Source organism: Lytechinus pictus, chromosome 7, assembly GCF_037042905.1.
Source record: "Lytechinus pictus isolate F3 Inbred chromosome 7, Lp3.0, whole genome shotgun sequence".
Taxonomy (NCBI): Eukaryota; Metazoa; Echinodermata; class Echinoidea; order Temnopleuroida; family Toxopneustidae; genus Lytechinus; species Lytechinus pictus.
Window position 1 is genome coordinate 16263097 of NC_087251.1, and position 72089 is coordinate 16335185.

Consider the following 72089-nt stretch of genomic DNA (forward strand, 5'->3'; position numbering starts at 1 on the left):
TCACAAAGGGATACAGATCATTTTATGCCCTTGTGGGAACCTCACCACTAGGAGCAAGGGTAGTTCCCCATGTCGCTGCAAAACTGTGGAAAACTTTTTGTGTTCCCATGATGATCTTCGGCTGCTCTAGCATTCCCTTTTCAAGGGCAATGTTGAATCGCCTAGATAAAGCAGATTCACCTATTCAAGCGGATTCTGGGTCTACCAACAACATCAGCCGACGAAGCAGTATATCTTCTCACTGACATACATGTAATCCCAATTAGCCTGTTGGTCACCCAAGGAAAAGCTCCTACTCCTGGGACAGATCTTGAGCACCGACATGAACAGGATAGAACGAAGGATGCTTCTTCATGGTATCTGTGCCAACACCAAATCCGTACAAGAATGGCGCATTCTCCCACTTGATGAACTTGTAAGGAATCCCCCTACCATCTATGGAAGCGAATGGTTCAGTCGGCAGTGATTCAGGCGTCCGGGGCCAGACAGCATAACGCCCTTACCAACAAGACATCCTTGTCCTTATGGACTAGAACCCCTAAACCAAAGGCGAAGGATCTGTACCCTGGGCACATTGCCAATCCAAGTCTGCGGTCAGCCATCACCATCCGTGCTCAGATGATCAGATCTCTTGCCAAGTCTATCTGACCCAAGCCAGGCTCGCCAAGATTGGCAAAGCACCTGATGATAGCTGTCGTCTGTGCATGTCAGCCTGCGAGGATGTGGAACATCTGGTTGCTACCTGTCCAGCCCGAGCACCTGTCCGACAGGACCTTATCCAGCGGGTTAAGGCTAATCCCAACACCAAGCAGTTTGGACCATGCTTTGAATCTACCCCTGCTCTTTTTGTAGTCGGTCCTTTTTTTACCTCCTGGGCGTATCAAAAGCCCAATTACATACGCTTATTCTTTACTTCTTACGCAACCTCCACACAACTCGTCAAAACTTACTCAGTACTTCCTCATGATTGCAACTTAAAGCCTTCAATGAATTGCGGCCCTTCCAACGGTGCCAACCTTAGCGGAGGAAGAACACAAGAGAGAGAGATGTTATTTTTGTTTTGGCCCAAATATGCTTAAGTGTCCAATATTTTGGCAGTTTATTCTACCTCTGCCTCACAAAAAATCCAATCGTATGGTGAGTGTCTTGGCCCCTGTCTTTTCGCCGGACTAGGGTCTAGGCGCTCATCGATCATCTGGGCCCCGTTTCTCAACACCGTCGTAAGTATAACTTCTTGACTAAATCGGAGATAGTGAGCTACTTGTCCGCGAACCGTTTCACAAAGCCCTCTTTGCCAAGATCGGGTACAACATCACTAAATATTTATGACACCTCCGAACCTGTCATAATTTCTTTCTTAATGAGGTAGTGGCATCTACGTGGGTAGACCAAAAGCTTTGGTCTCTGTTATGTTGGTTGTTCCGCTGAACTTCGTTAGCTCCACTCACCAAATACAGAGACCGATGTTCTAGCTCGATCTGTACAGGGACTCAATTGCCATGTGTTTATGTATGAAGTTCAGATAAAACTGGAAAGTGAAGTTGCACGACAGCCGAAGTAAGTCACTGTTTTTTCGCCTTTTCAGTTTATTTTTCCCCGTTTTGATGGGTTTCAGGCCAAAACGGAATTATAATCTTCATTTTGGTACAGTTTTTTAAATATATTTTCATGAAATAAAGACAAAAATCGATGAGCCCCGTCGGGGGGATTTTGCATTGTTAACCCCCTAATGGTGGCTGCACGATAGCGAGCCGTCTGTGTATGAGGAGAATTACAAAAAAAAGTTTTAAAACTCCTCGAAACAGATGGCTGCCAACTGTCTACTACGTGGGTAGACTATGACATCTTACGTAATCAATCATAGAGGGTGAAATTACATCACAAAAATAGTAGTTAATGCATTCAATGACGATTGTAATACAAAGAAACTATAAAACCATTCATTTTGAAATAGTAAAATAATTTAATCGATAAAGATTCTATGTCAGGCCATCCATAACTTGACTTGTATTTGTCGTTTTCAGACCCCTATTAAAATTTGGATAAATTCTGTCTCTAATTTATGAATAGAATATTCAAATCGTATGTTTCGGTATCGAAGATTCGTAAAAATTATGTTAAACTTCATTTAAATGATATTTGGACTCCTAAAAGACCGTATAATTATCATCATTTTACAAAGAAAACCGTCATCGTTTACTTTCGTAAACTATTCAAATTGGATATCCCGGGGGTACCCATCTACGTCCACATGTGATTTTTTAGTCATGAAATTAATCATTCATAATTTAATTTTCTCAGCAATTGAATGCTCCAGTCTCATGGTCTAAAGTAAGTATGTATGACTATGATGCATTATTTACCTGTGCTATTATTTTGAAAAGTTTTATTTCCCAATTCATCACAATATTTGCAAATTTGTTATAATTTTCTTTTTGAAAATTATGCCATTTTGTGAGGCCCTTTTGAAAAGAGCAGACGAGACATAGCCTTAGTATTTTAGGCCAAGTAAAAAAAGAAAGTAGTTGATCGTCCTCGCGCGCATCTATTTTGGCCGCCGCATGAATTTTTTTACTATTTACTATTTTCAAAAATTTGCTAAAAAAAAAAATATTGTGATGTTTCTCGTATGCGCCCGCTTCCCTTTTTGATTGCAGCATCAATTTTCTTGATATTTACTATCTTTATGGCTGCTGAATAGCGAAAAAATTCAAAAGATTGGCGAGCGATTTGCTCTTATGTGCTCTGGGTTCTCTCTCGCAACTTAAAAAACAATTGCAAAGTCCGATATCGCCGTAACTGCAAGAAAGAAAAAAATTCTGATTTGGTTTTTTATTGGAATTTTGACCATCAAAAATTAGCGAGAAAATAAAGTTTGCAAACTCGGAAAAGATCACAGATTTCTTCATTTTTAGTGCATTTTCGGGGACTCTGCTTCCTGAATCTGAACTAATCCGTCGCGTGCTTTGGAAATATGGCGCAGATAAATCAATTTTAATGATGTAATTTGTATTTCAGCAGGGTTTTTTGGTGAGTGATAGCGTCTGTACTTCGATGTGTGTTACGGTGATTGTGCTTGTGACTGAGTTGTTGGGTGAATGCATGTGTGCTTGGCTGGGCCTGGGATGATGTGATTGACTGTGCTGGCGCGCGCGACATGTAAATTTGTGAAATGAATTTAATTTTCTGGCGAGTTTTCTAACGTCAGCAGGCAATGCATTGAATATTCAAAAAATGATTTCAAGTGGGTTATTCATTATCAAGATTGAAAATCATTAACGGGATTCCAGTAAGTGTCAATTCTGTTCAAATTTGATAAACTTCATTCTTCCTTGAGCTATTCAATTTGATGGACAATTCAAAAATTAGTTAGTAAATAGATCTAACACTAAAAAAACAGTTACAAATATTGAAATTATAAACAGTATGTGAACAATTAATTCAATAATCATTTTACATTTGTCATATCAATTTAAAAAATGAATAAAAATTGAACAGTATTAAATAAATGTAAATAAATAATTGAATATATATACTGTACAAGCACCTGGAAACTGCGATGCGAAACCATGCCCAGAGCTAAAAAAAGAGATTGGCTCTGGAAAACTGAACATGGCTCCATGGTAAAAAAAATGACCCCCCATGCATTTTTTACCCTTACAAAAGTTACATACCAAATATATTAATAATAATATAGAATAATGTTTAAATCATTCACTTGACATGAACATTTTGTTTTACAACAATACAGTACCGGTATACTGTACATCAGTAATACATCAATAGATTTTTATCGCATAGGCCTAATACATTTTCCATAGATTTCCAATCAATTGTATATATATATATATATATATATATATATATATATTTCTACTCATTTATTATTAATATTGAGCATGCATCGATCACATAATTCGAGCTTAACATGGCCTGACATTAATCATTTGAATGAAAAATAGCAAAAAAAATAGTAAATAGTAAGGACCGGACCTCCCTCATCACTGATGTAAAAAAACGGGCAGAGAAAATGCCTCCTTCTTTTTAAAAAAAATAGTAAGATAGCAAATAGTAAGGACCTCCCTCATCACTGCTCTCAAAAAACCCGGACGATCAACTACTATCCTTTTTTACTTGGCCTTAGGCTTAGTATAGGGTGTCTGAAGCCACACTGAAAAGTGTCAGCATAAAACAGGCTGATTTAGGGGAAAATATGGCACATATTTTGGGGGAACTTCAGGCTACTAGAAAAATGTGATCTGAATTGATTATTAACTTGTGTTTGGCATGTATGGAAAGAGAAAATTCAGGGGCTTCTTTTGACAGTAAGGACAAGTTTATATGATCATTTTAAATAAGGATTTAGAGATAAATTGCAAACCCTTATTTTTGTGTGTGTTGAGATTGCCATTTCTCCATGCGTTTTCTATGGGAAAATTAAATTTCTGTTTTGCACAATTTTTTTCACTTTGTCGCAATTTTTCATTGTGATCTGGTTTCCAAATCTTTATAAAAATCATACCATCAGATAGAGCATTAAAAATCTTATTGGACTCTTTATGGACAAGTTTTTGGCATTAATAATAAATATAACAGCTCTCGGAAGCTAAAAATTTGGATTTGTGTGTGTCCATTTCTTAACTACACAGTCTATGGCAGAGAAATGCTGAAAATTGACCTAATTTCTTTCTTCTTTTTTGCAGCCAATAATTGGATTTTTTTCAAAAATGTTACATTTCTGTAAGTCTGAAGGTAATTTATCTTCAAATTCACAAAGAAAATGTGATATTTTCTTGAAATAAGAAAAATAATTTTTTTCTCCAGACACCCTAATTAATAAATAATAGTAAAAATACAAATAGGCTAAGTCTCGTCATGCTCGTCTGCTCTTTTTATCGATACTACTAGTATCGATATCATGCCGGGTATTCTAGTTACTAAGTTAGGAAGCCTTTCGAGAAACAGGTTTAGTAAGATTGGAACTAACTCCGTGGTTGGTGGATAAAGATATGACTAACTTGTCCAGGTGTTGAGAAACGGGCCCCAGGATTTACGTACAGTGCGTGCAGCTTGCACTGCTCTAATGCCGGCTAGCAATGCCACTCGCAACCCGCAAAGCCAAAGCCAAGCCCAAAGCCAAAGGCGCAAGGTTCGTGTAAATACGTAAACCAATTTACCTTTTCTTCCACGCAGTGGACAATGATCGAAGGATATTTTTTACTCAGCCATCTGAAAAATGCTGGAACACCCATCTTTTTTGCAAATGTCTTCCACAAATACGAAAAATTCTTTGTTTTTACTTTCCCACTACTCGTGACGCATGCAACAGCAGAGACACAGACCGGTTGATTGTTGCCAAATTGCACAGATCAAAAGTAAATTTTAGCAATTTTAATAAATATGAGATTGGTACATCTGTTTTTAAATATTCTTTTTTTTATATGTATAATTATTTCATAACTTCATAATCATTTTTTTTAATAATACTTAGAAATTATTGTTTTTATATGTAACTAATATGTATCGAGATTGTGCGACCACAGGTAGATGCGGCTTTTGTATCTTTTTACATTGATGTACAGAGTATTTTGTCCACGCCGGCCGGCCGTACGCCATACGCGTTATATGACAACAGAGTATACATGCGCAGCATAGCAGCGTCAACGAGTCGAGTAGATCTACGGCCACAGTGCACAGCTCAATCAAGACAATAGCGATCCAGTTCTACAATTGACTTTATTTGATACATTGCAATTAATTAGGCTCTGTGTAAAATACATGAACATTCAACATGCATTGTGGAGAACAAGGTTTCCTTGACTTACTTCTCAGTACCAGAAAATTAGACAGAGATAAAGGACTTGAAGAATTGCAAATGAAGCTTCAGCGGAGCAGCGCCAGTGACCAACCCGAGATCGCTGGCGTCGAGAGTGCGCTCTTGTCCGCCCTGAAGGATTCTCATTCCAGCTGGGAGGCTAAACATGGCGCTTTAATGGGAGCCAAGGTTCTTAGTGGGTTTGATGGAACCTCAAAACCTTTTCTGAAAGAAATGCAGAACTGTGCAATGCATTTCCTGAGTGATAGTGAAGCCCGTGTTAGGATTGCAGCAGGTAGATTTAATTTTAACTAACTTGTAATGTTAGATTCATTTCAAATTATTGACGCTCCCATGATTCCCTGCAATGAGAATATAATTTGAAAAATAAAAGAATAAAAAATTGTTTAGGATTCATTGGTTCCGAAACCCCTCTCCTTTCTTACGCTAATACCTCTATGGCTTTTGGGCTCTTAACCATTAACAGTTTGTATGACTCTATGAGTATACTATTTTTAATATTATATTTTTGTTTATTCAAACTGTATTTGTAAATCATGACATGGGACATGGCCATAGGGGTCAGGCCTCCAGCTCTTCATGGGTTATGCTTCTCGCGCTCTTCTTTGCCCCATTTCAATTTTCATTTACCGGTACATTTTTCTATATTTCTTACTGATTATGATTTTGTAAATTACCTAATTGTTATTTCTAATCTCTTGAGCGTAGGAAGAATGCAAGCGAGCAACCCTGCAAGCGAGAGCTTATTAATTTTGAGTATTAACATGAAAAATGGATTAAAAATTGTAAATAACCCTTGAAATCTTGTAATTATCTCTGGGTCTGAAAGCTTATTAAATTAGTAGGAGTGGATCATAACATAAACAACTAATAGAATTGGTGGATCATAACAACAATAATAAAAAGCATGGATGCAAGTTTGTGATTGTTTTAGAAAAGACTTCCAAGTTCCATTGGATCCGATTTCTTGAAATCTTAAAAAAAGCAAACATAAAATTTTTCTGAATTTGAATTTGCCTTCTCTGATAACATTTGCAGTATGAATAGAGAATTTTTATTTATTTATTTTTTACCCTATCTGACAAGCTGTTCTGGGACCTTTCCCTTAGTTATGTCAAAAGTCAAATTCAGTAAAATGTGTCTAGAATCAGTTTTGTGAAATGCCTCATTAAATTTGTCATCCAGAAACATCCACACAACTTCACCTTTACAAACTTCTAATTTAAGTACTATCATCTGATTGAAAACTCCATCACTGACATGATGCTACAGGGCATCGAATTTTTAGGTACCCGTCCTGACTCAGTCCGTACTAGCAGAGAGAAGTTCTGGATGCGACGACTTCGCACCACCCAACCTCATGGCCTGAACAAGAGGGGAACGACTGATTAGTCTTTTCTATCCACTTTCTATATATATATTTTTTTTTTCCCCTCAGCTCTTTTAGATTAGTTATATTATAGTTTCTTCCTCTACATTCCTCCCATATCTCTTACAGGCTCAGCTCCAATTTTTGCTTTCCACATTCAGGCGATGTAATATACATATATATATTTTTTTAACATATTTTTTCTCTACTCACCTCTTTTTGACTTACTATATATTTATTTTGTTTAGTTACATGTATGCTGTAGTTTCTTCATATACATTCCCACTCTCTCATACAACCTCGGCTTCTATATTTACTTTACCCTTTTAGGCAATATGCTTCTCCCTTTTCATATATACATGTCTTGTTTCTACTATATAGCATTATGGGTTTTTTCCCCTCACCCCTAGCGGATTTACAATACTAGTTACACTATATATTTATATCTATGTGTATTTTTTTTTTAAATTTATACTTATACATGTCTTTTGCACATTATCAGTTGTTCCCCTTTCTTTCCCTTTTTCCCCCACTCTTATCCCCTTTCTTTCCCTTTTTCCCCCACTCTATTATGCCTTTCTTTGTAACCTGTTTGACCCACCTCTCACTAATTCTCTTGTTATTCATCATTTCCTCACACCCCCTATCACTGTTTTGTTCCAGATCCTGTTTGATGTTGCCTGCCCAATTGTCTTAATCCCTCACAGCTTAAGGTCTTTTACTGGCCTTACACTGACTTCCCTTTGTGTCTGCCTACTCCTTTGCTTTCATCCCCTTCTCTAACCTGATTGGTCATCACAACTCTCTAATGCCCTTTTTATCTCCTTGTTTCTAGTGTTGCTGTTGCATGTCTATGGTCTATATTATGTTTGTTCCACTTTATATGTTTGTCATTTTGCCTCCGACGAAGATTCTGCTAGGATCGAAAGCTTAGGCCCCTTTTGACTCTCTAATTTACTCCATTGGCTCTCTTTTATTAGATAAGCAGTTTTCAGCAGCTTTTTTTCTGCCATTGAAAACTTTCAAATGTTAGCTTGAACCCTTCTTTTGAATATTTGCCCAAGTTAAATTCAAGCAATTTTATGACCAGATTATTCAAAACATGTATACATCTATATATATTATGATCCAATTCTTTTTTTTTTTTCTCCCTCCAAAAAGGTGAATTACTCGGATCATTGAGCAAATGGCTCGGGTGTGAAGTTTATCTGCAGTGTCAGGGTGCAATACTCGATGGAGTGAAGTCCAACCTTGAAAGAGCCCCTCTCAGTGATTCCTCTCATGAAGAACTAGTCCAAGTTGGTCATCTGGTGGAGAAGCTTGGTGGAGGGGCAAGTCCAGATCATGTAAGAGACAGTGACTTGAATAAAACTACCACTACAATATACCATTAGTAAGAACAGGGCCCTGTGTCTCTCCAACTCAAATTTGACTTTATGTAGGAGATAAATTACACATGAATTTCTCAGATACTCCACAAAAACGTTATGTAATCATGTTCTTTGTGCTTTAAAGTGTATGAAAAATATTTCATAGAATACAAGAGTAGAATATAGAATTTTTACAATGGCCATCATCATTTTCAAATTAAAATTCTTGCCCAAGGGTGACAGCGTGTCTATTCATTCTCCACTCTGGTTTTTTGTCTCACCTGCAAAGCAGAGCGAGACTGTACGTGTAGGTGCCGCTTTTCCTATGGCGGCGGCGGCATCAACATCAAATTTTAACCAGAGGTTAAGTTATTGAAATGTCATCATAACTTAGAAAGAATATGAGCCTAGTTCATGAAACTTGGACATAATGGTTATCAAGTATTACTGAATATCCTGCCTGAATTTCAGGTCACATGACCAAGGTCAAAGGTCATTTAGGGTCAATGAACTTTGGCTATGTCGGGGGTATTTGTTGAATTTCCATCATAACTTTGAAAGTTTATGGATCTGGTTCATGATACTTAGACATACTGTAAGAGTAATAAAGTATCACTGAACATCCTTTGTGAGTTTCAGGTCACATGACCATGGTCAAAGGTTATTTTGGGTTAATGAACTTGGATTATGTTGGGGGAATCAAAACGAAATCTTTACTAAGCCTTGGGTTAAGTTTTGTCTCACCTGCATAGCAGAGTGAGACCATAGGGGCCGCTTTTCCGACGGCGGCGGCGTCAACACCAAATCTGAACCGAAGGTTAAGTTTTTGAAATGACAGCATAACTTAGAAAGTATATGGACCTAGTTTATGAAACTTTAGAGTCAATGAACTTTGGCCAAGTTGGGGGTATTTGTTGAATTACCATCATAACTTTGACAGTTTATTGGTCTAGTTCATAAAACTTAGACATAAGAGTAATCAAGTATCACTGAACATCCTGTGTGAATTTCAGGTCACATGACCAAGGTCAAAGGTCAATGAACTTTGGCCATGTTGGGGGTATCTATTGAATTACCATAATAAATTTGAAAGTGTATGGATCTGATTCATGAAACTTGGACATAAGAGTAATCAAGTATCACTGAACATCCTGTGCGAGTTTCAGGTCACATGACCAAAGTCAAAGGTCATTTAAGGTCATTGAACTTTGGCCATTTTGGAGGTAATTATTAGATTGCTGTCAGAACTTTCAAAGTTTATAGATAGTTTATAAAATGTGGATATAGGGGTAATCAAGTATCACTGTCATTCACTGACGAGTCTTAGGTCGCATGATCAATGTCAAATGTCATTTATTGTCAATGAACATAGTATTGTATCATTATGTGAATGGTGTTTTTTGTGAATAATTATTTTACAGTAGTTTTCAAAGTCAGCACTGCTGCTACATGTATATTGAATCGCGTGATGCAGGTGAGACTGCCAGAGGTGCTCCACTTGTTTTTAAATATATCTCTGAAAGTACATGTATATATTGTGGACATAACTAAAATCACATAAGGGTAATCAAGTATCACTGATCATCTTGCACAAGTCTTCGGTCACACGACCAAGGTCAAATGTCATTAGAGTCAATGAACATTGTATAGCATATGAATGGTGTGTTTTGTGAATGATTATTCTATAGTCGTTTTCAAAGTCAGCACTAATTGAATCGCGTAATACAGGTGAGACTGCCATAGGCGCTCCACTTGTTATGAAGAAGAAAAGGCATTTCATCTTTTAGTCCTGTGCATTAGCTGTCTGAAATAAAGAATATTTCTCTATTTAGACCCAGATTTTGTGAATAAATAATGCCTGTCTCTATTGCAGACAAAATATTGTGGTTGTTGCTTGTCTTGTTTGGATTTGAATTACACAGATGCACGTACATATCTGCAGACAAGGGTCATACCATACTGGAAAAAATGTAATATTGAACTTTCAACATTTGCCATGTCATTTTTTAAGATTATGGGTATTAGATGATATGACCTATATTCAAAGGGTAATCCAACCCAGATGGTTTTAGATTAAAAAAAGATATAAAAATCAGACAAGCAGAAAGGTTAAAGATTGAACAGTTCATCACACTTTACATGTATATGGGTCAAGTCACCATGAGACTGTAGCTCTCAGTTCGATTTAATCTGATTTTGTTTTTAACCCTAGTCTCACAGCAGTAATGCAGATAAGATATTTCATGACACTGCAGGATGGAAGAATCTGGAAACTTGGATGAGGTATGCTAAAAATCTCATGTTAATGTTCATGTTTAATCTCTGTTTCTGTCCTGATTCTCTCTTTATCAATAGTTTTTTCTTTTGATTTTTTTATTATTTTCATTTTAAAAATGAAAGTAGAAATGACTTATTTTTTGTTTAAATTTAGAACAAAAGAAAGTTATGCAACAATTTTCATAACTATTCTTTTTAGAAACAAAATTTATTATAAATGCATGGCAGATCGTTCGCAAGATAATAAGTTCGTGGGTCGGCGAACTTTTTTTTATATGTTAAATTTAATTTGGCATTTATTGCCGAACCCCAAACCGAACCAAAGTTCGGATAAAAATTGCCGAACCGAACCGAACCCGAACATGCCGCCTGACTTGCAGCACTATTTTCAGGTCAACGTTAAAGTTTGCATGCAAGACTCTCTTATGACACCCAACTCTGCAACCGTAAGTCAATTTTCAACCAAACTTGGATGGTAGATGGATTTGGGGTACCTGCATGTTATGCTGCAGTCGGAGGTCACATGGTAAGGTCAAAGGTCATTTTCAGGTAAATGTTAAAGGAGAACGAAACCCTTGAAACTAGCTGAATCCATATCAAAGAGAAAAATAAAAGAAACATATTGTTGAAAGTTTGAGGAAGATTGAATGAATAATAAGAAAGTTATGAGCATTTGAATATTGAGATCACTAGTGCCATGTAGATCCTCCCATCGGCAATGCGACCAAGATCTGTGATATCACACACGTACAACTCCCTCATTACTTTAGTACTTATTTCACTTATATTCTCACTTTTATAGAGTCTATCACAATGTTAGGTGTTTTCTTTATGAGATGACAAGTACAGAGGTTTCACAACATTATATCATTGATGAATCGTTTGTCATATGATTAGAATGAGCAAAAAGAGATGTTTTGGGGTATATTTTCAGTGTCCGAATGGGAGAGTTGTACGTGTGTGACATCACAGATCTTGGTCGCATTGCCAATGGGAGGATCTCCATAGCATTAGTGATCTCGACATTCAAATGCTCATAACTCTTTTATTGCTAGTCCTATTTTACTCAAAGTTTTGTTGATCTTATTCTTTGATTTTTCTGCTTTCACAAAAGCTAACTTGCTCCAAGAGTTTCATTCTCCTTTAAAGTTTACATGCAAGACTCTCTTATGACACCTAACTCCGCAACCGTAAATAACTTTTCAACCAAACTTGGATGGTAGATGGACTTGGGGGACCTGCATGTTATGCTGCAGTCAGAGGTCACATGGTAAGGTCAAAGGTCATTTTCAGGTCAATGTTAAAGTTTACATGCAAGACTCTTATGACACCTAACTCTGCAACCGTAAGTCACTTTTCAACCAAACTTGGATGGTAGATGGATTTGGGGTACCTGCATGTTATGCTGTAGTCGGAGGTCACATGGAAAGGTCAAAGGCAATTTTCAGGTCAACGTTAAAGTTTACATGCAAGACTCTCTTATGACACCTAAATCCGCAACCGTAAGTCACTTTTCAACCAAACTTGGATGGTAGATGGACTTGGGGGACCTGCATGTTATGCTGCAGTCAGAGGTCACATGGTAAGGTCAAAGGTCATTTTCAGGTCAACGTTGAAATTTACATGCAAGACTCTTTCTTTGCAACCATAAGTCACTTTTCAACCACACTTGGATGGTAGATGGGCTTGGGGGACCTGCATGCTAGGGTCATTGTCGCCATGATAATTGTATTTATTTGTCAAATTTCTGTGTGAGCTCTATATATCGCAATGACGGATGACGCGGTGAGTTCGGGGGATATATGTGCTCGGCTGCGCGACCCGCCGAGCATCTCTAGTTATCATTAATGTAGGTCAAATGTGACATTTATTTGGAACATTTCAGAATTTCCTTAAAATTATTCAGAAGTCACAAATAGAAATCTCAGTTGATCTCTCACAGGCATTGTTTTATTCAAGGCAATCAATTTCACTCTCAATTCATTCATTTCAATATAAATATCTGTTATGTCAATAAAACTGGACTTGCCTTTTCCACCTTTTTTTTGGATTTTGTATCTTTAGATGTATGATAGGTTTGTCTATGTAGTATGTGATCTACTTATCCAGAGAGGGGATCCTATTATTTTTTAATTTTCAGATGTTTGCAGTCTGTGATAGAAGGATGTGGTTCAAACTTTCTCCCTTTCATTGATCAGGAACTACTCGACCTCATCTTTCAATCTCTTACCCACACCAATCGTTTTGTAAGAGAAACAGGATACTATGTCTGTGCCACTCTCGTCAGCTGCGGTACTTCTCAAGGTGAGCTATGCCAATGGTTGAGTACAGATTTGCTGACATCATTCTGTATAGGTTGTTGGTTCTTTAGTTTCTTTATTTATAATTATAAGCGAAAAGTGACAAGTGTTATACATTTCTTTTATACCTTTTTTTATGATGCCGTTTATTTTGGGGCTCTAGCATGAGTCAAAACGGTCCCCATTAGCGTTATCTTTATTTTTTATTTATTTTCAATTATTATCTTTTTTTTAGATGGGGGTTGTTTAATATCAACACACACCAAGCTTTATGCTAAGAATGATTTTTTGAGCTGTATGTAACCCCATTTGGGTTTATAGGCACCAGTCCAATATCAGTTGGTCTTCTGCTATGTCAAAGAATCAATATGATTGAAAATTTGATGAAGCACCCTATGACCTGTCCCATTTGTTCATAAGTCATACAAACAGCTTTATGATACACCCCTTTGTAGATGAAGAGATGGAGCTTAGTGAAGGAAATGCCATTAATACCATCCTAGTCCATGGTGACCAGCTGGCTTATCACTTTGCCACAGGATTGGCTGACAATTGGAGTCAGGTGAGTCTCAGGAGGTCTGCACTAAAGATTGATTTTTATTTTCATGGCTTTATGCGTATGACTGCCAATGAATCATTGATAGACTGTTGAAATGTTTCAAAAGGATAAGTTGCAAATATTATTTGCAACTGATAGATCGATGTAACATTGACAAAGAAGAAGATCACCAATCAATTGTGATTTTTTAATTGTTTGCAAGACTGTTTATTTTTTTCTGGAGACTGACAAGTTTGCAATTGCAACTTTCATGCAGTATACCCTGTAATAGTAGCAGTTGAATATCTGCTTGTAGTGATGTTTCAGAAGTTTGTTTTTGTCTATATTCATGTCCAAGATATTGGTTTTTCCATATCATCATTTTAGAATAGAAATTGAAGATATATATACATGTACATGTTTAAATGCCTATTTGTAAATTTTTTATTTGTAATAATTATAAGTCAAAAGAATGTGGTTCCTATAGATCCCGTGTTACATGTAGGTCAGAGTGAGAAAGAAAGAGGTAGAAAGATAAGGGGAGAGGGGAGATTGGGGATGGCAAAGGAAAATGAAAGGGTTAAAAAATGAGCAAGATAAAGCAAGAAAAAGACAAAAACACAATTCATTTCTCTGCAAAAATGTATTATTAATGAAATTCAATATCATCATCTTAGGTTCGTTTGGCAGCTTCTACTGCAACAAGACAGTTCCTGGTCAATCTACCGAATGCTGCGGCCCATCAGAGGTTTTTTCCTGCATTACTTCCTAGAATGTGTCTCAACAGGTATTTAATACTTTCAAATAATCTATTAAAAACAGTTGGTATGAGCACATTAATTGAACTCTTTACACTGCTTGGTTTTCATTGTATGTAGCATTATGTCCTTTTTCAAGAGAAAATGATAAAATTTGATGCACTGACTGTGATGGAGAGGTGAAATATTCTCTGCTCTCTTCTGTTCAAGATGAGAAAATGAAAATTGCATGAGAGTGAAACATTTTTATTTCAATCATAATGTGTCCATGCAAAAAAAAAAATCCCCCAATGTACACAAGATCCACCCATCCGTTTCTATTTCAATCTACATTCCTAAACATGATTAGGACCAGGTGACATATACAGATACAATTAAACATTACAAATCATTGATTGTAATTTCTATAAATGGGTTGCCACCAACACATACAGTATTTATGCTTAATTGTACAATTGATTGCAACTTTTATGTGACATAGCCCAGGCTAAGTAAACCTTGTCCCTACTCTGTTCTCTAGAACATCTCAAATACATATAAGTTTGTGCATATACATTTTTATGAATATTGTTGTTGTATCTATGTTCAGGTACTATGTAGCAGAGGGTGTGAGAATCTATTCCCAGGAGACTTGGCATTTGGTTACTGGCTTGCATGGCAAAGAGCTGGTAGAGCAGCATATTGGTGATGTTGTAAGTTTGCTTTCTTTTTTAATTTTCTATAAAAATAAACCATTATTTACGTGATGAATCTGATTTGTTTTTCATCTTTTGTGGGAGTGAAAACATTTACAGCGTTCTTCATATCAGTAAGAATTATCCTAAATACATTTTCTAGTCATGTCTATGTGAAGAAAACAACAGATATGAACTTTATTTTGGGCTATTGTTAATTCTGAACTTATTCATTTATATATTTTGTTCTATTATGAAAAATGATAATGAAAGAGTATATGGTATATTGTGATGGTTTCGACCTGTGAGGAAGCAAATGTACTTAGGAGGAGGGGGGGGGGAGGGGAGAGTTGACTTTGCTTATTTATTAGAGAAGGAGCAGTAAACTTACATGACATACTTCTTTTGTTTATTCACTTGTGTTGTTAGGTTGAGTATTATATTGAAGCAAGCGATGCAGACAACCATGCTGTAAGAGAAGCCGCATGTGCATGTATTGCAGAGCTTGGTGCAAAGGTAAATATTTGCCTCTTAGAATCCAATCTTCATTTAGTTCGTAAATGTATATATGTTTGTAGTTTAGGACTTGTATTTTAAAAATAAGTGTGTTGGCATAAAAATGAACAGAAGCTTGTGATTGATCTTATGAAATTCTGTAATAAGAGTGGGGTTATTTTATTATCAATTTCATTATTACTTTTGAAGTTTTGACGAGCTACTATGTGTATTTTCTTCAATTCAATTGATTTAGCAAATTCGTAAAAAAAAAAATTACATAGAATTACGTAAACATGCAATAACACTTCAAAATATCTTTAACTATTTTCAGTCTCTATAACTATATTTCCCATATTCCAATATGCAGAGAGCATTGTCTTCTGTAACCCATTGAGCCCTTATGCTAGATATTTTTTGGACAAGGTCTGTATAAAATGTAGATTGTACTGAAATTATATTGTGTCCAATCATGGAGGTTTCACTTTAACTGGAGTCACAGCAGTCCGTAGCTCCTTTGATCCCAGGGGTTCTGATGTGATGACAGCTTTCTGAAGGATTGTATGCGCATGCACCTTTTTAACTTTCGCTGTGTGTGACGTCATCATTACTTTGATGTCGATGATAAGTTTTTAAAAAATCTGACTTTAGACTAGGAATTAATGTTTTTATCTGAACTTTATGAACTCTAGCTGCAACCAGATTAGTGGTGAGTGTAATTTAACATATTTTCTGAAAAAGGACAGATAATTATTTCATATACCTTGGTGAAGGCTACAGTCTCAAATGTTCAAGTTTGTGTATTGTGCTGCTGCAAGCTGGCCATGGTGTTCAGCTTATAACAGCTGGATCCACGTTCTTGAGTTCCGCTGCTGAATGCTTCTTGAATCAAACCAATGCTAGACATATTTTTTTTATATCTATGTAGACTCTAAAGAACATATGGAGTATGTTTGAGTTATAGAAAACAATGTTTGAAACTAGCTTACAGCTTCTTTCAGTTTCCATGGCTTACTGGAAGAAAGCTTCCCAGCTGAGCTTGCATTCTCTTGAAGTTATTTCTGTGCCTATGTAGGGCCTTTTTTTAATTTTCTTTATCCTTTAGAAACCAGTTTATTCAGATCAAAGTTCAAATGATGACATCTCCTAATAGATGATATATTTGTTTCATTTCTCTGAAGAGATAATATATTTGTTTCATTTATATGAAACAAAATATATGAACAAATATATATATATACACAACAAAAAAAGTAAGTCCCCCTTAAACAAACATCAATAATTTCCGAACCAATGCGAGTTTTTAATATATTTTTACATTAGTGTGTAGGTAATTTTATAAGCTACCCTCTGAGTGAATGTTATGGATGTGTTTTACGTCATGCTTCAGTGAGCACCGTCAGAAGGCAAATATATCACTTTTCAAAAGTCACAAGCCAAATATCATGACTTTGATTCCATTTTATTGGAACTAATTCCACATTCTCATCATGAAAAATAGTCAGAAGGCTTGTAAAAGGTACTTTCTAAAAGATTATACAACTTTTTTGGTAAATTTCACGGTTGAATAAACACAAGTCCAAATTTGCTATAATTGGATTTTACACATCTCTATCAATAAAAATGATAGAATATGATAACTTTTATTTTTGGGAAGAGTATCTTCAACAATATTCATCGTTTCACGGTACAATGAACATTTATTGAAAACCAAAAATACGATTTTCAAATATCATAGGCAAGTATTGTTTCATTTTGGTAACTGAAAATGATATTTTCTCAACTTTTCTGTTATGTTCATGACCAATTAACATGCTTCAATGATTCAAAGGCGTTTAATTAAACATTCACGCTTGGATGAACATGTGGAATGTGATTAGCTCTTTTTTACGTTATTGGAAAAAATGCAATTTGTAACTATGGATATCTGTCACAAACCTCCTTGCATAGTTCATTTGATTTGATTTTTATGAAAATCCTGATGTTTAATGAATCAGTGAGCACATAATATTCGAAAATTATGCAAATGAGAAGAAAGTTCAAGCCTTGTCCCCACTCTGTGCCGTTTCGAATGGTTATTTTGGTGTGCGCGTCTTTTGGATAGTGTTACTCTGACGCCATGTGCGAAGTTTCATGAAATAACTGTTGGTAGAAGTAACAAAAACCGTCCATGAAACAAACCCTTCATTTCATATTTGTAAAAATTTAGACTTCCTCTCTCATAGACTTGTGTACATTATGGGTGCATATGTTTAAGAATAAGTAACCTCTTATTCAATATGGTGGAACTTTTTTTCAAGGCTGTCTTTAGCAATGTCCTTTGTAATGTTTATCAACCTATTGGCAGAATTCTGTGCAAAAATGAAATCGATTTGTTTATATATGGACGAGTAAGCACGCATCAAAATGGGAAAATTTGTATTTTCAACGTCACAGACTCATTTTAAAGGGTAATAAAGTGAATATTGGGGGCAAATTCGGTTTCAAATGTGACTTTAATTGCTGTTGTTTTTATCATCCACCATTTCTATCACCACACACTTTCCGAACTTTATACATTTTCATGGTTGAGCGAGCACATTCGAAAACTTAGGAATGAATACTCTTTATACTGCATAAATGTATTCTTTTCCTAAAAATTTTTCATGATCAGTTTAATTTACGGACATATCAGTGGTGGATCCAGAATTTTAAAATGGGGGAGGGGCCTATAATTGGGGGAGCGACAAACATTTTCAAACTTTAACAAGTTGTGGAGGATACTACCATAAACCCCTATGGTGATACGTCACAATACAAGGGCCGCGGAACGGTTTTCAAAGTGGGGGGGGGGGCTGACCATGCAAAAAATCACAATCGTATGGTCATTTTTGTACATGCTTTTGGAAAAAAGTGGGGGGGGGGGCTGAAGCCCCCCCCTCTTCCGCGGCCCCCGCAATACATTGTGCTCTCTCAACCATGAACATACGATATCAAAATTGTGTGTGGAGTGGCTAAATGATGGATAGTAAAACAGCATAACACCATAAAATTCACCTAAAAACAACTTTTGCCCAACTTTGTATTTGCACAATCTGAAAAAACGACTCTTGTGACTTTCAAAAATTGTCATTTTTTATTCAATCTTTAATTACTCATGCATGACTCAACCGTTCAATCTTATTTTCCCCCAGGAGTTGCTTAATGAGTGTAGAAAACCACCTACGAAATATCATATCTCAAAATAATTCCGTTCAAAAGTTACAGCAATTTGATTTAGGGGGACTTACTTTTTTTGTTGTGTATATATGACTTCTGATGCATCAACCATAATGCCGAGTGGGAAGTTTGGTTTTGAGTGTGAAAGGAGAGTATGAGCGGGAGTTGCTTTCAAAGAGTGCATTGAGGGCTGTGTTATCGAGATAGATTGCTTTGATTTTCTGCTTGCATGCTGAAAGATTGGTGAGTGGGTAGGTGAGGGTTACACAATCAGGAATGAAATGGAGACAGAATTTTACATAGTCCAAGAAACTCTCTGAGATTGCAAAGAGAATCAGCAACATGGAAATTTTTGATGACCTTGACCTCCTCCCAGAGAGGGCAAATGCAGTTTTCATCAATGATTTGTACAAGGGAGGATTGCACCGAATTTACTTTTTGCTGAGTTGATGATGATGCCATGTTTTAAGAGACAAGCAAAGAGTTACTAGAGGTGTGCTCCTCAGTGATGCCTCATTCAAGTATGTGTGGTGGGATTCTGCTTGTGGTTGCTAAGAGGATCAAATGGGTAGGCATTTTTGTCATGGGTGATGTGATTGGTTATGGAGTGTTTGATCCCGGCCTCCTTATTAAAAAGGCATGGAATGTTGGGGAAATTAGCGTCAAATCCACGCTGACGATGCCTTTTCTTGAGGGTATAGCAAAGAGTAACTGGAAGTGTACTGTGCTGTTCCTCAACAATGCATACTAGCATGTGGTTGCATTCTTTAAGTTTGAAGAAATTTCAAATTTACAAGGTGGTACACAATTATGAGGATTGGTGCCAAAACACTGATGATAATAGCAATAATCTCCAGCTAGTTGATGTGAAAGAGAATGGATATCACGTCTGTTATGACATTTGATGATTTATGGTGTCAACAAGTATTGAGAGTTGTATTATTTCCACTCTCAAATCTCTGATAATACCAAGAGAATTAATATTCATGAAGCTCTTACCAATGGCGTGGCAGAATGTTCATGACTTATTTAAAAGGGTTTTTAGCTCATCCGGCCCGAAGGGCCAAATGAGCTTATTCCGTGGCGTCTGTCGTCTGTCGTCCGTCCACAATTTCAAAATGCTACTTCTTCGCCATTTCAAGTCCGATTTCAATTCTGTTTGCTTTATATGATAGCACTAGGTGGGGGATTCAAAACTTCTACTCAGAATTTTGAAATTCATTAAATATGCTAATTTATGCGCATTTTTCAAAATTCACAAAAAATGCTTCTTTATTTGTTGACCGATTTTGAATTTTTTGCTTCCATCTGGTAGAGCTTCATGAGGTTCACCAAACTTTTACACAGAATTTTGAAATTTTGACTAGAACAATTTTTATGCTAATTTATGCTAAATTTATTCATATTTTTAAAAATTCACATAAAATGCTTTTTCTTCTTAAATTGTTGACCGATTTTGATTTTTTTTCTTCCATCTGGTAGAACTTCATGAGGTTCACCATACTTCTACACAGAATTTTGGAATTTTCAGTAGAAAATTATGCTAATTTATGCAAAATTTATTCAGAAATCACAGAAAATGCCTCTTCTTTATTTCTTGACAGATTTTGATTTATTTTCTTCCATCTGGTAGAGCTGCATGAGGTTCACCCAACTTGTACACAACATTTTGAAATTTTGTCTGGAAAATTATTTATGCTAATTTATGCAAAATTTATTTAAAAAAAAATGTTTTTTCTTCATTTGTTGATCAATTTCAAATTTGTTTGCTTTATATGATAGCTCGAAGTGGTGATACAAAATTTCAACACAGAATTTTGAAATTCATGAAATATGCTAATTTATTCATATATTTTCAAAACTCACCAAAAATTACTTATTTATTTGTTGATTGATTTTGATTATTTTTGTTCCATCTGAGAGCTACATGAGGTTCACCAAGGTTCTACACAGAGTTAAGAAATTTTGACTAGAAAGTTATTTATGCTTAATTTATATGAAATTTATTCATAGATCACAAAAAATGCTTTTATGTCATTTCTTCATCAATTTCAATTCTATATCCTCAATTTATGTCACCAATATAATTAATTAAAATTGTGTTAAATTTCGTTGCGAGATGCCGGATGAGCTCCACGTCATTGATGTGCTAGTTTTATCTTTGAATGATCCTGATGGGCAGATCTTAAAGGACATTTGTTTTGCATTAAATGCACTCATAGCTACGGTCTTGTAACATATACACTGTAAAAAGTGAAGTGCTAATTTAAACTAGAAAATCAGCACTCGTAGTGCAGTCACTATACAAGCACTGTGAGTGCTAAATTAGCACTTCATTTTTTTACAGTGTATAAGCGTCTTTTGGCAAGATCGAGCAATAAGAGCTGGAGCAGCACTTTAATTTCGGCTCCTTTCTCATTCGTTGCATAACGCTTTTTTAAAATTCTGCTGTGACTCCAGCTAAGTATAACCTCCTTGATTGGGCTATCATTCAAACAGAGTGATTGATACACCTGGGCATAGATATATGTCTCTCTATTCAAGTGGGTGAGGGGGGAATGAGAAAATAGTTCATCCACCCCCCCCCCCCCCCTGAACAATAGACTTGCTGCTTGAATTTTATGCCAGTGCTGATACACATTTTTGCTGATGTAGTTGCTTAATACAGTACATAGAATTTAGAAAATTTATTTCATAGAATTCTTCATGTAAATCAATTTAAGAAGAGCCCCCGCTAATGAGTGCAATGAATGTTTGACATCTTCATCCATTCTGCAGATAGGGCAAGATGTTGTACGTGGCCATGTTCCTAGACTGCTAGACACTCTTCTAGTATGCTTCAAAGATGATAGCTGGCCAGTCAGAGATGCTGCGTGTGTTGCATGTGGGAACTTCATCAAATGCTTTCCAGAAGAATCAAGGTACGGTTGTTTGATGTTGCTTTATATTTTTTGTTGCAATGTGCTTATTGGATTTGGATATTGTAGAGAAGTTTTGTGTCAGTGCATATGTCAATGGACTTCGAATTTACAAATACATTTCAGAAAAGAAAAGAAAATTATCTCATTGTTCAGTAAACCTGGAATAGACTTTTCATTTGTGCTGTTGATGACAGGAAGTTGATGTCAACAAGTACCATTACTGACTCACATTTTCTGCAGTATACCCTGATAATTGTCCAAGAGGTAATTTTGTATTTCTATTATGTTTGGTTGAGGGGAGAGACCACCTTGATATTAACATTCATTCGTTTTATTTCATCAGACAGAGCATGGATGCGCTTTATCCCCTCTTCTACGAGAACCTACAAGACAACATTCCATCTGTAAGACAAGGTGCAGCGGCAGCCCTGGCTAATGTCACAAGAGCCTATGGTAGGTATGAAATGGGGATAATAAAAAAACAAAAAAACTTCAAACAAGAATTTAATGGGGGTGCATTACAACCGGAAACACATCAGGGTGGCATTTCTTAATATTTTTAGAACTCCTATGATTTAAGGTCATGCTGAGGCGCCAATGCTTACTGCATTATTTAACGCATTGATGTAGCTTGTATCCCCTATTCATTTTCTGACCAATTAGATGATGTGCTATTATACTACATGCTATTATCAATTTAAGTGTGATATAGAGTTACAGATACATCTTTTTTTAAGCACTCCACATTAGTATTATGTCATGTCTTTTTTTCTATTCAATTTTCACTTTCTTCAGGTTAGCCTGTGTCTCCATCTTGTTCTTTTGTTGATTTCTTTACAGGTGAAGCTGCTTCAAGCATTCTTCTTGTAAAGGTTGCAGAAGGCATGAAGGGTTTGCAGAATCAACCCAAGACATCTGAAAGGTATAGCGGTCTTGATAAAGGTCCAGCCACATATGGATTGGTTAAACAGCTCAGAGATAATGATATGGATCTACATTCAAATCAACAGGTTGGTTTGTCATGAAGTTCTCTAGAAATGATTCTGATGATTAATATGTCTCTTTGTTGTTGGTTTTTAGTTTAATGAGATTCTCTGGAATTAAAAAAAAAGAAACATTGTTGAATGCATTTTGCATTGATATTGGATCCCTATCCATTTACTGTTGTGTTATAGTCAAGTTTGGAAAACAATCCGAAGAGTCCCCTATTTCAATATTTCTTTATTTTCACTATGAAAAAACATAATTGATCATCGTGATAAAGAAAAACAAAAAATGATTAAAAAGCAAAATTATTAATTCAATCCTTAGATTTACCTTCATAATTTTTGCAATATGAATGATAAATAATCAACAGTGGTACTTAGTATTAGTAATAAAGGATTTAAAAAGGAAATTCAGAAGATAATGAAAGAATTGTACTGTATTGCATAAGGTCACTAAACTAGAGAAAGTCACCTTCAGGAAGTATACTTATAATCAAGAAATTTGTAATTAACATATCTGGGACAGAGAGTAATATACAAGCAATTAATTAATCTGTCAAGAAATTAACAAGAAATCTATCAGAAGAGCATCTTCCCACATTCCACCTGTCAAAGAGTGATATTTACTCTCAAGAAATCTACATATTCCTCCCCATACTTCCTGTGTAATATACACTAAATTACTCTCAGGTAGGAAGGAATCTACATGCATACCCCTTTTACCTTCCTGTGTAATGTACACTAGATCTGTAAACAAGGAGGAATCCAGGTCACAGTTTGCACTGTTGTGTGGCTAGAATCGGTTTTGTATTAATTATGAAAGATCATTCAAAGCGAAAAAAGTTAATTGTATTCATAAATCAAAGAAAGGCTATCCCACTGTGCAATGTAATGTTTTGTTTAAATATGATCTGTTCTGTGTGGTTTCTAAGAATCTCTCCTATATCCACATCTTTATTTTTTTCAAGTAGACTAAAAATAATATGAAATAGAATGAATGAATTAAATCAAATGAAAGAGTTTTAGTCTGAGCTCTACCTCATATCTTTAATAACATAAATTTTAAAACATGAGACAATTCAAGTCGTCCTTCACAAAATTGCTATCAACAAGAAATTGTAATTTTTTTTGCACTTGTCCAATCAAGTATTTATGGCTGTAAATTTTGAACACATTAATATCAATTTGTAACAGGCCTTAACAAAAGTGGCAGGCTAGCCCCAAGCTGTCTGAGGCCTGACTAAATTGCAGTACTCAGCCTGCATTTTCATGTGTTCCCTCTGCCTTGGCCGGGGGGAGCAGGGAGGTTTTACAGCATGTTCTGCTTTTGTTGTATTACACTGACGCATTGGACATCAGCTCAGTGGGTTTGACTGGGTCTTTGGGTCTGCATACAATAACATCAATATAAAGCAGGCCTCAGCCAGGTCCAAGACTACCTCTAGTCTTAATACCACAACTTTGTATCGCTTTCGGGTTTCATATTTCAAGTTTGTTTGTTTATATCAGAATTAAGAGAGACCCATGGCCAGCCATTTGCCCTCTTTAAATACTGTCTGTGTGGCAAGTCACATGAAATAGGGCCCATGATGGTACCTGCTTTTCATGTTCATCATTGTGGGGGCGTCGTAGTCTAGTGGTTAAGTCTTTCAATCTGAAGGATGTGGGTTTGATTCCAAGCAATGGCATGTTTTGCTTCAAGAAATTTACCCACATTGTGCTGCACTCAACTCGGGGTACATGCAGGAAGTAATTCCTCAAAAAGCTGTGCACATCGGAATCGGTAGACCAGCTGAGCCGGGGTAATAAAGGAGCACCTTGAGCACCTAGCAAGGTGGATTCGTGCGCTATACATATCTTTTGTTATTCATTATTCCACAATTTATGTCTTTTTTCTTTGAATGATTGTAGATGTATTCATGTGGATCTTTAGCTCCTAAGATGGGGCGTGGTAGGGAGGGAGGCTGTATGGATCACAAATTCAGAAGACCATCAGAACCATGGGAAAAGTGTGATGGGTAAGTCATCATTATCATCATAACATTTACATTTTGATTCATTGAAGTTTGATCTGGTGACAATTGCTCTTATTCTATAATCTGTACATGAAGCCAAACTTATAACCTGACTGTAACTCTAACCCTAATCTGCATTAAATTTTGAACTGTTTTTTGTCACCTAGAGTTTGAAATCCCAGACATTGGTAATCACATTCAGGAAATACTGAATTCATACCTTTATAAGATTGCTTTTTGACAGACAGAATTTTTTATTTCATTAAGGTTTTTAACCTGTATTCTATTTTGGGCTATTAATTTTCACTGAAGTGCTTAGAATATCTAATTAGTATGGAAAGTGTGCTATATATATACATATATATCTGATAGTTAATTGTTCTTCCATACAGGACCTTAATCAAGAAAATCAGACTGGTGCATTTTTATTACACCTCATATACATCACAACATGTGTTATACATTTAGCTCGTAGCCTTGTGTAATCTACGTTTGTTTTGAAAAATTCCTTTCATCCTAATCGATATTTCTGATAAGTTGCTTTTCTGAAATTCTTATTTTTTCTTAACATTGTTAATCAACAATATGTTACCTGTTACCTATCCTCCAGATGCCTAGTGGCACATAGGGCCTCCACCGAACGTCTCCACCTTTGCCTATCAGAGGCCACAGCTCTGGCTTCTGTCCTTGTCCTCCATCCAGCCAGGGTCCTTTCTTTTTCTACTGTTCGTCAACAATTTGTTTTGGGCCTGACCCTTTTCCTTTTCCCTCCTGGTTCCCAGGTCAATGCTGTGTTGCAGATGCTTGCAGGTTCCCCCCTTAGTGTGTGCCCAATAAATTTCCATCTCCTCATTATTGCCGTGCTCAGTTTCTCCATTTTGGTCTTTTCTTAATTTAGAAACTTATTCAAATAATCCATTTCACTATTCAATGCTTCAACTGTCCATGAACAATTTTTTTTTTGTTTTTTTTGTGTGAAGATATGAAGAATGATATTTGAATATGTGATGGGGAAATTTTGGAGGCATTGATCAATCCCAACTTTATTCAGTAGCTTGATGCTGAAATAACAAGACTTTGACTTTGACAGCTGCCACTCTATATCCAGGTCTAGGTAAATTGGTAATGGAATGTTTGAACATGTGATAACAGTAGCTATGCTGTAACTGAGGTAAATAAATGTCAATTTTAGAAACATTTGTGTTGAGTTCTAAACACAATCCAAATGTTGAATATATTATTATGATAAAATTGTCTCTCATACAAGTTATCTCTCTGATATTCATATAGATATATTCATCTGCTATCAGAGATGTCTTCGATCGAATCCCTGGCGGCTGAAGTAGCATCCTTACTCCCCCTTGTAGCAGAAGCAAGCAGAAAGCAGGATTACCCACAACATGTCTGTCTTCTAGAAACAGTTTGTAAACAGGTGAGTGAAACTATATTGGCTGGAATAGCTACTTGAGTGACTGGTGAGTGACTGGAGTACTCCTCAGAAAGGTGTATACATTGTGTAAATTTGAATAAAAATCTACACTGCAAAAATGCCTGTGTTAAATTAACACCAGCCTGGTATCTATATCGGCTCACACCATAGAGGTGTTTAAACAATGGTTTGGCATAAGGCTAACACCAATTTGCCATTGGTGTTAAACCAATATCGGTTTGATTCTTAACTGGTGTTGTTTCAACACTTCTCTGGTGTGGACCGATAAAGATACCAGGCTTGTGATAAGTCAACACTGGTGTTTTTGCAGTGTAATGACCAGACTAAATGATTCATTTACGACTCCTAGGGCGTATTTATCTAGCTCAGCTCGGAACTCACTTTTACAGACCTTAAATTTGCCTCCCTTTTTTGTCTTTTGTGTGTGGCATTAAAACTGTTCTAAGAAACATGGTATGAGTACAAAGAGTTTTGTGAGTTTCTCTCTGTTTATATGGTTGTTTTTTTTTTTGCAGCTCCCTGTATTAGGAAGAAACCTGGGGAAAAGACACTTTAAGCCTCATCTGGAATCTTTCTTTGATCCCATATTTGAAGCTTTGGTGAGTAAAATGTTCTGTGTGTGTATATCTGTGATATATTTTTCTGATTATATCTTTCTCTAAAAATGTCTGTATGTCCCCAATCAATTGTTTCTTTTCTTCATTTTTTTAAACCGCATATTGCCTGGTTTTGCCTATTCTTGCTATGCAGTTATATCTGTGTTACCACCTCCTATATCTCCAACATTTTCTTTCTCCTCCTCTATCTCTCTCTTACCCACTGTACTCTTGCTCTCGTGACCCACATATTCTTATCCTCTTTCTTTCTTCCATGTTCTCCTTGTTCAGGGTTGTGACAATGCATTGACGAGTACAGCAGCTAACCAGTGCCTTGATGCATTGGGTAACTTTCTTGGTGTTAACATCCTCAGAGGAAGAATAGAACAGTACAATCCACAGTAAGTAGACCTACAGCATGTACACATCTATTCACCAACTACATGTATTTGTGTTCAGGGGAGCAGGTAGTGATGTTATCAAGAAGTAGAACCCTATTATAACCACCATATTCTGCTTATTAGCTTGGCAATGATTAGTTACAAGTATTAATATCGTGATTGTTGGATGTTTCAGTTTAAAAGTCCACCCCAGCAGGGATAGAGAAAAATTAAACAAGCAACACACTGAAAATTTCATTTGAATGTTATCGGATGTACAATACGATATTGTCCTGGTATTTTAAATCTTGCTTGTTTTCACAATACTCCTTCATCCTTCAATTTAAAACATGATTTTACTCTTGCTTGAACTTGTGGAATGGCAAGATTTTTAAACTTACTATGATTTAATCAGGAGCTTCTTTATTATCAAATCTACAAAAATCAAAATATTTCATATTATCATATAATAAGAGAAATTGCGTGTGTCCACCATTTTGTGAATCTATCTGCTTTGTAAAATTACTTTCTGTTCCTTAATGCCATAACTTTCTTATTTTACATCCGATTTTGATAAAATCATAAAGTGCTTTTATGATTTTTTTGTTTCTACTCAATTCCAACTTATTGTTCTGGTTGCCTTGATCTCTCTTTTCCTCTCTCAGTTACTTGTCTAAAATGAGAATGGGATTTCCTGGAAGGCCCTGATATCAAAAGACAGCAACCCAGTCAAAACCTGTTCTGTGCATCTATACGTCATGATGAAAAAGATGATACAAGTGATGCAATCAAAGTTTTGTAGCTTGTACCCAATCTGCTTGATTTACCACTGTAGCAATGGTGCCAAGAAATCACTTGCTTTCACTTAAGAGACATTGTATTTGTATTTTGTTACTCTTGCTGCTCTTGCTCATATTACAGAATGAACAAAATTATATTTGAATTTTTAACCAAATTTTCAGCATGAATGTAGAATGAGTTAATCTGCAAGGAGTCAATAATTGTGTGATATTGAATGTTTCAGAATGGGATACCGGATTATGTTCCATAAGATTGGGCCAATATTGCAGGACGAGTGTGATAATGACCCTGACGAGTGGAATATTTCTGTTATTCCATGAAATAAAGCCATCCAATAGTATCGTTGATCTACACCCCCCCCAAACAAAATTGAATGAGCATAATGTCACTTATCATACTCATATAATCATATTTATTATAGATTATGCAACTTACATGTACCGCTTTATGACATCATTTAGTATCATTACGCATTGCATTCCATTTAGTACATTTGTATATTTATGGAGACTATGCAACACAATACCATATTGAACAGCAAGTTTTGTACATGAGCCTGTGGGATATAATAATAATAAGTATTTCTTATACGCACTTTCTAATGAATCATCACTCAAGGCGCTACATATTAAATAAACAAAAATATTGGAAATATTTATCAAACATAACAGTCATTTGAGGAAAAAACATGGACTTCTCTAATATGATTGTGATAATAGGTAATATTTGACACTTGCCATATTTTAGGGCTTTAATATGCTCTCATACTGAATAGGCATATCAAACAGTCCAAAATATGAGTTTTTAATGCATTGTTAAAACGCCCATTTTGAAAACATATTTTGTCCGTCTGATTGATTAACTCGGCACAAAATACGTCGCAATGCCCATATTGCTCCTCTTAAATAAATTATCAGTTCATAATCAGATCATGGAGAAAACCCAAGGTGCAAGATTGTGTATGCATAAGTGTATGGGTGCAATATGCTTGCTGCAAAGCTGTGCTGTATCAATTTACGTCATAATTGCTTAGCCAGGATATAAATACCCTGAAATCGGCAAACTGGTGTAATGGCAAATGGTAAATGGTGGTGATTTTTTACATGATTGCTAAGAAAGCATAAATGCTTGTAAGCAAGCAACGAGAGGACCAACATCTTAAGGTCCTCTCCGAGGGACCTTGTAATGAGGATTAATGCCTTACCAAAGGGCACTAGCGCACCAAGTTGGAATCAAACCCGGGTCACCGGAATCCACAACCCCCGCTCTACTGACTGAGTGCAATTCAAAATGGGTGTTTTATTGCTGCAAACAATAGCTTCAATTACACATTATCCAGCTGTAGGTAATAATAATTATATTGACTGGGATTAATTTTTAGAAGGTACCACAAAGTGCAGTACAGATTTTCTGTATTTAGTACTGAAAAATCAGAATACTCATGGTTTTATGCAAAATATTGATTTCTATAGTTTCAGTTTATCTGTTTTCTAAGCTATTTCTTTGAAAATACTGATTTCTGAAAAAAAATTCAGCTTTTAAACTACTGAAAGGTACTTGTTCAAGTTGGGAGCTCTGCACTTGACCCATATTGCCCTTATCACGACTCAGATGATATTAGACTACTTTGAGAAATATATGTATGATATTATACAGATATTGACTGATGGGGTGTGTAATATAAACATTCTTTGGACCGCCGGATTTATATTTTCCCGAAGCGCGCGGCGCTGAGTGAAAATATGATCACGAGGGAAAACATAAATCCTTTACGCGGTCCAAAGAATGTTTTTTACACACCCCATCAGTCAATATCTGTTATATTAGATAGCCTTGAATGATGAAGATAGATCTAACATTAAATCTAAACTTAAAATTATGTCTACGTACGGTACTTGCAGTAGATTAGTTGTGTATGATATTCACAGTAACTGATGGAACTGGTGAAAGTAATGTTAGTCTAGCGCCTTGAATGCCCATTTTCTAATCAAAATCAAGTTGGTTTAGGCCTAACTTATTAGATCTAATTTAGAGTCCAGGACCCAAGTCAGATCGAGAATGCATGCTGAGCCATGATCAGGTGCAGATTCTGATCTAATTGGGGATGAGATAAACATTATTGTCTAAGTTAGATCTATGTCAGACTTCTATTGGTGGTGGTCCTGATCTTTCTGTTGTCGAACCAGGTCCAGAACCAAATCTAACTAATGTTGGGCTAACACTTCTTACGTTGTCGTTAGCAAGATTTAACGTTAGATTTCTCTAACTTTTAGACTCTACCCTTGATCTATAACTAACACGGTAAAAAGTTAGACCTAACTTAGATCTTGGCCTCGATTCTAGGCCTAAATCTAGATCTACTTTATCGTCCAAAAGCTGATCTTATTCCTCATTGCTCATCAGACATCACCACAAATCTTTGACGTTAGACCAAATCCAAAACTAAAAGTTAAAAGTAAGCTAAGCTTCAGTCTCTATCTGCAAAACTAACTGTTAATTCATTGGCTCCACTCATATCCAGAAATTGTTAAATAAATCCCCAGAATTTCAGAAATGACAGTTAATCCTGTCTACACAAATAACTGAAGAAGGCCTTAAGTTCGTCGTTGTATCGTAGGACTCACTTAAATTCCGCGGTCCGGTACGTTTTGAAGAGTGTTGATCGATTGCAAACGATCGCTACTTTAGTCCAACGTATGTTATATCCGTGTAATGTGTAACATCTAATCCACAAGAGGGCGCCATACACGTAGAAAAATATATTCATGGACCAGCTGGTCAATATATTCATCGAAGGTGGACCGGCTGGGAAAATACATTGATTTCGATCATATCGAATGACGCGCTATGGAACGATCGCGCTTGGCTATCTAATATATATATATATTTAGAAGTATATCTCCCTCAAAGCCAGATAACTTTACATAATTATTATTTTATTGAGTGTTTCATACAACATTAGTTTAATTGCATGCAGTGCCAATAACGATAAACTCTTAATGTGTAGTTAGAACATTTTCTCTGTATCAGCATACTAGCAGTGTCATATTAAGAAGCTTTAATTGTTGAATCAAGATTTTTAGCTTAAATATATATGTATATATATATATATTCGTGACCAAGTTTACAGATGTCTGCATTATTGTATCTGTCAGTAAGATATTTTGCAAAACATTTGTAATGGTCAGGATATAATGACAAAACGAGGCTAAAATAAATTTGGATTATACAAAATGGTGTAAGCTGCTGAAATAGTGATACTTGATTGGTTGAAAGCACTTTGTCATAGACATTCTAGCATTTGATGTTGATAAAAGGCTTGTGAAACAGGGCCCGTAGTCCCTTTTAGTGCTGAAGAGACTTTAAAAGAGGATATTAATTGAAATTGATGATATGTTATGTACAATATGACATGTACTCTGTGGACAATGCAAACCCAAATCCATGGACATTTTCTAAAATATTGAAAATTATTGAAAATAAACTTTGATTTTGTAGAGTAGAAACTAATAGTAACTCTGTCTGCATCTGGCCCAGGTTAGTGGATATGGCACAGTTTGATATTGTTTTTTTTATTTATTATTAGTTGTTTGTGTTTGTTTATTGATTATATCACTGCTTGTTATGGCAATGTATGTGTGTTTGTGTTTACCAATCATACCATAGCATTAATGTTTTGATTTTCAGTATATGTATGATATGTATATTGAATAAACTTTACATATCTCTTTATCAAATATCATAGTGGGAAGGCAACAGCATACATGTCAAGTAAATGTGCTTATCTTGAAATACAAATTTGTGAATATGAACAGATATACCTAATGTACTCACCCTTTGACAAAATTGAAATATGAAAGTGCATGGGGGATCCATGTGTTGTTGAGGCATTAAACATTGGTTAATTGTTTGTCAGATTTATTGGAAATTTGGAATGTCATAGTTCATTCTCATAAAGACGTGTTTTTTTCCAATTTGAAATCTACAGTTTATTTTGTTAATTCAATTACATATTCGGCCAATTGAAAGATCCTTCACATAAATTTTTTAATTGATCATTTGTGTACTAGTCCCCTTCCAACTTATTTTAATTTTGTAAATGAATCATATGAGCTGAACATTAAACTCAATTGGTTGTATTGGAAAAAAATGGGATTAATCAAGTGAGAATAGACAAGTTTAAATTTATAGATAAAATGTACAATTTGCACACAATAGTCAAGGCACTTGAAAACAAGGGTGCTGGGGGTGAAGCACCCTCCCCCCTCCCCCAAGATTTGTCGGGGGGCACTGTGTTTGTTATATACCAAAGGCACGCACCACTGGCTGTGAGGTTGGTATGCATAAAGTAGAAATTTAACCAAAATTGCCTTTACATTTTGGAATGAAACCCCCTTTTTTTTTGCTTGTCAACATCCTGAAATAGTATTAGTTTTCTGATATGAACCATGATTCTTTTATGGCCACAGGTCACATTCAATGCGTTCTGCTTCGTGACCAAGATTTATAGCAAGAGCAGTATTCAGTGTATTTATGACTTTGATTACATTCTTGTATGTTTAAAATGTGTTTATTGATGAGAATGTAAAATAAAATGAATAATACTCTCACAGTCAGGAAATCATTGTCATTCCCTCTGTTTGGCTTGGTGTATATTTGAGTAGCTAGTATTATGTCATGAATTCTTGATTATTTTTCCATTCTTCTTGGAATATGTTTTTAGCAGTAGGAAACCCGGCCAAACTAAGTTTGAAGATAGGGAAGTAGGAATTACCTATGGTCATTGGATGGTTGAACATCTTAATAGAGATGGAGAGAGAGTATAAGACAGAAGGGAGTGAAAGAATGAGTCACTGAAACAAGAAGTGAAGAATGTGTATTTGTTTGAAAAATATGACAGTGGAGAGATAGGTGGGAACAGAATTTGAGAATGAATAGGTCATGGCATGAAAGACGAAGAATTAATGTAAAAAAATGATATCTGTTTGTTGGAAACTTGTCATCAATACATCTATTCATATGTAGTTGTTTGGTCTTTTTTAAAAAGTTTAAATCCCTATACAAGTGCACTTTCGGTGAATTCATATTCGGTGAGGGAACCGGTAGTTGTCTTAGCTATCGCCAGGATGAGTCCAACACCCCTACCCCCCCCCCCCCCACCACAAACAAAAGAACAATGACAAAACAAGAACAATGAAAAGGAAATTCAGAGACTAAACACAAAATAATTGAACGTCAATTTAGTTGACCATTACAGGTTTGAACTACTTTATTTTCTAGTAGTGATTATATCACAGCGATGTACCCTTGGAATTCAGTAGAATTTTGTTTCAATAATCCGGAGCGGATATTTTGGTAGATAACACCACTTCAATTGTCTCTCACGTAACAAAACGAAATACAAAGTTAACGCCAATAATCTAACGTGGTCGGTCAAAGCAGTGATGCCATTTGAAATCTGTTGCTAAATCAAACAATTAGCTATTTCTAATTGCTACTGAATTAAAAAGAAAAACAGAAAAAAATGAAATTCATGAAAGGCGTACGATATATTTTTTTTATTTATTTATTTTGACCAGAGAGACCGCCATTATAGGTTTGTTCAATATCCATAATCGAATCTGTTTGGGCAGTTAAACACATTAGTTCATTAAAATAGACAATTTTTTTCAAATTCCATTATTCTAGTCCCCAATAAAGCCAGTTGAGATTTTGTCTTTGTAAAGTTCAAATAAACGATGTCAAGGCGAAATCGATTGTTATTATATAACTGATTGAAGGTAAATGGATAGTTTGATCCAGTTAGGCTACCTTGTGCTCTACTTATGAAGGTGATTCGATTTTAATGAGATGACATGATATAACATTGACTTGATATCAAATAGGCAAAGAATGTCACCCCTTTTCTCTCTCCCTTTCCTTACAGCCCCACCCCTTCTCCCACTCTCTCTCTATCACTACTCCCCTCTCTAATTGATGTGTTGCGGACTGGCAACTTTGTTGCTATGTCAGTAGCCGTTCTTTTACCTCAAGTAGAAATACTAAACATGATTGTCTGCCCAAAGTTGTGGTTTCACAGGCATGAGACCTTATTGAGAGAACAAACATGAATGTAACAAATCCAATAGTTTCATTTTATGCTCAAGATGTTTACCAAAGTTGTTCAGGAGCTCAGAAGTGTCGTCAATCTTTGATTTTAATTCTGCAAAATTTAAAGAAATGCCGTTTTTATATCGTAGGCCTCTCTTTCACAAATCGTTTCGTTGACACGCAACCCATTTATTATGTGTATGGGAGGGTGTGTGTGTGCAAGTAATAGACCTACTTTGCCATAAATAAATTACCAGTTATACCACGGTCACATTTGATCTACGGCGGCCGTACGGCGAGTCGAAAACAGCCGTTTTATTCATTTTTATTCAAACCATCCATGTATAGCTGGTACAAAAATTTTTGAAACGGCTGTTTCCGACTCGCCGTACGGCCGCCGTAGAGTGAATGTGACCAAGGTATTAAGATCTTGCCCCCGGACACCCAAGTGATGAAAGTAGTCGATTTGTACCCACATATGCACTCACCCACAATAGCATGTCTGTCATTCTATGATTGGAATCCAGCTTGCTTTTATAGTAGCTGTTGCTATGTCGGACTATTGGCAATTATCAGATCGTCAAGGGCAACACCTATTCAAGGGTAGCCTGCATAAAATCGAATGCATTAATTGGCGAGTGTCGTAACAAAAAGAACACGCTGTTCTCTCGGCCTATGAATAGGTTGCATTTGAAAACAAGCTTATAGATAAATAGCACTGCATTGGGTTTCAAGACAAGTATAGAATCTTGTCACTGGCTGTCGGCGAATCCTTGGAAGCCAATAATCTGGTGGTAAGTTAAAAGCGAAATTTACTGTTAACACAGTGGTAAACATCGAGGATCAAGTTTGAAATTAGAGCGAATACGAATGTACAAAGACGGATGATGGCGGGTCAACTGACAAGAGATCGAGGGTAGATGAGGAGGATGTTCGTTTCAGTCATGGCGCTGTTTTTCATCAACTTCTTTGAGATGGGTGTTCTGAAGAGCTTTAGCGTCCTGGTGGACGATCTCGTCATCCAACTCAACACAAATCTTGGTACAATCGGGGCCATCGTCGGAATCTACAACGGCATCACATATGCCCTTGGTAAGTCTTTATTTCAGCCCGTCATGCTGGTTCTATTCTCGAAACGTAGAGACGGCTAATTGCTAATATCTTGTTCATAATCTCTGCATCTTTCGTTCCGATGCGATTTGCAGGCCAAAATCATGTTATTCTGAAAATATATTTCTTTGCTAGCTTATGAAAAGTGGCATTTTTAATCATTTGTGACAGAAACCAAAATGTGCCATATTGCGGCTGAAATAATTGTAAGACAAGACTCTGTTCTATGCAAGTTTTCTGATCATTTATAACATCATTAAATGAATTGTTATTTAAGTAAAAGTTGTGAATATCAAATGACTTTCTATCATTGATTCGTATTAGAAGATCTCATACCGATAAACACCGGTGAATGAAAAATAAAGCTTAATAATTGACCAATTTAAAATAAATTTCTTACGTTCTTATGCATTTTACAAATGTGATGGAGTTTTACCTGAAAAAAAACGATAAAAACAGCAAAATACGCATAGGCATCATAATTCTTCTAGAAAAAAAAGAAGAGCACTTCAAACCATTCAAACCATTTAAATAGTATGCAGAAGGCATGTAAATTTCTTATCCTCAATGATCATTATTTTGTATACGAAAGAGCGCAGAGACCAAGCAAGAAAATACGCTATTTCATCATGAAATGAAAATATGTAAAATGGAATACAACTGCGATCGTGGCCTTATCCTTAATAAAATATATGTGCATGCATAACCTGTCTGCGAGGAAGTGTAGAGTGTGAGAAGAATTATTTTTGTTTAATCGAAAGTTAATGGTAAAAGATCTTATTATCCAATAAGCAAACATTTTTTTGGCATTTTCTGTAATCCAAGAATCTCTCTTTTTCCCTCTCCCGTCTCGTACCTTCGTTTCCTCTCCCCTCCGTTTAGCTACCCTCCTCCCATTCCTAATCCATATACTGGCCTACCCAGCTTCAACGTTCTGCTATACTGAATTGAATGCTCACCATTAATGCGCTTGTTTAAAAAATCTTCAATATTCATATGTTTTTTTTCCTATTGTCCATTTCCTGACATAGCACCATTCATCGCACCGTTTGTGAATATAATGAGTGTGCCTCTCATCTCTGTCATCTGTGCAGTGGGTTCGATGTCACTCTGTCTAGCGTATTTAGCTTCCGATGTCATCCAGTTTGGTTCGGTGTGTCTACTCTCTGGTAAATCTCATTTCCTATAAACGTTATAACGTAAAGAGTGGAAGCGTCGTGGAGAAGTGATGCTTACACAAAGAGCTATATGCTGTTACCTCAGACTTTTCCTCTTGAAGTGTACGATTAAACAGACAAACAAAAAAGGCCTGTTCATTTTTATTCTTAAATGACTGGTCTACATCCTGGTGCTCGCTGCTTGAATTAATACAGTGTCCCACAGTGCGCGGCACCAACTGTTTCACTATCAAGAAAAAAAAAACAGAAAGGAAAGGGAAAGAGTGAAATATATTAATGTATTATTTTCATAATATGTCAAAAGCTATCCAAAACTTTTTATTCTATAATTAAGGTAATTTGTTTTTGCTCGCGCGCTCGCATCTTTTAAGAACATTTCTCAATCCGCCATATCTGGCCCCCGCATTTTTTTTGGGAGGGTCATTACATCCTGGGTCCCACCATAATCACATGAATCATATTCATGCTTTTAAAATGCTTATATTAGCATTGTGAATCTGATATCAACAAAATCCACTATGTGAACACAGTGATAACGCTCAAACTGTAGTAATGCCCACAGTGTGAAATTGTCTTCACTTTGTTCAAGTATTTTAATACAGCATCATATCTTCACACGTAGATGTGAACCCACTACGAACAGTGGCGTAACTACGGGGGGCACGTGCCCCCCCCCCCCCCAATCGGCTGGCCAAAAAAAACCCGGGGGAAATGAGAAAAAGAGGGAAAAAGAAAGAGAAACGTAGTGGGGGGAGAAATTATTTGACATTATGTTATGTTATAATATTGTATATATCATATTACATAAATATTTTTTCATAAATTTATCAAACATGATTTGTTTGGAGCTATGTGTTCATCCTTCCTGGTGTCCGCATTGTCTGTTTAATGAGATATATAATCCTGTTGTACTAAAACATCCCGTTTTCAAGTCAATATACACCAAATATATTTCCTCGCACTTTGAGTTATTATAATTGTTTTATGTAGTATATTTTAGTATATACACATAGTAACAGCATTATATAGATTAATGAATATATTATAACAGTGACATGTGCTTCTTTTTAGTGACTTATGATTCATGACTACTTAAAGTGATTGTCCCTTTTAGGGCTGAATATAAAACATTTCCAGTCCGTGCTTACGTTCGCATTAGTGGATTGGTGAAATATGTCTACTCTACATGAATTCATAAAAACAGTCCTTAAAATGTCCCTTTTTTCTGGTCTGAATATGAAAAAAGCAGCTCGCGCTTCGCGCTCACATCATTTGGTTAGTGAAATACTTATGGTCTTAGTGAATTCTTAAAAACAAGCCTTAGAATGTCCCTTTTCAGATCTGAAATTTCAACAATTTTCAGCTCGCACTTCGCGCTCGCAATATTTTATTAGTGAGATATATGTCATCTCCATGGTTACAATGACAAACAAATTCATGACTACTTAAAGTGATTGTCCCTTTTAGGGCTGAATATAAAACATTTCCAGTCCGTGCTTACGTTCGCATTAGTGGGTTGGTGAGATATGTCTACTCTACATGAATTCATAAAAACAGTCCTTAAAATGTCCCTTTTTTCTGGTCTGAATATAAAAAAAAGCAGCTCGCGCTTCGCGCTCACATCATTTGGTTAGTAAAATACTTATGGTCTTAGTGAATTCTTAAAAACAAGCCTTAGAATGTCCCTTTTCAGGTCTGAAATTTCAACAATTTTCAGCTCGCACTTCGCGCTCGCAATATTTGATTAGTGAGATATATGTCATCTCCATGGTTACAATTACAAAAAATGTGCTTCATGTGTTTCGTTATAATTCTAACAAAATTAGCACTATGGTGAGATTACGAGATATGTATGCTCTTCATGAATTCCTTAAAAATAAAGTCCTCAAAATATCCCTGTTTGGGGTCAATATAAAAAAAAATATTTCAGATCGCGCTACGCGCTCGTATTAGTTGTTTACTGACAGGTATGTATCGTACGCCACTGACCACACGATGTGATTCTGTGTTCTTTTAATATAATTTAGTAAGAGGGGACCCGCAACAAAGTTACTTAATTTACAGGCCGAACTGTAGTCAGTATGATAGCAATAATAATAATATTGATAATAATGATAATAATGATAACGTTTTATTTACCCAGTGTAGCCACTTCAGTTAAGAAACTGCTCTGCCAGCGGGCCCTGCATAACATCATTTGTTATTATTACCCTTCTCCAATCTAAATGCTGAGCGCCTAGCAAAAAGGCAGAAGGTCTCATTTTTATAAATATTTGGTATGACTTGGTCGAGGATCGAACCCACGACCTCCCGTTCTCCTTAAGTGAGAAAAAAATAGAAAATAACTTGTAGTCATAACATTATGTTCACGTGTAATATGAGAAGGGATGAAAATTATAGTGTATTAACCACAGTGTAGTAAACTCCTCGCCGATAGTTAACCCAGTCAACACGATTTAAGATCGTTCAAGAGGCGTATTTCATAAGGTTGTTTGGAGTATTAATCTATCATAAACAAATTGTATAAATATTCTTGTGATACAATACATACCTCTCTCTCTCTCGCTCTCTCTGTTAGGAATTTGTTACTCAGTCGTCCGTCTGGGAGGAGTGATCCTCTTCTACAAAAATGTACGTAGGAACTTCTCCATCACGTTTGGCATCGCAGACACCGGCAACGCCATCGGAATGATGACTGTACCCATTCTGACCGAATTCTTTCTAGAGACCTATGGTTGGAATGGTACCATTCTTCTGCTTGGTGGGCTTCTCTTCCAGAACTCCATCTTCCTACTACTCATGAGGGAACGTCCTCTAGAACCCCATGACGACGACGACGACAACTCTGAAATGCAAGAGACGAGGGTTGATTCCGAAGCAGAAGATGATGTCTTTGATGAGGACGACGACCTACTTCAGCGAAGTCTTGACGGCGGAAGACCTCATGCTACCACGTCCTCCCCCTCCATATGGAGATGTTGTTACTGCATCTACTCATACTTTGGCCTTTCCTTGTTCTTCGAGTGCCGATACACTATTGTGGTCATGCTACTTATGGTGTTCCTTGGTATGATCAACGCGTCTTGGCTTGTCTTCCTCATTCCTCATGGTGTATCCAGGGGCTTCCGTTTGTCAAGGGCGGTATTCTTGGCGACTTGTGGAGGCTTTGGAAACGTCTTGGGCCGCGTCGTCCAGGGACCAATCATCGACCGGGAGTGGATGACATCCCTAGATCTCACCATCATCTTCACTGCCATCAATGCCGTGGTGTTTCTCGTGGACCCCCTGGTGTTTAATTTTGTTTTACTGTGCATCGCTGCGTTTGTCGGAGGAATAACCATCGGTGCAAGAACAACGCTGACAGTGGTGATTGCAAAGGAATTATTCCCACCAGACACATTCTCAACTGTCTACGGTTTACAGTGCCTGTTCTACAGTGTGGGGGAACCCCTTGGAGGTATCCTGGCCGGTAAGTACCTGAATAAAATTATCATTACAGAGGTTCGTTTAGTAACTCAATAGGTATAACAAAATATTTTCATTTAACAAAGTTCATATCTTTTATCCGGCTTTCTATGTCTGTTGGTCAAGTTGGTGACCGAGTTGACACTGTCCCATCTTTCATAATTATGGAGTAAATGAGTGGGAGTGGTTTTTATTTCTATCGTAACCCCTACTTTCTTTGAAGTATACATAAACAAGATCAGATTTTTTCGAATAGCAGAGGAGGTAAATGTTTAGCACATCGTTAGATTTTTCATTTTATTTTCCTGACTGTTTTAGTTTTTTTCCAGACACACCGTCAGCCCCATCTGTAAAGTGGCTCGTGTAGAGGTGTCATAACATTGCAAGGAAGTTCATGGATTTTGTTTTCTGTGGTTTGCTTTTTTAATGTTATACTTGTATCCCTTTCCTTTTCAGGTTGGTTGGCCAATCGATTTAGCTTCAGTGTCTCTTTCATGGTGCTGGGTGGAGTGGAAGTCCTAACCTTTCTGGTGTTGATGCCAACACGATACTTAATCAATAGAAGTGCGACTTAAACTTCCATCAACCCTGATGATGCAAAAGCGGGTTGTATCTGCATCCTCTCCATTAATAGTTATAAACAATAAGCACTATTACCCGAGAGTGGGCATTCATCAATCGCTAAACTTGGAGAAAATATGCACTGCAGAAAAGACGAATGAGCATTACAAACGGGGCGTCCATTACCCTTACTGTATAGCCCCCCCCCCCCCTTTCTCTCTTTCTCTCTCTTCTTTATCGGTAGAAAATGAGCCACATTCGTATGAAAATCAATAGCCATGATCTTGTTATTTTGCGTGACCGTTTTGTTGGTCTGAAATACAATCTGTTTCAATGGTGGTTATCTAGTCATCTACATTATATTTTATTGTATCGCTGTGGAGAAATATGTTCCACAATTAAAATAATATCATCTTTTGACTTTAGGCCCTTATATGGAAGATTTACACTTTCTTGGCTTTAATTATGGAAGGAGCAGAAAGTAATTTTTGTTATCGTAATAGATCATTCAGTTGCGTGAGCTTTCTTGATGGGCCATTTGAAGTAGGAAGCTATTTGAAAACGCAAAAGAAAGAAACAAGGAATAATTCTCCGGTAAAGTTTGACAGCCAAATGGGTCCATATATGTCAATTCAAAGGAAATATTAATTGGATAAATTGAGGATATTCAAATTTACGTGAATTTGTTTATTATGTCATTTATTGAGCTTTCTCTACCTTCTACATGTACTAGACGATGAATCACGTTTTGAACGACATATCCCTCGTAACTCAATAGGAATTTAAATTCCTAAAAAATTCGATCTATTCAACATACGATATTATTGAATTTTGTTGGTTTACAAATTGTTTTCAAAATCGCATGTGGTGAAAATCAGTTCTCGTTTCGTGATTTTCTTTTTTAAACTATCCGTTTACATTCCCATGCATATAAGCATTCAAAATAGTATACACTCTGACTCGTGAATTGTCAATAATTGTAAGAAACGATCATACCAAAAACTAAGAAATATCGGCATATTAGAGCTAATAATAATATATGTATATATATATAAACCCCTCAAAAAAGTTTGGAAATCTGTGTTTGGCCTTTAATTTCTCCCAACTACCAATTGTGCACAATGCATATTTGATATTATTCAAAAGATCATTTAATTCACTTTAAAATGATACCATGCTTGTTATGATTATACCATCACGAAAAGAGCAGTATTCAAAAGTGTTGGATGAGGTCTGAATTGAAAAGCTGCAAAACGAGCAGAAATAGTCATGAAGGGTCAATACAGAACATATGATTCTTTTGTCTTTGTCAGTAGAGATAAAAATCCATTCAAATCAAGCCCCTGCTTCTGTAGTGATGGTTCTGTGAGATTACATGATTTGAATCGTGTTTTGACATACCCATGCATGTTTGTTTGTTTGTTATGTGTTTGCTTGTGTAGAGTTGTGTTTGATTCCATGTTAATGTTGATGTTAAGGTGCACGAAAACAATTAAGAGAAACCGCTGAGAAACTCTCATCACCACTGAAAAAAGAAAAGTGACTTTCAATATTGTGTCATTTTGCAACTTTTGAATTTTGACCTTGCCCCACATTTCAAGGCACCGCACCTCCATGTGAGCGATAATCATGTCTTGTAGGGTATTATTTTAAAGAAAATTAAATGATCTATTCATTGATATTAATTACACATTGATATTTACTGAAACCGAGGAGGAATTATCGATCAAAGTAAAAAAAAAAAAAAAACGCTGAGAAACTCACTCATCACCACGGAAAAAAGAACAGTGACTTTCAATATTGTGTCATTTTGCAACTTGAATTTTGACCTTGCCCCACATTTCAAGGCATTGCACCTCCATGTGAACCATAATCCTATCATGTAGGGTATCATTTTAAAGAGAATTAAATATTCTATACATTGCTATTAATTACACATTGATAGTTACTAAAACCGAGGAGGGATTATCGATCAAAGTCTGATTTCCAAACTTTTTTTGAGGAGTATATATATATATTGCTTTTTTTACATTGATTCCATGATCATTACGAATTTGGACTCTACAAATATTTTATTATGCAAACTTCACTTGAAGGATGAATTATTCTTTATGAATGGGTAAGGGTAAAACGTGAAAGAAAAATAAAGTCTTTTCGAAAAGCCATTCTTGCATTTTAGTTTGTGTATTGGTTCTTTTGCTCACTTCAAGAGGGACTTTGTTCCTTTTGAACTCAGAGTTATTTTGCTTTTGTAGATTGTGAAGATGATGTTGCCGATGACGATGATGTACATACGAAATTATATTTTTAGCCTCAAGACTGGTGTTCATAAATTACAACAATAATGATATGTATGTTAGAATGTTTCTTTCAAAAACAAAAAAATAGAACTGAATGCTTGGAGTTTTTTTCTTGTTTTTAATTGTACTGTACGTGGCAACAAAATATATTTACAAACTGTAATCAAATTATCATGTACATGCCAAGAGTATATGAGCGAATTAAACTTTTCTTTTGAAACAACCAAATACTTTACACATTAAAGTACTCAATATATTACTTGATAATCCAAATTATATTATATTTAACTTTTTCAATATACTCCATACTACAAAATTGACGAGACAGAATATTCGAGAGTCTGATACCCAAATCCAGTTTGGGTAACATAACATATTACACATACTCTTTTAAAAAAATTCGAATTGACATAGGTCATGATTGATTTACGTAATGATCTGCATAATGAAACAAGTAAATGAGAGTGAAAACGCGATTAGATAGCCCATGGCTGGATTTCCTATCCTATACAGGATTTATTTTACAATCTACAATTGCCCGATGTCCTAAACTGTAAAAATGAATAACTTAACAAATGACAACTGAGACTTAACACGAGACACAGAAAGACAAACGCGAGTTCTCACAGAAAATTGATGTCAAAAACAATGTGCCAAAGGGACGTTATATGTTCTGGTCCATTTGTGATACTTAAAAAAAATCAACAAGTATGACTAAAAACTATCATTAACCCAATGAAAGAGAAATTTGGGGAATGATATATTCAGCTTTTCATATCAACGCACTCCTTAATCGCCCCATCTGCTATATATCGACTTAGTTTCCATCATAGAACCTATCGGCAGGGCCCTGGGAAGCGAGGGTCCGGGGGTGCTGAAGCACCCACACGATTTTTCTGGGGGTGTTACGTATGACATTCATCATAGGCCGCACCCCTAGAAATCAGAATGGTATGCTGAAGTATACAATTTTACCAAAATCATCTTCATCTTGGAAGGAAAATTAATTTTTCTCGTAATTTTTTTTTTCTTTTTGCTTGTTAATAAAAAAAAAGCGGCACACCCTCTTTTAAAAAAAAATCGTCCCTAAGCCCCTGCCTATCGGCCATTACTGCCAGATGATATGTTATATCTCTGTTCATCCAAGAATAGCATGGATTCTATACGATAGTCATCGGGTGGGGTTGCTTTCGAAAAAAAAACCATAATAAACATTTGCAGGAAAAGGAACAAACATTATTGCTGGAAAAGTGCGACCTAAATTACCATTTCCTAAACCAATGTCACACCTGCGTCCAAACCCGTGGCTAGGGTTTGCAACAGTACGAACTTAAGAGTGTTTGTATTATCAAGATTATCATGAGTACATGAATTTTGTCTGTGGGTTTGTAAGAATCTACAATCTCCTCGTTAATCTTCAGAATGAGGAAGAAATGTAAAGGGTTTCGAATTGAGTCGAGTACGATGGAAGATTATGAAGAAGACACATGCTTGTTTCGTTATAAACATTACTCATTGATGAACAGAAACTGTTTTTTACCTCGTGACGCAAGTTGGTCATAAGTTCATTTATTTCGGTCACTACCGCACTCACTATTTCAAACGGACTTACATGGATGATGTAAGGAAAATAGTTTATCTTAAAGATACATTATACATAGACGAAACTGTGATATACTAGTAGTATGACTTAATAAGCCCTTATTTTTAGAGATGACAAAGTAAAATGAGATTCGTTTAAAAAAATGAAATGAAAACGCGTTTAGTGTAAGTAAAGATAAAAGTGGAAATTGTTTTGAATAACAACTCCCCGTGCCCCGTGGGGGTACTCCCGACAGGAATGGGGGGGTATATAAAGCCGCACAGAAATGAACCCGACAATTTTTTAAGGGTCAGATTGGTGGGATAATTAGAATAGTACCCAGTATTTTGATTTGCCGTTTCTGTTCTTTCTCAACGTTATCATGGTTATTGCCAAGAAATAGCTATTGCAATAGGCTATAGGCCTAGTCAATGATTTTCATGGATATCTTTCTGAAAAGTCTCTCATTAAATCAGTACAATATATACCTCACAAGGTGAGTATGCTCCTTCCGAATGGGACGAAAATGTTACATTTGTTTATGTTTTCACCGGATTGTATTTAATGATAATTATAATGCATTAATCTATTTTTTATGAAATCAAAATACATTAGGTCGGTTTGGAGAGGATGCTTAAGAAGCAATCACAGGCGTGTTTGGATGTCACACTGCATGTCTGGAATGATGATATTATGCGACAAAAGATTGACACGAGTATTTTATCCACGGTTCATAACAACCAAAAATAGAGATACTGCAAGAGTTTTTAGCCTTATTCTATGACCGCGCCCATTTTTGGTTGAGAATTAAAGGATCATAAATTTCTTTCAAGCATGATGAATGCCGAGATTCGATTTTTTTTCTTTCTCGATTATTGTCATTAAAGAACAATCAAAGGTCATTCATAAGTTATATCCGCTGTATTTGAAACTCGATTGTGTACGACTGAAATATTATTCGAACAATATCTAATTGGTAAATGTCGAATCGACAACCCCAACTTTTTATTTTTGTTTATTGTGACTTGTTCTTATGGTAATTTATACTTCGTTAATGCCCTTCCCCTCCTCGAGTTGCTTCGTTGAGTTTACATGATTGTATATTCAGAAATTACTACTAGTTTTGTTGTAATGATAAGCATTCATGCACTATAGCTGGGTTGAGTTTATCACCAAAATCAGAAAACATTTTCTTTCACATCTTGACAATTCAAAATACAAATTGCTGTCAAATGAGAAAATGGGTACAGAGCAGATTTTTTTTATATAGTTACAACACCGCGGAAACACTATCACGTTCACAAAAATAAAATCAGGTGCGAGATCACTTTATCTCCTCAAAATATGAACTTCCTGACAGTCTAAAAACCAAACTAAAGCGCAACCTTCAACCCACTTTGTCATTATCATGATTTTGTGTATGGCTGATGGGAAAGAAGTCCTAGATTAACACTTGCTATAATATCAACAGAAACCTGTGGATCGGCACTTCAGGATAAACAAGGGACTTTCCTGCTTTTCAGCTTTAATGCAGTGCAGAGATACAATCAGTTTGAATAAATACATCTAGGTGTGCATTAAAATGGAAATAATATGGTCATTATTAGGAGGCCCACCCCCTCATAATGAAATGGGAAGAACATAATTTCCTCATGTAGGTCAATGTTTTTACTGATGAACTTGGTGTGATATGTAGAACCAAAAATAGTCTTGATGATGTGCTCATTCTTATGAAAAATGAAATCATGACATATTTCTTATTTAGTGATGTTCATATGTATTTAAATGATGTTTCTATGGTTTAAATCGTCTTTACATGAAAAATATTGAATCAGTGATTGGGTATTGATCAACAGAATTGAAACATTGAAGATAATGGAAATCGATAAACGAGTTCTATAGCAACTTTTAATTATTCACTTCCAACTATTTGCAAAAATTAATATAAATGCACGAAATTCATGAGTAACTTCACTTAGGGGCCATCATTTACATACCATATTGCAAAATGTGTGATTTCATCAATTCTTCTTTTCTAGAATCTGAATCACATGACAAAAATTGCACCAATTGCAAAACGTGTATTGCTTCTACAGATTGCTAAAATAGCTACAAATAACAATATGATTTGCAGCATTGTGTAACGTGTAATTAGGCCTACGTTCGAAATTCTATGATAGATTTATCAATTAATATAATAATATGAAATACCAAAGCGGAGAAGCAATTTTTACATTTCAAGCTACCATTATAAATGTCAAGCTCGAATTGAGGCTGTACTGCAAGCATGGCGTCTTAAATGATACTCGAACAGCATACCTTTTATCATGAATGGCGGTATGGATCCAAAACAAATAATTGGCTAAAAGCTATCACAAGACCTGTCATTTACTGTAAATGATTATAATTTGCTGTAACGCAGTCGACTTGCAAGAAACTTAGTGTAATTACTTAGAATTTCATTTTACACATCTGTCATAAACGAATAGTAAAACACTTTGTTTTTGTTTGTGTGATATCTTAATTAAGAATGACCTGATATTGTATATAATGTACTTTTTTTTCAAATAAAAATGTATCAACATCTAATAAAGATATGAAATAGTTACAATACCACGAGGGTAAAAAAAATCACCGATTCAACTTTATGTGATAAGACAGATGTATTGTTATTTTACTAAATAAACCAATAGAACTGCTTTCTAGGCATAATGTATTGGAAATAGTTTGCACACGTTTTGACATAGTTAGGACTCGATCAAATACCTCCTAATATCAATTAAAATAGGCATGACGTAACATCACGAATCAAGGATGAAAATGGATATTCGCATCATGCAGTATGGCAGTTTATTCAACAAAATCTTTCACCCCCCTAAAAAAAATGCATTTTCATGCGCAAGAGAACAATATATAATATTAAAACGACATTCTACATAGTACAAATTGACAAAGCCGTATAGCCATGGCTTTTTTCCAGCAGCCTCCTCAATGCACATCTTTAAAAAAAGAAAAAGGTATCTAGTTCAACTCTGTATAGTCTGTCGAGTCAGTATCACCGGTATCGTTAGCGTTGTTAAAATTTTCATCGGGTATTGACGAATACGCCTTGTCCATCATACTGTTTGCAGTAGACGCAGAGGCATGGGAGATATCCCCTACCTGCGACCCACTTGCTTGACTTGATACCGATGCACGCGGATCTTTCATACTCATATACCCATCGTCGTGCCTAGATGACAACGAATTCGGAAAATTAGTCAAGAAAATGCTAGCTGCTGGCGAGATTTCCTCGCTGTTAGTCCTTTGCCGCCTGGGACGGTCGTAGTGTTGGGAAGTACTGCTATTGCTGCTGCTGACATTGCCCGTAGTCAAGGGCCTATTGTTCCTTGGGACTTCGTAGTATACCTTCAAGTCACCATGGGCACCCGAGAATGGATTAGTACCCGGGTTGCTCACACTGCGCCAGAGATGTTTCCGCTGGCGTCTTGATGGTACCAGGTCTGGGTGCAATTCAGAGTCTATGTGAATGCTGGTGTGCTTGGTACTAGCGCGATTGCTTCCCAGTGGCCGTAGCATTGGGAAGGAATCTACCTTCGGCTCTTCGCTGATACTCCCTTGGCGACTGATAGATATAAGAGCCGCCGTTGAACCATTAGCCTGGCTCATACCTCCGCAAGACTCGCTGGTACTAGGTTGCCGACGGATGCCACTTGTAGTAGTGATGTCATGAGGTGCCGATTCACTCGCTGTTAGCATTCTGTCCCTAAAACTACCCTCTCCATTCCCAGACTGACCATTGCATCGATTTGCAGGAGACGTTGATTTCCCGTTCGTTGCACTTAGACTGCGAAACATGGCACGATCAACGCGTCGTACTTTCCCGACACGCCACACACCGTCTGTGTTGTTAAGCGTCATGTACTCACGTTGTGATATCTGTGATCCATCGAGATCAATATACCCATCTGGACCTACCAGCATGGAACTTAGCTGAAGCTGACCAAATGTTTTCCGCTCCGCCTCCAGTCGCCGAATCTTCCTTTTCAGATAACACACGTAAACTGCTAGAATGGTAATGATAACAAAAGAAAACATTCCAATAATAATGGCAACTGTAAGGTAGTTACCACCTCGTGTCGGAGATTTCAGGTTTTGTCCAGTTGTTGGTTCCGTCTGAACTCCTGAAACAGTATGGTCATTTATGAAATTACTTACAACATCTACATTGTGATCTGATCTTGATATTTGCTGCAACTGGGGACCATAGGTGGTACACATTATCCCTGGTGGAACCGTAGAAGTTAGTCTCGCTGGAGTTCGGCGGACGCAGGAGTTGTTACGGAGAACCAATCCAGCTGGCATCCCGTAGGCTTCGTTGCCCTCACCTGATGAATACCCATACACCAGAACAGAAAACGAATTGTACCCGCTGTATCTGTCTTCCAGGAAGTACACTCCTGAAGGGTTGTGCACAAGACTGTGTTGCTTTATACAAAACTTTCTCTTCAGCATTTCCTCTGTCGTGTGAGAAGCATTTAAAAAGTTATCCTCCGGGAAGTGAAATATGCCATGAAAAAGGCTTGATTTTGCATTGCAGTCGATGACGATATTGATGTTATTAGTAAGTTCGGGGCCACTGGCGACAGAGATAGAAGGAATAAGAGCCTCACTTACGAATTGCTCAATCCCAGGGACAAGCATCATAAAGGGATCAGCTCCTGTTCCATCTACATTTCCTCCTGCGTAGAAAAGAAAAAAAATAGAATGAATTAATCAAAATCAGACTTATATTAATACTTTCAAAATTGTATTGCAAAAAAATGTACCCACAAAGCATGAGCGTCATACCAATTTCAAATTAATGATACATTAACAAACATTTAACGAATAAATGCTGATCACGGTGATATAATATATATTGTCAAATTGTAGGTAATTATCATCTCCTGACCCAGAAAACAACCTTTCGAATCATTGTCATCCTTTGAGAAATATTGTATTTTAGATATTTTTGCCATAAAGTAAGGACTCGTATCTTCTTACGTGCATATTTCCAATCATGATGTTTCCATAACAATCAGTTTATCTCATTATACCGATGTCCCAATGTCTTTCCATACCTTTACTAAACTGCATGACAAGGATGGGACTGTTGGCAACAATAGCTGTACTCGAATTCGATCCCACGTCCAGTTCCCTAAATTGCCCAGCGTTCAGTATGAAGTAAGAATCGGTTGTCGTTGTCCTCACGACGGTCAAGTTCCTTGCTGCAATGACCCGGAAACGATCCCCGTGTGACCTTCCTTTCAGGGGTGACGTGATGAACTCCTTTTCCCAACTGCTGACGGGTGGAAGCTGCTCAACGAGGTGGTCGCAATACCGGTTATTCTTCGGCACATTGGCACATTTATTTCCTGACAAGACGGCAATGGGTTTATTTGATACAATGTGCGTACCGGTAAGGTCATAATCTTGATCAAGGCAGTGGAGAGTTTGAAGCTTCGTCAGTGGTACTTCTCTTCCCGAGTAAATAATTTGTCCATTGCAGACAGCATAGTTGTTAGGACGGAAGTTTATCCTGATGCGGGTATCATGGTCGGTACTGATCACCATGAACTGGGAGCCACGATCGTCTCTCTTGATGCGGGTTGCTAACTCGTAGGTTACGACATAATATTCGTAGCCGAGAGCGTCCGTCGGAAGAGCTAGGAAGGAATCCATGGAGTTGCCTCTATCAATGCCGTACACGCTCACCTCATGGTCTGCCTTGACAACGATGGCTTCTGATCCTGCAATTGCAGCGTTCATAAGGTCCAATGACTGGACTGGTTGGTAAGGGGTGATGTTTAACGTGTAATTGCCTTGTTTGGTATAGATGACCACCGAGGTGCTCCGTCTTGAACCAACGATGTAGATATGAGGGCTGACATCAGGCATCATCGCTTCCAGGAAACCAATCACAAACTCTGTTCCCATGTGATCTCGGACGGCACAAGGATCTGTCAAGAACAATGAAATTATAAACCAGTGACAGTTTCAAAGATAGTTATACTGTAGAAAACAATCGTTTGTAGTGTAAGCCAATATAATGTACATGTAGGCCTATATGTACAAAATTATGCATGATTCCTCTTTTATGTTAAGATATGACAAGATATGTAATTACCTCCCCACCCCACATACACACTTAATACTTGTCGACTTTTTGTTATCATGTAAACCACACTGAATGCAAGACAATTCCTCGAAACCGTTCAAATTCTTCGATTTTCATCTTAACACATACATGACACAACGGGTTAGAAAGTACAACGTCCTTAATTGTTTTTTTTTTTCATTCTAAACTGCTTTGTGACAACCTTTCGTACCACGTGACTGCATTAACAAAACGATCTTTAACAAAGCCTGATTGAATTTATCCCCTTCTGTCGGGACTTATGATTTCCGTTCATAAGTGACTAATCACATGGTTATTGCTTTTCTTTCAATCACCGTAGCACCTGAAATGCCATCGACATCATCACACCGTTGCGGTGTATACGACCCACCTGACCACCAGTTGTGGCTTTTCTCTCCCCTTTTGCCCTTGGTCATCCCATGGATTTACGTCAGAATGGAAGCTGTCCCGCATTCAAATTAATTTTCATGAATTGATATTCTGATATTTCACGAAATAGGAAAAGTGAAAAATAAGTAAGTTTTCTAAAAGGAAAAGAAGAGATGAGAGGACGATGCAGGGTTGATGTAGGGGTATATATTAGCGAATAGTTATACCAAAAAGTGCAACATTAAAAAGTTACTGTTTCTCTTGTGATCCGGATGAAAATTGCTCGTTATTTGCTCATATATACTGTATTTATTCATAGTATTGTGCATTCTATTTAGTGCTTAGCCAAATCTGATTCCAAGTATATAAAAACACGAAGCACTTTGTAAAAGCCTTTGATCAAAGACTTTCTTTTGCTGAATGATCAACCATATAAAATTGCTCTTATATATTTATGAAGAAAAATTCAAAATGAATGGTTGAATCGTTTCTAGATTGGATTTTATCCCAATCCGATAAGCTTAAGAGAGTCCCTTGAGTTCTTCCAACTCAATTAATTCTCTTCAAGTATATTTCATATTCAAATGAATAAAGAACATCCGTATTTTTAATCTTTGTTATAACCAATAATAATAATCAATCGTTTTCACTAGCGTACCTACGGGGGGGGGGGCAGTCTGCCCCCCCCCCCCTGACGAGCCACGACCCATGCAAAGGACGTATCCCTGCCCCCCTGACGAGCTTGAAGACCTTTTTTTTTTTTTTTTGCTTGTCAATTTGTTTTCTGTAACGAAATCATTTATTTGTGATTGAAGACCTTTATTTATTTATCTTTTTTTTGCTTGTCAATTTTTTTTCTGTTACGAAATCCGTTATTTGTGATTGAAGACCTTTTTTTTTTTTGCCCCCCCCCCTATGGAAAATCCTAGGTACGCCACTGATCGCTTTGAAGTATTAAATAGAACATCAATATAAAGTGGTAGGGGCAGTAGCGTACCGTGAACCGCAGGAGACAAAGCATTGGGGGGGGGGGCAGTGCATTGTCTGTGAACAATGCTTTGCCCCCCAATGCTTTGTCTCCTCCGAGTCACGGTACGCTACTGGGTAGGGGCATGCTTCAATGTAGAATCCCTTTATTATTTTGTAAAGAGTTGCGACATACAGGCATATTGCATTTCTGGCTCCAAAACGCCATTCGATTGATTCGAATGATTACTTTCTTTAAAGATAAGCTTGCAAGATTCCGTACAGTGGATACAAAATAGCACTTATGTCATGAGTATAGATATATTCTTCAACGGAGTTAATTTTGCCCTCAGTGGGGACGTACCCGCCAAATACTTGCATATGAGAGGGCGCGATGGAAATGGGTAAGATTGCGACCCCCTTGTCAACCCTTACCACGCTCCCAACGCTGTTTTCTTTGACGTAGGAACATTAATACATCCTTTCCGTTTCGAGGCCACGATGGTAATGAATTGGGGAAGTACTTGTATTTCCCCCTCTTTAAATCATTGGTATATGGATAATACCCCATTGCCCATGCATGAGGGGATTTTAATCCTTAGCATGTAATGGTTCTTATATACAGGACATCCATATCATAACCAAACCAGCTGGGTTGTATTCTAAGTGAACTTAGATCCTCATTACATCACAATTAATTGAATATCCGTTGTATATATATCCAAAGTTAACAATCCACCGTTGCACTTGGCAGTGATATCCAATCTTAATTGTTCTAAGTTGCCATATCGATCAACTACTTTCCGGTGTCGTCAAATTATTGTTTACGCAATCGTAAGGTTAAGGGAAGATCCGACTTCATGCAGTAATTGTTAAATGAGCAATAAACTTTGCAGATATACCATAACAGGATAATTTCTTCATTCTAAAATGAAGTGTGGCATCTTTAATTTATCGGTAACTTGCCTATCGATACTGGGTATGATTAAGTTGAGTCTGACACAGCTCTAATGAAAAGCTTCCGTACTTTTTCATTTTCCTCGAATTCCTGTCACGACTCACCAACACAACTGACATTATATAAGAAACCTCTCTATATAGCATGGTATATCTACTGCACTGACAGAGCTTTGAATTCATGGTATGGATTATAAATGTTCTATTCAAGTTTTGTTATAAAATATCTTAGATGAAAAATATTTAGTCATGGAATTAATATAACTTTGAGGGGCTATCAGAACATAGTATAGTTAGGCAAAATGTACCTAGTACGGGTAGGCAAACTGTACCTGGTAACTGAAAATGTTATACCGCAAATGATAACTCTCAATATATTATAATTATCATATTTTGGCCTCCTGCATATCATAGATTTAATGTATTAAAAATGTTAAGTTTTGTGTTTTTTTAATCAGCTTTTATCAGGCCTTTCACTGTACTTATCATTTTTTTAATACTTTCCTGTTATTATTGCTACTGATGCTGCTGTAGTATAAAGGGTAGGCTCTTATGTTTGGTTTGTACTTTTCAACCTTGTGTCTATCGACAGACCCTGATGTAATACAGACACTTTTTATAAAATTCAAAAAATGAAATTTTCACTGAATCATTGCAAGGAGGGGCTGCATGGACTAAACTCGTATACAGGAACGTTTGCTCGCTCAAAAATCAAAATATTGCACGGAAACAGTCGCTAAACTCTGACCAGAACCGATAAAGCAGACTTCCCTTCCTTAAAAGAAGTGACGCTGTTGAAATCATCCAGTCTAGCTAGCTGCAGTCACAGGGTGCATACAGGGTCCTGGATTCAGGGTTCTGAAAGGTATATCCGATAAAGGGCTTTTAAGAGAGGAGTCAAAACAAGCACGCTTCCTCTAATGGTGCAACGACCTGGCATCCAAACCAGAAACAAACATATACTCAAGCATTTGTGATAACCACAATATTTCAATGATATATCATCGAAGAATTTCTCATGCAAACCTGTGAAGAATCTCATAAGTCTCTATGTAATTCCTACGGACTTAATAAATACCATTTTTGAAATGTAATATTGTTACAGTGTTAAATAGTTTCCATTCCAACATAATTATGTCATCGTCAGTCAAAAAGAACAGTTAAACTTAAAATGTTAAATAGAAAGAGAACAAATTGTCAGAAATTATAGATTAGAATATTGAATGTGCTATACAGTTAGGAAAACCTGTATTAACATTTTCAGTCATTGCAATTTGAGTTAATCAACATTTCTTTATTTTGGTCAATATATGATACTCTGGATCAAAAGAATAAACTATTCTTGAAGAGCAGTTCAATTATGCATGGTAAATAAGTTGCCACGAGAACAATAAGTTAAACTCTGAAGTTTGATTTTGCAGTTGATGTAGATAATCTTTCCATCTTCATATACTGCATAGAGTATATTTCACATCCGTAACAGTATTCTTTAACCTTCTTCGAGAATCTGTGTAAAAAAAGGGTTACTCCGGCCTGAAATCACCATGAAATTAATTGAAGAGGTAAATTTATTTGAAAAAGATAATAAATACTCAAGTTTCATGGATAGGATCAAAATAATGAAGTTATGACATTCGGTAATCCAATTATGCATAACTCCAATTAAACATATGATATGCCTGTCATGAATTTGCAGCGATTTCGAATTTCATTGCATGAAATTATAATTTGAATATTCTGCTCCAAGAATTTGAATTCCAGATTGATTCCTCCAATAATGTGTAAGATCGCAAACGCTGTACATTACATAATGGAAGATAAAACAAGAAAATGGAAGTGGGGGATATGACTTTATCAGTTCACTCATTGCATGTACGTAAGAAATTCATTTCAACTGTTTATTTATTTATTTTTTTTTATTTATTTACAAATATGTCATATCTGATGACTTTCATAACTTTGTTCTTTTCAATTGAACTTCGATGATTTTATTCTCCTTCAGGGATATGCTTTTAGAACTTTAACTTCATTTATCCAAATCGTGTTACTGACGGAATGACATTGGGTGTCATTGTTCGTTAAGACATGTAAGATGGGAGCGGTCTCTCCCCTGATCGCCGGTCATAGCACTTTCTAATGTTAGGATTATCTAATTTACTTAATTATTTAGTTACATCTTGATGTTACGTAAGGAAAGTGTAGTAACTTTGGCATTATCCTAAATCTATTTCAATCTATTCCTTTCCATTCCATTTTTTTTTTCATTTTACCTCTAAGGACGGCAACTGCACACCGACTTTTTAAAACCACCATAAAAAGAAATGTAGCCCTGATTATTAGGATTTTAGTATGATATTTTTTGTATACCCCGCACTTTAAACCCATTTTGTTTCAGCATTTTGTGATGGACACATAATTTGGCAATGAACATCTGGGAGTTAACACGTTTAATGATATCACAAATACTAAACCAAACCACACCATTTAGTTTCGAGCTAGTTCTGAATCATCCCAACCACCATTTTGCATCCTTTTTCCTCTCTTTCTCGTTCACGAAATGCAATGTTATCACAACCAAAGAGCAATCACTCCATAAGAGTGTCGAATGCTAAAACCTCGAAATACCCAAAGAGTTCAAGTAAAAGAGACATACACTTGATAAATTATTCATTTCAATTCCCAAGGGAAAAGATATTTAGTTATAGGTTAAAAATTATCCGAAATGTAAAATGGATTTGTGCCTTAATTAAGAATGATTTGATATCAGATATTCTGAAGAAATTACTCTCCAATTGTTGTTTCAAGTCTGTTTTGGTCACTGATTTCCACTATTGGTGATTTTGGGGTTACATGTATGAATCTGTGATGATGTACGTCTCTCTGCGTGAGAGGGTTTGTGAAGGAGGTACCGTGGCCGAGTGCTCTAAGAAGCTGATTACACAGAACGTCCAGGGTTCAATACACGACAGTTCAGTATGCCCTACATTGCAAAGCATTTCATCTAACGTGACTTTTTTTTTCTCACATCAGTTAAATAAAATGATTTAGTAATTTTTCAACCACAGACACCACATTGAGCATATGTTTATGTTAGATGTCTATGCGAAACATTCGAGAATGGATGAAGGGAATCAGAAACGTATACAAGGATGTTTATTGTCTTAAATGCAGACATTGTTACGCAACTAGATGACTGTTCGGACAAAAAAATCACGACATGCTACAAATCTACAATCAATGTTATTGTGAAACGTGTCTTGGTGTGTCCTCTGCCATATCCGATCACTTTATCCTAGCCTCGGAAACCCCGATCAAGGTAGCGTTTTGGTTTTACCTTAATTCACCTTCACGACTTGCCTGAGCTTCTGAACACAATACACCGACTTCCTCCAACTCCGGATACATTACCTAGGAGATCCAGTCCGTTAAGGAGAGAGATTATCTCTTGCCCTCAGAGAATCGTGTACTGCTTTAAGACGAATCGCAGACAGGACAGAAGGAAAGGGTATGAGCATACTCATGCAGAAGCCCTCAGATTTGAATGTGGTATTCAGTCTAATTTAAAAGCCTATTTTCATTTAAATGTGAAGATCGTGAATAATTAGATTTGGGGCATTTGTCTATTCACAAAGGTGCTGACGTATGGAATTTATCTTAAAATACACCCAAAGACACTTCATTAATTAACGATCAACAAAAGCAAGGGCTTCCAGAAGATGAAAACAAACTTAATCGTCTGTTGGTCCATAGGTCAAGTGGTTGGCCGTTAAGACCTGTTGATGAAATAGACATGGACAAATTCAAGCCTTTCAAACTAAATTGTTTGCCAAATTTTCATAAGATATGACTTAATGTTTTTCTTAATCTGGAGGAGAGACACCAAGCTTGCATTTATATAAGACATTAATTGATATATTTTCTAGTAGTCAATCATCCCTATTTCCTGAAGAAAAAGAAAATTATATCAATCGACCGGCGTCAATGATAAAATTTAGTCTATGCACCGAATGATATGCAGTGATGAGTCTGACCATCTAGCAACAAGCTCGTAAAAGAGTAAGGTTGAAATTTCGTCACCCTCCTGACTCTTATCTTTAGTGTATCGATGTATCCTATTGTTGTCACGACCAGGAAGTCATTCGTCTCGAGCTGCTGAAGCAATGTCAGTGGTGTATCCGACCTGACGCATTCTGTTGTTTAATTGTCCTTACTGCACAGACAACATGAAGGACGGAATGATTCGAGAGGCCAATGCCATATCCGATCCACCGTGGTAATGTTGTAATGAACAGTCTATCGTTTTATTGCGATCAGGGTCTCTTTATCGATTGACATTGTAGATTATTTTTATTTTGCGGCCATCCTGACCGTAAAAGTGCAGTTAAGATGCCCTAGCCATAGCAATTGTTAAGCTAATTTTGTTTCATGGGTCATTCATTTTGGAAGTGGTGATAGCCAGGTGATGTATTGTTTTAATCCTGAGGTCAGTGTGGTCTTCCATTGTCCTCTATGATTTTGTTAAAATCAATTATGAAATTCTTTTTTTAATCGATTACAAAGGCCATTCAAACATAGGGAGTGAAAACGAGTTTATTAAAATCATTGTGATCGTGATTATTGGCAGTCAGCTAATGATTTATTTTAATAAAACATCTCTTAAATCGTTCCTCTTCTGGCATGAGTTGTAATTATCGCAAGGATGATGCATGAGCTATAACCGATGTTCTTTCAGAGTTTTCTTCTTTTAATGGCTCCTTGTTAATATATCGACATATTCCCTCTTGATAAATTTGCGCCAACAAGTTTTCACGTTGACAAATCATATGCTGTATATCTAAAAAGAAATAATATAGGTCACGTATGGGTTGTGCCCAGTGTCATTATATCTTAACTGATACCGAGGTAATCAATTGAACATAAATATCCTGTCACCTGGATGGTGGTCTACACTTTTTTTGTCGTGGAATTACTTTTTATGCTGGTCTTCGTTAACGAAGTCTTCCTTGATATATAGGGATACATTGTGTCTATACTTCAGAGTAGGCTCTCTAAGCACTCTGTATAAGTGATTCTGTTAAGCTTAGTCTCTAGGCAGAAACACGACACTGTTTAGATGTAGAATATAGGCTTACAAGCTAAAAAGTTTTTGTAAGTGTTATACAACTATAGCGGATGGCTTGTGTATGTTGTTATTGGATTTACCTTTAATGTTGGTTTGAGAATTTACACATCCCTTTTGGTTATGGCTACTCAATGCAGTTCATGGATTTGACCTATCCTTTGAATGCAATACTCATCTTTAAATGGAACATTCTTTAAGGCAAGAATAAAATGTTCTCTCTTGACAAGCAACAAAATACATATTTTGGCTATGAATATACTCTCAACCTGAGAATAATCCCGTCAGAGAGGAAAGAGTAAAAAAAATATATATATATTTCTACATTTCTCCCGACAACGAAATTTCTAAAACTGCAGGACTCTAGCCAAGATAGGCATTCTATGGATCACAAGATCTCCCCTTTGCTGCTATGGCAAAGCCAACATGTGTTTGTTGCTGTTTTCTATGTAAATAACCGTGTAGCTTCCTCTAGCAATCACCGATGTACTGCAACATACGTTCAAAAGAACACCAAGCACAAGGGAGGTTTATCTTCTTGGGCCCTGACAACGGACAGAGAAATCATTCCCAATTTACAAAATATTCAATAAAACTTATCAAAATACCTCAAATTGCAATGGAAACTTAAATAATGCCTGTGATAAATTAAAAAAAAACCATGGTACCAAAAACACCCCCATTCCGACCACTAAGCAAGTATTTGATATCTACGAATGCCAAGTTTCACTCGACAAAGCTCGTGCAAGCCGAGACTCGGGTTTTTTCTTCTTGTCATGACGTACACTAGGGTTTTGCGGTTCATCTTAAGGTGATTTAGCTCGTTTAAATCTACTAACAGTCAAATTGGAACCCTCAAATTATTATCTAACACTAACTGAAGGCAATACGTGGCAACACTAATTGCGAGTCTAGACAACAAAAACACGCTTATTTCTAATTACAGTATCACTAGGTTAAACCTGATAACTTTGAAACACAAGATGTGATTTCAGGTAATCCTGATGTATAATTCTAGGTGTCGTGCTCACAATATAAATACATGGAGAGTTTTCATTAAACTATGGTAGCTCCTTGACAGGCTTGATTTAAATCGTATGTCCATTCTATTTTCTCGACGTCGAAAGGAAGGTGGGTTAAATTTTTCACTTCCCCGACAACATATATAAACTTGGCAAGGGCTCTGCAAACAGTTGATTCTTTCATTCTGATAAAGCATATCACAAAGCAAAAATGTTGCAGTACTCAAGATGAGGGATGGCAACGTAAAGGCAGCTGTTTGAAATATATGTTCTGTGCTAGTTTTGATGACTCGAGTTAGCAATATTGTCTTCATCTTCATGCGTTGCTTGCTCATCCTTCCATTGTAACACATACCATATTTTTCAAGGAATGACAGATACAATATTTGATCAAATCGGTGTTACAAAACTGAATTTGAATTTTAAATTTGAATTTATTGGTTTATTCAACCTCTAATTTATCAATATTTCAAAGGACAAAGTGAAATACAATTCAATACTCTCACACTTTTCTCGCCCAACAAATCCAAACCTTTAAGGGTGACAGCGTCTACAGACCTTGGAAGAAAGAGTGATGTAAGAACAAAAGGCGAGCTGTGACTTCAAGGTTTAAGCATCATCAACAGTGACAAAAGCTATAGCCCACAGCGGTAGGACAGTTTGGCGGATTTCCAAGCTTAATTCCTTCTAGGTTAACTCTGATAAATACCAAATTACAAAAAACGAATTCACTTCTAAAATTTGGCGGGAAAAGGGGTGACACGGCACCAACTTACAGCTACCCGGTACCAACTATACTCTCACATAATGTATGGAGGAAATGCTAATTAAAATACACGACAGGGAAATTGTAACGGGTTAAAAGATGTATACAGTAGGCACTTGTCATGATTCCTATGGTAGACTTATAAAGACAGATGTGGTAGAGAATAATTACAAAACATATTAATTTATGTATAAAGTTAAGTTTAGATTATGAAAATACAGGTATCCAATATGACTTGAGTCTATACTTTCCAGTAGATACGGTTACAACCTTCGTGAATATCATGTATGATACTGCGAAGATTCTTTGCATCAGTTTCTGATTTACACGAATGTAAAAGGAAACGGCTCCTTAATACAAACGGTTAAGGCAGTGTGAGCACGGATGTTTGCAGAAACCTACGGGAACTGCAACATTAAAAGAGTCTTTCCATTGCCTTCCATTGCAGTTCATCTGCTGACTCAACACATCGACACTTTTTACCGCAAGTGATTGGTATGGTTTTCTCATGTTAAAGCTCACAGTGACTTTTCTTAACCATGAGAAGGGTTTTACCGTTCACGTAACTTGGAACGCCACCGATTCTTTAGCAGTGGTGACGTTGCCTAATACATCCACAGGAGCCGCACATGCGATACGGTTGATGAACGTGAGTTGGCTAGTGTCCAACTCTGGGGTGAGCATCGCTGTCTTCTGAAGATTGCAGCACAGCAGCACAGAATCTCATTCTCAGCACAGTCCTTGGACTATATCTTTCAGTGCAGTCCTTAGAATATATATCTTTCTTTGGTTACAGATCAGGCTACATGTATTAAACGAATATGCAAGAGGAGTCCAGGTTCTGGTGATAAGGATTAAGACTAGTCATAGATGGATATGCAGAATCATATCGTTGTTGTTGAGGTATCCACAAAGTAGCAAGACACCAATTAATGAACTTTGGAGAATACCAAATGACTGTGGTATCAGACAGACGTTTGCGAATATAAGTATGTAATGCACATCTATATTCTGGTTAAGAACATAGGCGGGGGGTCCTGTCCCCCCAAAAAAAATTGTTGATAACCTTTTTTCTTTTTTTTTGCTTGTCAATTTTTTTACCTGTATCCATCCCAAAATTTCAGGTGGACCCCCCTAAATTTTTTGACTTCCGACGCGAATGGTTAAGAAGAACTATAAAACATATTTACGCAACACAACAAACAACTAAATAAAGTAATAAACTGCATAAAAGCAAAACCAAATATTCAAAATAATTATGCCCTATGATAAGCCTGACTTCACTTTATTTTCGTTGTATTGTATCATAACACTTTTGCTTTTTTATGTTTTGTTTATGGCAAAATAAAGAAATTCTCGGATCGGATTAAGTTGCATAGTGCAGTCCCATACCGAAATCCCGGGTTGTTCTGTTGGAGCATTTGTGTATTTTTTTTAAATTCACGTTCAATCAGCGTTGGTCTTGAAATTATTACCTAAACATTCTACCTAAACGAACGCATTTTTTTTTCTTTTCCCACAAATGAACTTGAGCCTTACTAAGGTAGAACACGTTGTGAAGGAAGTGTGTGTACAGATGGTGAACATTAACTGGCAGAACTCCAATTCCTTCCATTTCCCTTACATTCGTGGAGGGGGGCAAACCGGAGGTGTGCAATAGAAGCCCGTGATCACGATAGGGGTGAAAATGTAACATACTTTGGACATGTAGGTATTCTTAACTTTTTAGACCTTCTCTTGTTTGACCTTCATTTATCTACAGCTGAATATGTTTAGAGGATATCTTGTAATTAGCCTATCCCTAGCATGACGGTTTCGGTTTCAGTTTCAAGTCCAACTTGTCGCGTCAAAATTCATATGTACAATAATTTCATTTTATTTTATTCTAATTCATCTAACAATAAACAAAGATATTATTCATGGTAGATTTAATCATTACAAATGTAGCAGTAAAAAGATAGGGGAGATTGTTTTATATGCATATAAACCGTATTATACAATTCGGACTCCTTTTGATAGTAATTTTACAGTTATACTGCGCTGCAAAAGCTCATGATATGGTTGAAATAGTTCATTGAAAAAAATATGTACTTTAATTTTTTAGCTAAAGAAATATTTAAGATGACAAATTCAATTCAATTCAATTTATTGACCATTAAAAATACATCAAAATATTTACAAAAATAACATGATACAAACAAACTAATTACTGATTCTAAAGGCAATATATATTCAGGAGTTAAGAGAACCACATGCAATTTTTCACTGAGAGAATATCCACACAATCTGAGTTATAAAAACAGTAGGCCGTATCTCAGGGAATTCGCGTTAAAAAACGATGTAATTAAGATACGTTCATTTGGTTTGAGTTCAATTCAATTATTGTTTAAAATATTCAAAATTAAGATACATAATGATTAGTTTAGTGAAGAATTGGTCAGTCGAATGGATTTCCCAAATAGCTTATTCTTGTTGTGCCATCCAATAATGACAAAAAATATTAAATAAAGATATGCATGTACAAATATTGTTTCATGACAGAGTTTGGGCCAAAATGAGTTGCAAGAAATACATAATTTTTTTTCTTTAAAAATCAAACTTTCATTGACAGTGTAATTAATCATTGTGATTAATAGTCCAATTCATTTAATACTCATACAGACCATCACCCCTTCAAAGAGATAAAAGGGGGAGACTGACAGATAAAGAGGGATAGAGAGAGAGAAAAAAACCAAATCATTGAACCAGAAGAAGTGTGGAAGTCATAGGGTGACACAAACATATACACACCCACACAAACATAAAAATAACGGGCAATATATCGCATGAAATCGAGTTTGAGGGGTGAGTGTGCGTGTGTGAGTGACAAAGAGTGATGGTTTGTGGGAAGACATGACTGTTTGTGTGGGAACGGGTGTCAGTGTGCCAGTGTGCGGGTGTGTTAGGCATGGTCACTTACTACCACTTACACACAAACACGAGAATATACAGTGAACAGAAGACGTCCTCGTTTGCGCACTAATACAATGGTGCAAATCATATGATTTTGCATATAGAGGTAAAGTAAACAAAATAATAATAAATTCAGAAATATATAAGATGTCCTTTATTGAATATAAAATTTCATATGGTCCTTGGTTAATCAGTTTCTTACTTACTTGAGTTAAGTCTTCAATACTTTTTTTCTGAAAATAAGTATTGTCCTTGATTCACATCTAAACTTTTGTTGGATGAGGGTGTGGTGTGTATAGGAAGTGGGTTTGGTGGAGAGGGGGGGGGGGGCGACCGATTGAAGGGAGATAGATTAATAAAGTATTACTTTTGGTTCTTTTCCACTCGTAAGAATTTTCATATTCATTGAATAAAAGATTCTTAAAAAATATCAAACAATAAGAATAAATTGAGATTATATAACATATACAATTTTCGCATTTCTGAAGTAGGTCAGGCTGTTTTGTGGATTTGTTTCTTACAGCATGCCATACTAGGATATTGCATAATTTTTAATCACCATACAAATTCCAAAGGAGCACAATATTCTATTAAAAAATGCACGCATTACTGAAACTTTCCTTCAAATTCTGGTTCTTTCGCAGTGATAAATCTGATAACAAATATTATTTACTAACAGATGTTTTTTTCCCCTCGATCCTGATATACACGTGCCTCGACGTGCGTCTAATGAGGTATCGGCAAACATTGCATAAAGGCAAAACAGCGACACAGCACTTTTGATTCATAACCCAGCCGTCCTCTACCGCGAAAAGCGAGGTATCCGAAAATTGAATCGAATGAGAAATTGAATGTGATTAGCTGAGAGGAATGATTGATTAAGATTGCCTGTCAATGAGATCATTGCAAGTACAGACACACTATCATTTCATTGAGAACTTCAGTCATGCTCGCGTGTCAATATCTCAATTGATTCCTCAGCGTTCATCTTTCGTGCTTCGAAAGATCATTTATAAAAAGAAAATCTACAATATACGCTTTTAGACTATAAAAAGAATCAACATCATATTAGTGAGAATACTGAACTTTTTCATTCGCAAAATTTTAGTTCGGAATAAATCAAATCCAAGAACATAATAACATTATAAAGTTGATAACATTAGAAAACAATCATTTGATTTAATGACCTAATCTATTTGTGGATCATCTATTACAATCGTTTCATATATTAAATCCAATTTGAGACATTTGGAGTGGGTTTAACCCTCTCCTTTTCCCCATCCATGGAATTTAAGACAATCCGTTCAATTAAAATATTTTTAAATCTTAGTTGCATGAAGTGACTCCTTCCGCTCCTGAAAATATTGTAGGTAAAGTTATGAAAAGTAGTATAAAGCAACCATAATATATACCGACCGATATAATTCTCAACAACCAAAGCCAAGGTAAACATGCAACTTAATCTCTTATTATTTTGAAGGAAATTATATATTTTGAAAGCAACAAAACAGATCTAATCAAATACGATCCTAAAAGATTATTTTTTGGGTCATAGTGGTAGAAAGTAAACCATATATAACGTCATTTGAGCAAAGTGCTAATTTCCATAATGTCCCTGTTTTTTTAAAGGTATTTTGAAGAGATAAATTTAAACGAACAAAGTTGTCAACCAGAGAGTGCTCCCATTGCATGTAGCAAAAGTTATTGAATTTTCATCTTTCACACATCGTACAATGTAAACAAAAGGATTTAGTAAACTTTACCCAATATTGGTTTGAAAGGAAACATGCATGTTTGTTGGGTGAAATATTAGGTAAAAGTCTGTCCCATAGGGATGTTATCACCCAAAGTTTAGTAAAAATTTACACAGCACTTTTAACCCAATATTGATTAACCTCTTTTTTTTTAATAAAGTACAAGGGTTAACGACCAAAGTTTACACTCTCTAATTAACTATGTTGAAGACAAAGACTTTTACCTTATTCTTTAGATGTCAATGTTTGGTTTGGTCTGTCAAATTTGAGTTCTCCATGAATATTATTAGTAGTTTGTCCGACCCAAGAGGAAGCGGGAAACCCTGGGTCGCCGGTTTCACTTTTAACCCTGCACTTGCATCCCCTTAACCATTAACTCCTGTTATATCGATCGTTTATTACGTCGCAAAATTAAGGGGCTGACGTTATTGAGATATTAGTAGAATGGGCGGCAGGTTTCAAAGCTATAATTAACAAAAACAATATTTTATATGCGATACACATCCAAATGAACGCATGAATTAGTTTGCCAGATTCTACTTTCCTGTACTTAGATCCCTAATTTGTAAGCATATACGTGTATCTGGCCTTCGTACGTTGTCCTTTAGTACCCTATGACTTATTGACACGCCATACAACCAGCAATTGTATTCAAGATATGTATTCTTATTGAAATGAATGTAAGGTGGAAATAAAAAAGGAAAAACTCAAAGAAGAAAAAATTTACATCTAAATTTCAAGCTAAGACGTCCCTGCCACTGATGATGGCTGGGCCCACAGATATTTGGCGTTATTAGTATATATAACTTTATGGCTGGGCCATGGCAATGTTTGGTCTTTAATTGGTTGTCCGTGGCCTTTCATTCAGCCCATGCTATTGTTTGTCCGACCGGAGCCAATTGCAAAAAGAGTTGTCTTTGAACCCAACTCAAGGAATCGAGCGCAAACCTTATGTACCCAATTTTGATTGGTTTAAAATCAAGTTGCGATCGATGTTCAGAGTTGTGTTTGATCTCATCTCCTTATGCAATGAGCCTCTGATGACACACTGTCTAGTCTGAAATTTCCTTTCGAATTACTGTAATCGGACTTTTCTTGTAGACTCTTTTCTTGTAGCGATTCTTTATAATAACACCGTTCCTTTAAGAATTATTCAATCATGATCCACCCTTGAGTTTTTGTTTTATCTGATTGACCTTAATTACTACCTATTGATTAAAATTTGTTTCATGCATAGCATGAAAATTTAACAACTTGTTTCTGTCGTCTAGGATGTGCATATACAGTATTTACTAATATAATTATTGCGAGTGTCCAATAGGTCATGTTTATGGTATGAGTGTGTGCGAATGTGTGTATTAACATCATACAAACCAAAATTTGCATTGATACGACCCCCTTCCCACCCTCCTCCTTCTCTTATTCTTCCTCTCTCTATCCCCCTCTCTATACCTTTTATTCTCATGATGAGAGTTTTAAACTCGAGACTTTAAAGTTGACATTATCTCATGGAGAGTAATTTGATTTCAACAAGGCTATGTTTAAAAGAAACCCATGAATAGTGGATATTGCCTTATGTGACAATATCCTGTTATATTTCCGATAACCCTGTCCTGCGCTGCCCGAATTCTTTAAAGGGAAGAGAAGTCATTATTGGTGCAAGCTGTGTTAAGAAAGTAGATTGAATAAATAATGTCGCTTAGAATATAACCTATCAGTAAAACTCAATGATCCCGAATGTACAAATATGTCGCATATTGGATAACATGGCCGTACGCATTGAGGGAGGGGGCAAGGGGCAGTTGCCTCCCGGAAATTTTGACAACTTACTTTTTTACTGAAAATTTCTACAAAATTCACCAAAAGTATGCACGAAATCCTTCTATTTCACTTTACAAAATGCAAAAGCGCCAAAATGACAAGCCTGGTTGCTTCGCTCCCTCGCTATAGAGTTTATTTTTTTGAAAAAGTTTACGCCCCCCCCCCCCAGCAAAAAAATTCTGCGTACGGCTATATTGGAGAATGTTCATGTCCGATAGGTTTGGGAACTAATACCTACGAATCTTCGATGAATTATAATCAATCGAACTTCAGTATTCGTTTGAATTACAAACAATAAAACAATATATGAAAAAGATGGGTCCATCTGTAATGATTTTTACTATAGATTTTGTTTTTAATTCTGGTAAACAATCTCCTTGAACTCATCAGCATAATACATTCTTAACATTTGTTCCAAAATATAGAATAGTTTTTAAGGAGGGTGTGTCACAAGTTTATTCTTTACCCTCGCATTAAAATGTTGTTGAAAGTTATTCACACAATTATAACTTCTGTAAACAACATGTGTGTGTTATAATCAGATTAAGCCTTCCTATTACCATCTATAGTAATGGAATAAAAAAATTCTGAAACTCAAATATATTTGCGATTTAGAAGTATTTAATGAAACCATATCGTGAAGGTTTTTTTTTCTTATTTTTAAATTTTGTCTAGCGTCCTCTTGAAGGATGTTAACATTAGAGCTTCCGTAGTTGTCAACTTGTCAATGTCCTTTGCGTTGTCTTGTGTTGCATCGTTCCATTGTCAAAACTGTGACTTTTTTCTCCTCCATAAATGGATCACTATCCTGTAATTTTTATCATATTGCCATGGTTTCCGATCGGGAAGACATTAAGTGATGGGCATATTAAAGGTTAGATTGTTACACCTCATTCCCATTGTCGTACGATCCGTTACGAACAGCACCATTGGCCTTTCGTAACTGATCGCGAACATGTATGAACTATTCAATACGATTGCCTCGACTGAACTGATACGATGTTATACGTTCTGATACGATCATTACGATTACTTCACGATTAAAACCACCGTTTCAATCGTGACAGTTCGAACTACATGTAAGTATTAAGGTCAGGTATTTCATATGATTGTTACTTTGGTACCACGGAGAATTTTGTACATACGAACAATCACAAAATAAACAGTTTCAATATTTTCGCTAGTTTAGGAAAGATGAGCGATCATGAGTTTGTAGTCATAAAGTTTAATAAATGTATGATGACGAGATTGTCTATATGCATGAGTGATTTAATAACAAATTGCATAAAAGGATATTTGTTTATCCCCATATATTTACCTTAAAACTAAGTTTTTACAACAGTGTGTCTTTTGAGGCTGATTTGCTCTCATTTCTCTACTCTTTGTCTTTATGATTTGTTATGTTTTACTCAATGTCGAAACTGACAAATACTGTTCGTTATAAGTGAGAATCAACCTTAACCTGAATTTAAATTCTTTGAAAAACCGTTTTAAGTTAAAAATTATTCAATAAGATGATGAAACAGCTTCTCTCTATATAAATAGACCCAAAAAATCTAATTATTGAGTGGAGTGCAACCTACTATATCAAAATGATCTGTGATAAATGACAAAACTTTTGAATTCAAAGCCAAAGAAAGTTCAACGTTTATCGTATAAGAAACCCCTTCCAAGTTACGTCCTTTAAAAACTAGGCAGCACTGGCTGACATGTCGCATTTCTCGTAGAATGAGGGCAATTCATGTCTGACAGCATAATTCTATGTTTGCAATTAGCGCCCACTAGTCTTCCTTGGATAATCTTGACTTGCAGTAGTCTCCCGAATAACGATGGAAATAGCAATTTGGCGGAAGAAACTTTAACAGCAAATTATGGACATTGGCAATCAACGCATAGAGAACGTACCCGCTGAATGCAAAATCAACCGCTTTAACGTCGGAAACGTCAAATTCTCCAATATGGCAATAAAAAGATACTATATGGTTTCTTCTAGTATATAGTTTTATTAGAACGATTATTCGCAATAACTTTTTTTTTTACAAAAAAGAGAAATCTGCCCTTGCAGTATTATTAGCAGAAGATACACCAAAAAGGGGGAATGTTTAAAGTACTAGTAGTAGTGACTGTGGCAAAAGAAGCGACAGTGGTAGCGGTCATGGTGGTGGTGGTGGTAGACGTGTAGCATCATCAGAATCAATAGCAGTCGGCAGAAGTAACAGTAGTGTTAACTTGTGTTGTAGTAGTGGTAGTGATAAATGTAATAGAAGTAGTAGTAATGGTAGTAGTAGTAATAGTAGTAGTAGTAGTAGTAGTAGTAGTAGTAGTAGTAGTAGTAGTAGTAGTAGTATAGCAGCAGTAGCAGTAGCAGCAATAGTAGTATATAGTAGTAGTAGTAGTAGTAGTAGTAGTCGTAGTAGTAGTAGTAGTAGTAGTAGTAGTAGTAGTGGTGGTGGTGGTGGTGACGGTGGTACCGTAGAAGTAGTTGAAGTAATAACAGGCCTATATAAGCAGCAATAAAAACAGCAGTCATCGCCATAACTGTAGCATGAACATTCGTGAATATTTCGTCATTATACATTGAGTCGTGGAGTGTGAGACTGTGGGTGAGTGTAATTAAATTTTCACTAATGTTATCATATTGCATTCATTATATAAGAACTACAACTCCAACATGAACACACCCAATATAAAGTTTATGTAAACACGCCATCGATTAGAGACAAAATGACACTTGACCAAAACGGAACACCTATAGATAACATTGTAATCATGAAGATGATATAGGTCTATGTTACCAGTGAATGAACTTCCATTCTATTATGACCAGCATGTGTCTATAACTTGCTGTGGATGATACCTAATACCAAAATATAGTCCTAGTCAGATCCGTTGTTTGTTCGTGACATGATTTATATTCAGTTATCTAAATATAGGCCTATCTTCCATGAATTAACAAATACATGACATTACTGAAATTAATAATTCAAAAGATGGTTTAACTGTTATGGGTAATGAAAAATTGTCTCCTTACCACTGGGGACTCCTGACACGAAGCCGAAAACAGCAAATCCAAGGAAGGCAATATACCAGCAATAATTCCAAGATGGTGGGCAGGAAATATATCCAGAGTACTGCATGGTGATTTATGAAGAGTACTTTTGGCGAAAACAGGAAAAAAAATATAGCACTATGTTAGACCTGACTCGAAGCCTTCTCAGATGTTGAAGGTTGGGGATATTACTGTCTAACAACACGTAACATGGCTGACTCGTGTCTTTTGGACTTATCTCCTAGTTGCAACTGCGCGTGTTTGGGTATCGCAGTGAGTCCACTTCATCAAGCGTCAGGTCTGGTTGAACTAATCTCTAATATGAAAATAATTAACAAAGACAGCAGGTTGCAATTTGTACATTCCCAAAACGAAGATTAACTCTCTTGTTACGTTACACCTTTGTTGTCACGCTGACTAAACTTGCTTTGAAAATTTCATATTCTTCATGATATATGTGCTAAAACTACTGATCAGGTCCTTTTGAATGCAAGGCTGATTAAATTTCTTTTTTGACTATCACTTATTGTCACTTGAGAGTTCATTGCTTCATTTAATGTGTTTTGCCAACAAGCACGTGTTATAACAAACTTATCGATTATTAGATTTAAAGTTCCTCCATTTTCTTTAGATGGCATTTCAGGTGTACAATTATCAATCCAGTGTCAGAACAACCTGATCCACAAAATTTTCAGTAAATATCCAGCACTTATTGATCTATTGATCTGTTCTGTGGTCCTCTGTCTGGAAACCTATGGGGCTTATCCAACAGTAGCAAAAGGTATAGGCAAAGATTCCAAGTTCATATTCTAGTCATTGTTGACTTTCTCTGCAGTTGAGTCCCACCTGTACTGTGGCTTCTGCTACTGACTCAGTGCGGCCTGCTGTTGCCTCTGCTGCTAGCCCTACTCTGTGGGTTGTTTGAGGGCTGTTCCCATCGCTAATCGAGGTGGACACGGAGGGGGGCTATGACATCCGTGCCTTGCTAACTCAATTTGAGAGACATCCTCGAGAAAGCCTTATTCCTAAAGAGCTCACATCCGCCGCGCGCGCCGCGGAAGTATGCCTGTGCTATCTCAGCAAGAAACGTGCTGAACTTCGTGATAACGCGCGCGCATGCTGTGAATATCAGAAGGTGAACTTTGATAACTTGTTAGTTTGTCATGTTTGTAGAATTACCCTATACACACAAAGAAGTTTAGGGTCGATTATTAGCCAGGAATTAGCATTGAAAATCATGTCTAACGGGCACACTAAAAGGTATCATGGGATAAAAAATGTTTTCTCATCACGATAACACGGAAAATTTTACAGGGATTCAACACAAAATTTTGCAATCGATTTTACAATCATTTGAACAAAGTGATCAACGTAATTAATTACAAATAAAATTGTTTTATCACTTGCTATGCTTGGTTTTACCTCCTATACAGACATTCACATCGATTCAAATTTTTATACAATGGAATTATTTTTCAGAAAGAAGTCTCCACTTTACTCAAAATTGCCAAGTGTTCAATTTGAAAGAAAGTTATTACGTTTCGAGTCAAATAACCCCAACCTCATAGAGTTTGTTTAAGATTTATCAAAGTGTGACCCAACGTAAAATACATTTGGATGCAACAAAAAGAAATAAAAATCATTGTCTTCCCGACGTATTTATGTCCCCAAAATATGTTTGGGATAAAAACATTGTAGAAATTTAAGGAAAATGTTTATTCAGTGAAGATATTCTTGCCACTGTTATTAGAATGATTTGCCACAAAAACGTCTTATTTACCAAATAAAAGCTTATTGGCAGTTCGAATTTTTTGTCAAGTGATATGTAAACATTACTAAATGAGAATGTGCTATACTCTGATGATACAAGTCCTATAAATAGTCATTTGTGTTGGTATATCCCGATGGTTTGCTCATGCCTTACGATAAAGAACAGTTGTCTTCAGGCAACACTTGAACAAGAACTCACATGATCTTCCTTTTTTATAATTAGACACGGGAAGGGAAATAGGACTAATCACTTCTCGCGTGATTATGCTCATTTCGTCAATAAATATTTTCAACATTCATAAAAAAAAGTTTTTATTTTGGATTATATAGGTTTTTTTTAGGTAAACGGTTATCTTGCTAATACTTGATTGTGTTTGGAAACAGGAGAAGTATATAATGCAGAAGCGTAACGTTTACACAGTTTAAAAAGGAAGATGTCATAATTCAAATTCAATGTTAATGATGGCCATGGCGAAGACATTGGTGAAATAATATAAACGAATTGAAATCAATAATGTATTTTTTCAGAGGTTCCGAAAGGTTTAAGTATTGATGCATAAAATATTCAAATAATAATTTAAAACGTCCGCTAATGGTTTCTTGTCTTCTGTTGAAATCACTTTAATTTGAGGTAAACCGATTTCTTTAGGGAAAAAGCGGCTACATAACTTAAATAAGCATACACGTCCTTTCTCTAATATGTGTTCTTGGTCGGTAAAGCATAGCTTATCAAAAAGTTTAGACATTGAAAATAAGAACCATCAACATAAAGTTACGTTGAAACATTGTAAGTGAATGGATTATAATTCTTCTCTCTTTGTCTTCATACATTTTCCTAATTATAATTTTAACTGGTTGTATGCTTAAGTTGTCAATTTTTTTTTGCTATACTATTTACAAGAATGTTTTGAATAGGAGACTGGACCCTACAAAATCTGTTTTTTTTAGTAGTCTCCTCCATTTCCATCCGCTTTGAATTATGATTTTGACTTTAATTTTTCTATGTATAAATTGCTATAGTTTTATGGCATATTATCTGTACATGAAAATGTACGAAACCAATTTGTAATGTTGGAAATTGAAATAAGCGAAATGGAGTGAGTAATTGGATAT

At 36.2% G+C, this 72089-nt stretch overlaps 3 protein-coding genes across 5 annotated transcripts; 2 read left to right on the top strand and 1 right to left on the bottom strand.

Annotated features, from left to right (window-relative positions):
* Nucleotides 1-5545: 5545 nt before the first annotated feature.
* LOC129264874 (uncharacterized) lies at nucleotides 5546-32576 on the top strand. Of its 3 annotated transcripts, none has more exons than XR_010294099.1 (17): nucleotides 5569-6110; nucleotides 8367-8551; nucleotides 10788-10858; nucleotides 12993-13156; nucleotides 13608-13714; nucleotides 14368-14477; nucleotides 15038-15140; nucleotides 15552-15638; nucleotides 21594-21736; nucleotides 22080-22189; nucleotides 22577-22746; nucleotides 24634-24740; nucleotides 26028-26169; nucleotides 26703-26786; nucleotides 27075-27184; nucleotides 27829-28582; nucleotides 29773-32576. XR_010294099.1 is itself a non-coding variant. In XM_064102067.1 (16 exons), the coding sequence occupies exons 1-16, from the start codon at nucleotides 5792-5794 to the stop codon at nucleotides 27869-27871; spliced, it is 2055 nt and encodes a 684-aa protein (XP_063958137.1). In that variant the 5' UTR covers nucleotides 5546-5791; the 3' UTR covers nucleotides 27872-28915. The 3 variants fall into 3 exon arrangements, 1 of the variants encoding a protein (XP_063958137.1); XR_010294100.1 differs by having other exon boundaries at nucleotides 27829-28424; XM_064102067.1 differs by lacking the exon at nucleotides 29773-32576 and having other exon boundaries at nucleotides 5546-6110; nucleotides 27829-28915.
* A 2114-nt stretch (nucleotides 32577-34690) lies between these two features.
* LOC129265967 (monocarboxylate transporter 1-like) lies at nucleotides 34691-42533 on the top strand. Its single transcript, XM_054903863.2, has 4 exons — nucleotides 34691-35146; nucleotides 36196-36333; nucleotides 38921-39811; nucleotides 40264-42533. Exons 1-4 carry the CDS (start codon nucleotides 34975-34977, stop codon nucleotides 40380-40382), a joined length of 1320 nt encoding a protein of 439 aa, XP_054759838.2. The 5' UTR covers nucleotides 34691-34974; the 3' UTR covers nucleotides 40383-42533.
* A 261-nt stretch (nucleotides 42534-42794) lies between these two features.
* LOC129265457 (uncharacterized) lies at nucleotides 42795-56219 on the bottom strand. Its single transcript, XM_054903450.2, has 3 exons — nucleotides 56058-56219; nucleotides 49374-50252; nucleotides 42795-48992 (listed from the first exon to the last, which is right to left on the bottom strand). Exons 2-3 carry the CDS (start codon nucleotides 50227-50229, stop codon nucleotides 47272-47274), a joined length of 2577 nt encoding a protein of 858 aa, XP_054759425.2. The 5' UTR covers nucleotides 50230-50252; nucleotides 56058-56219; the 3' UTR covers nucleotides 42795-47271.
* Between the last annotated feature and the right edge of the window lie 15870 nt (nucleotides 56220-72089).

Bases quoted from the DNA above. Each gene is read 5' to 3' on its own strand.
- LOC129264874 (XM_064102067.1), top strand. From the start codon at position 5,792: ATGCATTGTGGAGAACAAGGTTTCCTTGACTTACTTCTCAGTACCAGA. The intron at 22,747-24,633 runs GTTGGTTTGTCA...GAATGATTGTAG, and splicing joins ATCTACATTCAAATCAACAG to ATGTATTCATGTGGATCTTT. The intron at 24,741-26,027 runs GTAAGTCATCAT...ATATTCATATAG, and splicing joins CCATGGGAAAAGTGTGATGG to ATATATTCATCTGCTATCAG.
- LOC129265967 (XM_054903863.2), top strand. From the start codon at position 34,975: ATGAGGAGGATGTTCGTTTCAGTCATGGCGCTGTTTTTCATCAACTTC. The intron at 35,147-36,195 runs GTAAGTCTTTAT...TTCCTGACATAG, and splicing joins CGGCATCACATATGCCCTTG to CACCATTCATCGCACCGTTT. The intron at 39,812-40,263 runs GTAAGTACCTGA...TTTCCTTTTCAG, and splicing joins CCTTGGAGGTATCCTGGCCG to GTTGGTTGGCCAATCGATTT.
- LOC129265457 (XM_054903450.2), bottom strand. From the start codon at position 50,229: ATGGGAACAGAGTTTGTGATTGGTTTCCTGGAAGCGATGATGCCTGAT. The intron at 48,993-49,373 runs GTATGGAAAGAC...TTTTCTACGCAG, and splicing joins TGTCATGCAGTTTAGTAAAG to GAGGAAATGTAGATGGAACA.